This window comes from Tauraco erythrolophus, chromosome 3, assembly GCF_009769465.1.
Source record: "Tauraco erythrolophus isolate bTauEry1 chromosome 3, bTauEry1.pri, whole genome shotgun sequence".
In the NCBI taxonomy this organism is placed as follows: Eukaryota; Metazoa; Chordata; class Aves; order Musophagiformes; family Musophagidae; genus Tauraco; species Tauraco erythrolophus.
This window is the reverse complement of record NC_141467.1, coordinates 5,866,464-5,937,937: the sequence shown is the minus strand read 5'-3', so window position 1 is coordinate 5,937,937 and position 71,474 is coordinate 5,866,464. Positions and strand designations below refer to the sequence as shown.

General features: G+C 46.6%; 1 long non-coding RNA gene across 2 annotated transcripts; it reads left to right on the top strand.

Moving 5' to 3' along the window:
• The first annotated feature begins 36,380 nt into the window (after positions 1 to 36,380).
• Positions 36,381 to 65,446, top strand: LOC147528955 (uncharacterized). 2 transcript variants are annotated; one of them, XR_015222069.1, is made up of 4 exons: positions 36,381 to 37,966; positions 44,004 to 44,148; positions 47,671 to 47,872; positions 62,685 to 65,446. It is a non-coding gene; the product is annotated as an uncharacterized LOC147528955 (long non-coding RNA). The 2 variants fall into 2 exon arrangements; XR_015222070.1 differs by lacking the exon at positions 47,671 to 47,872.
• Positions 65,447 to 71,474: the final 6,028 nt, after the last annotated feature.

Here is a 71,474-nt window from a genome sequence, read left to right as displayed (position 1 = left end):
CATCCAACCTGGCCTTGAACAAGACTTTCTCTAACTTCTACATAACCCTCACACACCTCTCTGATCCTGTACAGTGATGTTAAATGCAATGAACAATAGTACAAATGAAACCAATAGTTTTGTGAAGGTATTTTGTGTATTACGAATTTCATTAAAAGCATTGGGTGACCTAGCCATGTTGGTGACATAAAAGCCACCAGCTGCAGTCCGAAGGAAAGGACAACTCTGCCCCCACCCCCAATTCAAATATCAGAGATGCTGATTAAAGGTATTGAAGGAGGGAAGAAAAACAGGATGTGTAGCTTATATGAAGGCCGCAACATGAGGATACACGATGTCTTAAAGCACAGAGACTAAAGCTAACATTGGCGTTAAAAGAGGAGGTAAAGGTTAGCTAGAAAATCTCTTTTCCCCCTTGTCTTGTCAGACATTATCAATGTTCTCGGCTTGAGATCATGGTATTTAGATGTTACTTTAATTTCTTGCAATGCTCACACATCCTTTTGAGCCAAACCAGTTTGGAGTAAGGCTGTTCTCTTACTAACCAGGAGTGTTTTACACGCTGTAAGAGGCAGCATTGGCCCATGACTTTCTAACAACTCGCGACTGCTGGGTGAGGGCAGCTGCCAGGAGCCAGCTCCCTCGCCCCGGCACACGGCTGCCCAGCCACAGGGGATGTCGGAGGCACTGGAGGCCCCGTCCGCTGCCTGAGCTTTTGCCTGCACAGCATCCGGAGTCCTCTCGCCGCCATCCTTTTGCTGATGCCCTCACTCGTGCCAAGAGGCAGAACTTGGCTGACATGCTAACGCAGGGAAAAGCCTCCTTGGAGGATGAGAGAACACAGCCCTGAGGGCTTTGAGAAATAAGTCTTTATAAAACCTAAGATCAAAATAAATACTCAAATTTCCTTTACATTTCAACCAGGTATTTCTTTGAATGAACAAATATGCCACTGCTGGGTCTTCTCAGGGGTTGGGGTTTTGTTTTGCTTTCGAGAGGGTTTTTTTTTCAGCCGAGACACAGGTTTTGTCAAAAACTCCCAAAGAAACAATGCAGAACTGACAAGCGCATCCGCCGTACAGGCAGGGTAATTATACAGAATAAAAGGTGGAAAGTTCAATTAAATGTATTTCCTAAAAAATTCTTGGAAAGCTAAACTCAGTGAATTCATGCAGTGGAAAACCATACAGAAAAGCACATCACGTAAGACCAGCTGCAAACTCTCTCAGAGCATTTGTCAGGTGAGAGTATCACAGCAATCCCATTTTCCCGGTGTGGGTAAACGTGATGCACCACCATGCTCAGCTACCTTGGCCTCTGGAAATCGGGCAGCTGTGGAGCGAGGGAGCAGAGCGGTGGAACTTGCTCCTGCAGCAGCCCCACCCATTATCTCCAAGGGCAGCTCTGGATGATCAGAAAGTCAAGGCTGAAGTTTCAGTCCAAACTTAACATGAACCTTTAGGGAGTGAAAGAAAAGCTGAGGTGACACAGTGTGCTTAAGCAATTGCTCTCACATCTCAACAGGCTCGCAGTGGCAAAGCTGGAAATAGAACCCGGCTTTCCCCCAAAATCCCAGTGTAGTTCTTCAGGTAGAGAGCCATCCACTCTGCTTTATGACCTATTCTCAGCAGACAGTGTTTTAGTGAAAACACACAGTTAAAATAAAAGATTGAGTGTGAATTATTTGCTCCCTATTTTCTTTGAGCTGTTTCGACAGTGCAAACCAGACTTTGAGCTGACTCACCTAGCTAGCTAGGAAATTGTCTAATGACTTACCTGGAAACACGAAGAGAATATTTCGGAAATCCACATCACTTTTTACCTGCCTCAATCACAGCCCGTAGAGCATATTGCAGGACTGCTGGAAGTCTGTGGCTGCAGTAATTTCGGGGCCCATCTCCTCTCCTTTCACTGTGAGAGTCTCCAACAGATGGATGCGATGCAGAGCAGCCCTGCTGCTGGGACTGGACCAGCTTGATGAACTAGTCCCTTCCCCAGCCCTGATTTTCAGGGTGTAAAAAGTAGCATAAACTAGTCCCCTAAATGATTTTAGCAATGACCAATGTTTCTAAATCCTTTCTGGGAAAAATCAAGAACTGAAACCTACCCTTTCAGGAAACTAGAAGGCTTATATCCTATATATAATGATAACTCTAGAGAATGGCTGAAGTGATATGTGAGCAACTGACATATCTTTCAGCCTTGTAACCAAAACAAACCACACGGACACAAAAGAGTGCTGCTACAGTTTTATTAAATGAAATTCCTAAAAAGGAGAGAAAATTAAAAAATAGTACGTTTTAAATGGATAAAACTAAGTAAAATCCCCTCTGCATACTTAATTACTTAGCAAATTTTGGAACAGCACAGCCTACTTATTCCTCAGTCTGTTCAAAAACATAGCATGAAAAAACTAGCAAGCAGATGTTTGACATTTACATTCTCAAACAGTTCTGTGATCACTAATGTACAGCCTCAGAAACAGGTTGTATAGCCCGTGTGCGAGTGTGTCTGTGTTGAGATGGAGTGGGAAAAAGAACAACAGTAAGCAAAACCACCCACTGCAATACTTTCACTTCTTTTAAAACTCTGCATTGTTGCCAAGAAGATATTGTTGCCAGGTAATGCAAAAAAACACAGGTGTGCAAAAAGAAGTTAGTGTTTAATACCCAGCTTGTGATTTGGTACTGAATGTGACACGTTTCGTTCTTATTGACCACCCAGCCTCTCACACCTAATTGATTGTTCGTTTAAATGTGATTATTTTCCCTACTGAAGGCGAGTGGTAAGCCAGTTGTGTGTTTCACCACGTCCCGTTTGCTAGGGAGAGCTGATTCTGAAACCTCTCGCTCATGCTAATAGCGACTTCTTCGTGTTGAGGGGTTCAAAGGGCTGCTGTAGCACGGGCAGAGACAGCAGCAGCTAAAGGAAGGCAGTAATATCCAGCTGGAGCATTGCTTACTATCTTTTGGTATTATAGGCTAGAGATGGGAAATTCATTCCCCAAGGCTGCAGCAGAATTGCTCTATACAATATACTTTTCAGTACTGTCTTGGTTTAGTTTTAAATACCCTTCGTTATGGAGGGTTCAACAGCTTCCGTGGGGAGCTTGGTCTGTCCTCTTGCAGATTTTGCTGTTAGGATGTTTCTCTTGATTTTTCCAGCCTACATTTTTGTTTTATTAGCTTCGTGCCACAACTAATTAGAGTTCAAAGAGTGCAAGTAGAAAAGGGGATAGGGAAGAAGGAAACCCTAACCTGCCCAGGGAAAAATACGGTAGGTAGTGCTTTGAGATGCACCCACAAAGCAGCAGCAAATAGGCAGAGCAGGCCAGCAAGCAGCAGAGAAGTGAATAGGAAGTGAGGCAGCAGTCATGAAGAAAGTATGCAAGGGAGCAGTTACCCTGCAGGGAAAGAAAAAGCAGGACAACTTTCAAGGGCAGAGATTAATGTAACCTGGGGGAGGCTGCAGTGGCAGGATCTGGGGAAGAGCAGAGAGGAACCGAGCTACCAGGGAAAATGGCCAGTGGATGTGGTAGACAAAGAATCAGGGGGGAAGCAGAAGAAAATGGTAGGGCTCGGGTAAGCGAGCACGAAAAGAGCTGCTTGTGGTTTTGTACCTGCTTAAAGTGTGCTTTGTGCCTCCTTAAACCAGAGGCAAAGTTGCCTCGGGACAGGTCTGTGCCGTAAAGCTGTGCAGGCCTACTTACACCAGTCGGATGGACACAGGGATATGATTTGCAAGTGGGGTTTAAACGCTATCAAAAGCAGCGAACGTTCACAGTTATGCAGTCAGAACTATACTTTCACCAGCGCAGCTTGTGTCATTCAGACAATGATAAGATAAGCCACGCTGGCAAAAGCACAGTTTTGCTGATGTAAATTGTGTCGGGGGGAAGACATACCTCTGCTGCAGTGAACAGGGGTGTAACTACACCAGCAGAGCTCTTTGCTTGTCAAAACAGCCATGCTGTATTAGCAGATTGTCCGTAACAGAGACATGATTAAGACAAGTAAAAGAATAATAAAAGGGCTTCCACAACAGCACCAAAAACTATCAGCAGCAGAAGGTTTCTCCTCGCAGTAAAAGATAGCTTTGTGGACCAGAAGGGTGTAAGATAGGGATGTGTTTTCAATCATTTCTGGAGCTTTCATAGAAGAAAACACTTGCTTTTACAAAAAGAAAACTCAATAGTTGCAAAGTGTCTGAATATTAGGAAACTGTGGGTAAGAGCATTTAAGTCCTAGTATCGACACTTCTACCTTCATTTGTCATTCAACATTCGCTTATCTTCATCTCTAAATAAAGGATTATTGAGAAGAAAGTATTCTCAATACGTTTTTCTGCATTCCTGTCTTCAACTTGTATAACAGGTAATATGTTCCATAATCTTGTTTCCTGCTGTGCAACACAAAGACGGTGAAAATTCTCTTAATGAGCATCTAGAGAGGAAAGATTGGGTAGACAGGGTAGGTGTGCTACTAAACTTTTTTTTTCTTTTCAATTACATTGGTGGTCAGATGGGACTGTGCTCTATCTAAAATGAAACTTGAAAAGGAAAAAACCCCAAACCACTATTATTAAAATGAGCGTAAGAGAGCTGTTACCTGAAATGATTCACTGAATGGAAACCTCGACTCTTGAAACAAATGTTTTCTAAGAACAGGACACAGACATCAGCCTCTTCCTCAAAAGAACTCCGAGGAACTAGAAAGGGCAGAAAACATTTAAACTCCAAATTTACAGCTTGCAATCAGTGGCCTATGTGCTTAAAGCAAAGGGATATATTGTTTGGGATTAACATCTATGAAAACATCCTGAAATCCTAAGAGTCATGCCATATTTTTCCTGCAACCTCTTGTGAACTGATAGTAGATTGCTGTGCCTCCCTAAACTCACCAGTGGAATAATCTTCTCAGCTATTAATTTTGATTAAATGGCAACTGCAAATAAGATTTTCTCTAATAATTTTCTGAACAATCTTACATACTCATTTCACATAGACCTTTTGAGTTCGTTTCATTAAGCTGTCTGTTTTACTCTATGTCCTTTCCCTCTCAGAAGTGGCTGAAGGCTTAGAGTGCAAATGAGCAGCCCGAGTAGTTCAGCAAAATTATTTAAAAAATGGTCAAATGCAAAGAAACCAACAAACAAGAAAAGGCCTGAGAGTGGTAAAATCCGAATTATACAGAAGGCAACCCAAGAGAAGGGCTGAGGTGTCCAGTAGCACAATGGATTGGAGCACTGACTTTCTACCTCTAGAAATTTGGATGCAAAGCCTGATGTAAATACACGTAAAAATGAATGTGATTAATTCACTTTAGAGCCTTCTGAGCGATGGTCCACATGTAAAAATACCATCTGTTGAAGGACACTAGTGTCCTCTACAATTACTTATTCCTCTACATGCATGCTAAATAAAGCTAAAAAGTTGCATGAAAGGTCTCTGACTGAAAAGTAAGCTTGCTTTTGTTTCCTGTTCATTTTTACCTGGTATTATAGGAGCTTTGCTATGTTTATAGTTATATGGCATAAAGAACTGAGCAGCTAACAGTCTCCTAAGCGGCATGAAATTCTGAACTGTGGTTTCGGCTATAAGAGGGGACAATTCACCTCTAGTCTGTTGTTCTCTGAGTACAGACCTAGTTGGTAAAAAATTCACCTCTAGTCTGTTGTTCTCTGAGTACAGACCTAGTTGGTAAAAATCCTGCCCGATGTTTTTGTGTTAGCTGTTAAACCTCTGATCCACCAGCCAACGGACACGATTGACCACAGTCTGCTCACTTTTCTTGGGGTAATCTTGAAGACAGATCCCCAGATGATACTTCTGGTCTGGACTCCAGGTTACTGACACAGCAAAAGAGAGGAAATACTCCCTGTGCCTACTTGTATGCGGTGATTCAGTAGAGCTGGTATCATTAGTCCTGTCCTATGATGAACGCTACGTTACCCAACTACACTGGAAAAGAATGAGGGGGCTCAGATTCCATATCCGAAAACTGACAGCTCTTGAAAAACTTGGTACTTGGATAATATTGTGTGTAAATAGGAACTACAGCAAAATCTTGTGGCAGCAAATTGAGGCTAACCATAAAAATGGAGAGTTTTGGAGAGCTGGGACAGCAGTTGAGTGAAGAGAAAGTAAGATGAGAGTGGTGTCTAATAGCTCAGTATACACTAGTTTGGTAACACAAATAGAGACAGTTCCTGGCATGGTTTTGGGCTAGTGCTGACTGCAGAGAACTGCTGTACAGCTGGAGTACTCGTGTGAAAATGTTAGCAGCATATGTAATAAAAACCACTGAACTGGAATTATACAGAAATAAGTTATTATTGAAACACAGCTGTACTTTGAACAAAGCGTTGAGGAATTTAAAAGACAATGATTTGCCAAAGGGAGCAGCATAAACTTATCTCAGCCAGAGAGCCACAACCAGTTCCTGTGGCTGCTCCCCACCACTGAGTGCAAGCCTCATTTGCCTGCAGTAATGATATAGGGACCAAAAGCTTTAATTACACGGCGTGCTCCACATCAGTTTCTGTAAATTGATGTCCTTTCTTCGTATGAACTAAAAATACATGTCAAGTGTCTCGCAACTTTTTTCATCCTCTTTATCATTGCTATCACTCTTATCGTGTGAAAGTTGATCACAAGGGAACTGTAATTATTCAGCTATCAGCTAGTGGCAATAGCATCAAAGCAAAAGTATGTTTATTGGGTTAATGCACGATTATTTTAGCATCCCAAAGGCTTTGGAGTGCCATCCATCCAATTATCCCAGGGCTATGTGAGAAGAGGGAACTTCATGTAATTAGGAGGGCCTAAACTAAGCTTTCAGGATCAGTAAAATACATCATGTCACAATTCACACTGCCAGCTGTTTCTCCCCAAATTCTAAAGAACATAAGACTAACTTTTTGAGATTCAGAAAATGAAACAAACATGTTGAAAATCAGACTATAGAATTAGTAACTACCTTTTAGTTTTTAAATAGAAAAATCATGACATTTGCCAGACATTATAAATGTACATATCAGATTTAGCACATCTTAATGAGCAAGAGATCCGTTAACTCACATGCTCTGCTTCTGGTAGGAACCAATACTTCATCCATATTAAATTTTTTTTTTTTTTTTAAGACAAGTTATTTTTTTCCAGTTAGATATTTGATTCTGTATTTTCTAGGCACCTACACAGGCTGATTTTTCAGAGACATTGAGCATGTTCTTTGCTTCTATGGCTGCTGAGCAACCCTGAAACTGAAGCGCATCAGTATGAATTAGATGATCAGTATGAATTAGATGCTGAACTACAGTCACTTCATTTTAAAAACTAACAGCATAATGCATATAACTAGTTGTATAATGTCTGACGAAAATGGGATGAAAATAAATGGAAAGACTTTTGTGCATCTCTGGTAACTGCCCAAACTACTGGGATATTGAATGAGTCACCTTTGACTCAATAAACTCTCCCAAGAAAGGCTTAATCAGCACTCAAACATTTAAGTGAAAAACTTGGGATGTAAAAGTAAAATTGCATTGCAGAAATTTGTAGAAAAATTCCAGAGCAAATCTACTTACTAATAATCTGTTCTCTGAATAACACCAGGAAGTTAGTTTAAAAGTGAAACTCAGTCAGAAGTATTCATTTAGAGTGCTCTACGGTTTGTAGAATATGCTGCAGCATGTTGAAACACTTGAAAAACTATTACTAAGAAAACAAGTTAAATTCTTCCCAACAAATTCTAAACAGTTGGGAAAAGTGGCAGAGGCCACTGTGATTGAAGGGAGACAGGAAGGTTGCTATGAACACAAAAGAGAAGGCTTTCAAGAATACCAATAACATAATGAAGAAATAGGTTGAACTTTAAAGATGCGACATAAGTTAAGAACTGTTTATATAGATATTTGAAAATGTATGTGATTAGTAAGATTTTCTTTGATTGTCAGGCACCCGTAATAAGGATTTGGAAACAGGATAACAGAATGATCTCCTAAAGAGGTATTCTGCTCTATCCTTTATACATGAGAAATGAGAGGATGGAGTCAGCTATCCATGAATGGAATACAGTTTCTTGATACAGTGGGAAGGAGTTAGTGTGCAGATAACAGCAAAAAGAACTGTTAAAAATATTGCGTGTGAAAAATGCCAGATAACAGACACCCACTTGTAAATGTGACCTGCAAACATCTTTAAACAATCCAGTAATATTAGAAGATGTTTGCCAAATGCTTTTGAGTATCACAAGGTTCTATGAATTATTAACTCGAACATTAAATAGCCGTGCGTTTTGTGACTCGACAGAATTCTGGTGGTCTACTCTTAGCGATGATCCTGCGTGCTCTCTGCTGGTCATATGGTCATCCATAACCCTTTCTGCAGATTTCAGAGGGCCCACAGTTAGAGAGATAAATGTTGTCTTGCTACAATGCTTTCCATTCTTCGGGGCCTACTTTTTTATTTCAGCATTCTAGTTATCATTTGGCATATTCACATTAACTCCTCAAAGCAAAATTTCTGATCCCGTTACTCAGACACACTGCTTCATCGTAGGAATATACAGAATTATAACATCACCCACACAGTGCTTTTTGGGGCACTCTTTGGAAAACAGGTGCCTGACCCTGTGCAAGGCTGTTGCAGGACCTGGGGACGAAGAGGCGTACGGATGAAAAGGCTCAGCCTCAGGCGAATAACACGTACGACGTACACAACTACTGCACAGCTTCTATAGGCTGTCATTTTGCTGGAGAATTTTTTATGTTAGGGGATGAGTCGGAGGATGGCAGAGATGCAATTCAGTTAATTTCCTCCCCTCTCCAGAACCAACTTAACCCTAAACCTGCATGTGCATTTCAATTAATTTAAAACCAAAATTAAAACTAACCATTAGTAAATTGAGACACTAGATTAAGGAACAGTGCCTCTGGTATCAAAGCTGTGTGCATGATTCAGTGCAATGAATTTTTTTTTTTTTTTTTAAATTGGAAGGATTGTCATTCCAAGTGACGCTGAGTTTCTGATAAAACAAACTCAATGTCATGCTGTGCATATTCATCAGCAAAAAAAATAAAGCAGTGTAACTGATAGGTCTAAATGCTTATAAAACTGTTCCTGAATTATCCAATGTTTGCTACATCCTCCAAGACTAGTTTCTGAGGCCTGGTCTGAGAAAAGACGAAGTTACAAAACACTGATATACCCAGCTGTAAGGAATTCCAGAACTGTGTAACTCACCTACTATCAGTTTTCTGTAAAATATTAAGATGTATACAGTAGCACTTAGTAATAAAATAACAACACTGAAATGGTTAGAAACCATCCTGGTTTCAGAGAACAAAGGAGGAGATACTGTGCATACAACATTTACTACCTCCTTAAAGTATAGAGTGTTTCAAGGTTAATAACTGGTTAAAAGATAAATTGCCTTTTTTTTTTTTTTTCTTATTGCAAACAACTTCTGCCAGGATCCTGACAGGATCTTAAGAAGACCACAGTAATGATATCACATTGCACCAACATTTTCTTATCTAAGATGCTACTCTACCCTGGCCAGACTGAAGAGTAGAAGATGCTAACTTTGAAAAAAAAGTTTTGCTGCTTTGCGTATACCAGTATGATGCTGCAGAACTCCTCACGCAGTGGCAGTGGTATGTAATACTTCTGCAACAGCTATTGCTGTCTAATGTCACGTCACATTCTTGACTAAGAATCTTGAATCACTTTATAATAAAAAAGTTTTGTGAGCCATTGCACAGCTGAAGAAATTGAGGCAGTGAGAGGGGAACTAATCAGAAAGATGTAGAAAAGCCAAGAACAGGAGCCCCCTCTCCTAGCTCTGGGCCTGCTTATATCAACAGTACGCACTTCAGTGCATGAAATAGAATAGGCTCTCATTAAACAAGGAAGAGAGGTGTCAAATGTATAACCATGTTTAAAGAAAAAGTTTTAGAAATCGGAGAAATCCCATCACTGACTGATACAGTTCTACTTTTACAGCTTTCGAATGCAAACCAGCCTGTAGCTGGACCTCTGCTCTACGCACACTGGCAATAAAAAAGAATCTGCTGGTCCTTGGCCACTCAGAACAGACACAGAAATACATACAGGGAATGATGGATTGATGCTTTTATGAAGGCAAGCTGTGCGTTGAAGAATACAGAGGGAAAAAGCAGAGAGTCAGAACAATAAGTAGGAGGCGAAAGGAGGGAAAGTTTAGGGGAAGGATTTTGCCTTGTCCAGTGCTTTTTTGTGAGGTCGCTCCTGACCCTAACTTTTAGGGTGAAAAGGCCCTGTGACACAGCAGAACTGGTGTGCGTTTGTCACGCGGAGAAATAAGTTGATGAGGGTGTACAGGTGTTTCCTGTGTTGCAAAAGCCATCTCTACTGAGACTTTTGTTTGCTATTACCCAAGACTTCAAAGAAAATACCAAGACGGATGTGTAAATGGTCCTGCCAATAGCAGGATCCACCATCTATTCTCTCTACTTGCCAAAGCAGAGACAGACGCAGCTCTTGGGAATGCCTAGGAGGAAGCACCATCAACAAACAGCAGCTCTTCAAAACAGCCCTAGATGTAAAGAAGATTCTTCCTTTACCATTTCCTGCTGGGTAGCATCCCCAGTGACTCATGTACATTTCTAGAGTTGGGTCCTACATTTTTTTTTTTCAGCCTGAGCTGATATGCTTCAAACCCAGTTCCTCTTGCTCTAACATGATGCTACTATTTGTTTGCATCGTCTTTTGTGTTAGGAAGCATCTATTCTGAAAAACGAAATTTCCGATTTCTTCTAAATCCAATTTTATGGGTTTGTGCCACTCAGTCCTGATTTTTCAGAGCAAGCTGTATACAATGAGACCAGGTTTTTCAGAGGTGCCGAATAACCCATTTTGACCTGCAACACTTTGCCACACATCAAGAAAAGGTGTGCTGAGAAGTACTTAGAAATCTGCGTTTGGAAAGGGGGAATCAAATAGGAAGTTAGTGTGCTTTGTGAAGTCCTTATCCTTGTCTTTCCTCCTCAGACCTCCTGCACAGAGCAAGCTCTGCCAGGTGGCTGCAGAAGAGCTGATCTGTCAGGACTGTGCCCTGGGCTTGGGTGGGAGGACTCATGCACAGCCCTGTGACCTGAAGCACAGCCCTTTTGCAGGAGAGAAAAGAGTACAGCCTTGGGCAATGAAACCTAATTTCACTCCAATGGGAACTCAGAGAAAGCAGGATTATACCACAGTGACTATTTCCAGTGAAGCACAAAAGCCCTGCATCTCCCATGGTGTTGGTTGAATTACAGTGAATAAGATAAGGGGCACTGACTGGTTAATTAAGACTTTTATATGCATGTTTTGAAACAGGATCCAGTAAATTCACAGCTAAAATTTTGGAAAAATAGGGAAGGCTAAGCATTTTGAGTCCACTGTGTTGTTACTTGCCTTTCAAGCTCCTTCTGAAGCATCTCACTGGAAAACGGGCTATAAATCATGAAATACCTGACTTTTGTTGTTCAGGACACTACAAAAATCAGGGAAATGTGTTCAATGAACATTCTTCTTGTTCAAAGCATTTCAGTAGTTCGGCGCTGATATTGTTTCAAAACTGTTTTCTCAAGGCCCTCCAGCACATGGCGTTACGAAAAAAAAGTTGTCAGACTGGTTTTAACACATCTTTTCCAGTACTGATAAGCAAAAGTTCACCGAAATAATCCTCAATAAGATACATGTGGAATATACCTTTCTTAAGGCTTTCTTACTGAATTCAAACTTTAAGGAGGCCTGTTGCATTATAAGCTTCAGCAGCCTCTTTCAAAGCTATTAGAAAAGTACCGGGATGTGTCACATACTGTGCTGAAGACAGTCTATGTCACATCCTGTTCACCGTGTCTGCTTTTAAACCTGTTTTGTAAGTACAGTGAGTGGCTGACACTCTCCAGCTGCAAACTGCTTTGAAACTACATGAGCGAGTTTCAAAAGAAAGCCAGACGCTACTGTATTTTGGTTGCTGAAGGTAATACACTCAATAAATGTCGTGTTTTTTCTTAATGAAGTAAACGATTTAATCTTGAGACTGCTTCGCCTAACAATGCCATCATTAAAATGGTAATGGGCTTTGAGGTCCCTGTTCAGCATCGTACCTTGGCTGGCTTTGTTTCATCCTGTTTACACAGAAGTTTCTGCAATTCAGTCTGGTGAGAACGAGATACTAACCAAGGAAATAAATCTCCAAAATAGCATGTGGCTAAATCTTTAAATCTATCTTAATAAGGCCCAATCTATCCTGTCCCTGAAGCTAGTCAGCCACTTTAGTAGGATGCAACATAGTTCCCCTGTGAGGTGGAAACAAGAGGAGCTAATAACTTTTTAAAAATTATTATTATCTGTGTTGTAAATGATGGTTTTAAAATCCAAAACATGCTAAAAATGCTCAGAAAAGAAGTATTTTACTAAACCTGTAGTCTGCTACCTGATTTGGTAAAACTTTATACATCTTTTTTTCTCTCTAATAGCCAGGGGACTCGACTGAACACAGCTAGAAAAAGCCCTATTTAAATAGGTTTTTTTCTCCTCTTAATTTTCCAGTGTACAAGTTAAAGCAAAACCAAAGCAAAACCACTTTTGCAGATGGGCTCTGGTATCAGATCTGGAATTTTTTCATGTTTCCTTTTCCATACTTTTGCATTAACTGGCCTCTCACTGCAGGCTAGGCTCATGCCCAAAGCTTGGCAGTAAAGGACTAGTGTGGGATGCCATAATCAGCTCCTGTTCAAGGCACCTACAGGTCGTAGGTCTAATTCTCTGTTATACCTAAGCTGTGCTTCGTGCCTTGTCACATTATCTGGTCCTTCTGGGGACCTCTAAGGCATCGATACAGATTTAGAGCGGTGTCAAGGTCCCTGCCATTTACCCTTGAATAGAAAGGCCTTTGCCAGAGCCAAGAATAACTAGAATGCAGCAGCTTTCTGGCCACACCTCCGTCCTCACATCATCCCTACAGAAAGGGGCGGGGGGAACAGATGCTCCTATGAGCACAGCAGCATTTTCTCCTGACTGTTTCCATAAAGCTTAACATGCCCTTTGCTTGCCCAGAGGGTCCAGAGGTGGGACCAGCAAGACTATCTGTGTCAGTCCTGGAAGAGGAAGCTTTCTAACCTGGCATTTTCACTCGATAATGAGAGAGACTTGTGGGGTCCCCCTGCCCAGATCTGCAAGACTTCATGGTGGCAGAGGCCCGTGCAAGCAGATGGCTTGAAAGACTGTGTGCACTGACTGTTCTGCATTGCCAGGAGAGTCAACAAAACCAAGTAATGTTGTTCCACAAAAAACAAGCATGACATACCTAAGCAATTATTGATTTTAAAACTGTGGATAAAGACTGTCTAAATATTTTCCATGACTGGAGGCAACGGGCTACATTCATCTATGAGGTATCACTCAGGCCCTCTGCTGAGTTCAGGAAAAGCTTTGTGGCCCACAGCACTTAAACCATTATTGGTTTCTACTTTTTTCTTAAAACAGGAGTAATTGTACGATAGATTAGTTGTATGTCACCACACTTTGCTTACGTCCATGTAACTTTTATTATTAAATTTAGCTTTTAGTAGCAAATGATTTGAGAAATCAACCTGACAAATTGTCTCACATAAAAAGGAGAAACAGAGAGATTCATTGTGCATCTTTGAATGTCCTTGTATTAAAGGGCATGGATGCTTTTAAACACTGAATAGCTTTCAGAGATAAAAGAAGCTAAAGGGGTGTTTATTTATAGAAATACCTCCTTGACAAATAATTCAAAGGAGTAACAAAGGAATCGCTGCACTTTTGCTCCAGTCACATCCCTGTCTGCTGCGTGGCCTGCACTGACACGCTCGGTGTGCTCCCTTGCTCCTGATGCCTCTGTGAGCCTGGCAGCTCAGTTCTCCTCTGTCACTCCTCAGGCTGCGAGCAGAATCGGTCCCATGTACAGCAACCCATTTTTCCTTCAGAATATCAATGAAAACATGACTCTGGAAGAAAACTAACGAAGAAACGGATGTATCACGGTATCTGTCTTCTGTGGGTTTTTTTCAGTTCTTCATTCTAACTCTGAAAAACGATTCCCCATCCCTGTGAATAAAGGTCTGTTTCTCTATAAGAGGAAGATAGAAATCAGACGATAAGAACTGGAGGGAATAGGGAGAAATGATGCATGACTGGGCCTCAAGTTGAGTACTTTTTGTTTGTTCTTTTTGTTTGTTTTCCACTTTGAAATTATTTTGTTTGAGGATTTTCTATAGGAGCAGGGGTGATGAGTCCTCTCTTTTAATCTAAGTAACAATACTGAAAATGGTTAATCTAAAGTAACAGTGCTGAAAAGGTGGATGCAATCTTAAGGTTTTGAGTCAGCATTCACTTCTTTCACACCCCTTAACTTTTAAAAATTCAGGCCATCAAACAAAAACTACTTGCATGCGAAAGGGCTGCAGAGTTGTGGGTGAGCTCGGCACCTCATGCTACATCAGTAAGGCAGTTTATTTCTCTCTCTGTTTTCTTAGTAGTTTACAATACTTAGGGGATAAATTCTGAGACTTTTATTGCATCAGGAAATGTAAAAGTCCTGTGCTTAAGTAATACAGTTTGTTGGGACGTTTTTTAAATGTTTCCTGACCTGACTGCAAGAGTTATCCAGCCTATACAGTTTCAGCTTCCTCCTCCTCCATTAGCAAGGCTCACCTATGCTATTTACTGCATCATTGCATCCACGCCAAACTTGGTTACTGCGGCAACTAAGTTTTTCTTCTCAAAGGGTCACAGGGAAACACATCCTTCAGGATCCCCTAGTAACCGTCAGCCGGTAGGACTGGGGAACATCAACACAGAAATGCCTGCTTTCCATCGCTAAGGCAGCGCCGCCTGTGCCTGCAACAAGGGGGGCAGAGTCTAGTTACATTCCTGACCCACTTTCACATCCCTCCCTCCTCCTCCTCCTCCTCCATCTCCTCCTCCCTCCCAGAGCACAGCAGCAACCAGCAGGGCAGCAGGAGCCTCCATTTAGCAAGCCTCACACACCCGCAGCCACCACGCTGTGTGCCGTCTCCTAGCAAGCAGGACAAACGCAGGTTTCCCCAGCAGCGTGCGGGGAGCCGGAGGGGGAACCGCAAACCTCCTGGAAAGGAGGTCTTCCCTCTTGCCGCCCTGTATGCGCGGCGATGGTGCTTCTGTCTTTGTCCGGCCCTTCCATGCACCCGCATCGAAGCATGCACCCGCACCAAGTGAAGCGTAAGGGGGGTCCCCCTTCCCTCTGCTCCCCAGCCGGCCAGCCATGCTTGGGTGAGCACTTAGTTTCCTCTTCCAACACCCCTTCTGCCATGCCCTTGCCTCCGGATTAGCCTGGGTGCACACGACTGACTGTCCTGCTCCCTTTCTCGCCCACCTCCTTTATGTAATCCCGCCACTCCTCTCCCACTCTCACGCTCCCGGGGCTCGTCCCTTTCCCCAGATATTGCAAAACCTCCTCCCTCCTCCCAGCGCGGCGGGCAAGTGGGTGAGTAAGAGGAGGGAGCTCCTGACTGGTTTTGCATCCCGGCTGCTGCTGGTGGACTGTCTGTTCCTCTGCGAGCCAGGGACACTCCCTGCCCCTTGGGCAGCTGAGAGGGATTTCACCCCACGCTGGGGGCAGACGTTAACCCCCACGCCTCACCCTGGGATGGTGGTCCAAGGATGGGGTTCGCACCTAGGAAGTGCTCCTGTTCCACGGTGTTAGATGTTCCTTTGACGGGGACATGCTTTGGCCCAGCAGCTCCTGGGAAAAAAAAAAAAGGCAAAAAAGTGGTTTCCCCTCTCCTCCATGGTGGGAAGGAGCCTCAGTTTTAAAATTACGACTTAGATTTCATGCGTTGCTGTCTCAGCCCTTGATGGGGTGGGGGGTTGTGGTGGAAAGGGGAATAAAAATAGCTGTTTAATTTCTGAACGCAAAAAGCGGCTGCTTAGAAAATTGTTCACTGTTCTTTGTGCTTGTATAACTTAAAACCACCTGTTTTCAAGTTTGGGCTTGATACATATTTCTGCTCTGTTCCTGTAAGCACTTCAGCACATGTTACACACATGCTTACATCTGCAGAGTCAGGGGCCTGCATCTTCAATGTCACCCTAAATCTTTAGTGCAGTACCACATTTACAAAACCAGTTGAGTAATAGATTAATAATGACTCAAAATAACATGACACATAATCAGTATATTATTTCCATCACGATTAAAAAGGTGGTTTTCCAGATACTCTCTCTCACTGTATAAATATGCATGCGGCAGAGTTCTAGGTACTGAGTATGTAGTACATACGTATTTTTAATTATTAAATTTGAACTAAATGTTCATACTTTTCATTTAACCTCATGTTTTACACATAAAAGGGCCCTAAAACATATTTATTATTTACATAAGCTTTAAATTAGCATGCACTGTCCGTGTTCTGCCAGTACTAAGCTGGTAGCAGCACCTCAAGCATCTTTAAACCTTCCTCAGGTATTTCTGCGCAACAGTGAGTTGACGCCTGTAGCTTGCCATGCACTAGGGAAGAGTTACACACCTGCAGGGGTGTTTGTAAGGACACGAGATTGCACACAGATTATTTCGCTCCCTGGTAATGTTTTTTAGGTCGAGTGAATACACTGGGCTTCCCTGCATCTGTTGTGATCAGGACAGTAACTGCATGCTGTGAACTGCACTTGTCAATGATAGACGTTTAAGTGGAATTGAGAAAAGAAAAATTAGAAAAGAACCAGGAGAAACCACCAAGAAAATAATAAATGCAGAATGACAACAGCGATAGATGTAAACACCACTAAACTAATTTTGAGCGCAGTATTTTTCTCTGGGATAACCAAATCTTGTGGTTGAGATAAAACACCCTTCTGAACAGGCAGCAGAAGCTGTGCTGCAAATGAATTTTCCACCTCTTCAGAGTTTTTAAAGAAATTAAAGAACAGTGACTATTTGCAATACTGTTTGATAGCTTATTATTAAAATAGTAGCATTCCCATTCCTAACATCAGAAGACATGATTGAAACAAACTGCTAGGCTGTTCGATGAACAATTGTGGATGAGCAGCATGTGCCTTTTTCTGTAAGGATTTTTGCCTCTTAACAGGCTTGCAAAAATCCTACTGCAAGGTATTTCCAAGAAGAGTAGTAGAGAAGAATGTATTGTCTGGATTTATTGCATAAATTACTGCTTTGCAGTGCTTTATAGTGAAGATTTATTAGTTAAACGGCTTGTTTGGGGAGCTTTTTGTGATAGTTCCTAGAGGTAGTGGAGAAAGGGAGGTGAAATTGCGTGATGAAAGTCAGTACAGACACTGAACCAAGCTGCAGTTGCTCAAGTCTCAAGGTGCTTTTGCGGGGGTGTATTTTCTGTATTGCAAGGCAAGTTTTAAGGTTAAATCTTTACTGTACCTGCCGTAGTAAAGGCGATGGTTGTAATACCCTGGTCAAGCACTCTCCTTTGGTGAGTCCGTGTTATGGATAAGGAGTGGTTTGCTACAGAACGGATTCTGAAATGTTGTCAGCAAAGCGATAAAGCAGAACGCACATGCAGGAGGTTTGGAAAGGCTCGGAGGAGCGTAGTGGGGAGGCTGTCCTAGGCTGTCCTGAGCCACTGGGACAGGAGCCGGTGAGCGGCCCAGGACAGTTACTTAAGAGTGCCTTTATTCCGGCACCTACTGCAGCCATAAAAATAGGCGTGCGAGGGAATATCCTGGGAGAGCCTTTCCCAAACAGCGAGGTGCGCCTCGAGGCGCAGCGCCGTGAAGGGTGAGGTGGGGAGAGGCCCTGCTCTAGCGAGAGGCGCGTGGAGGATCCCGAGGATGCCGCGGAGCAGGAGGCGCCAGGCTGCAGCGGGAACGGCTCTGCCCGCTTCCCCACGGCTCCAGCTGCGGGGGGAAAACCCGGGGGGCAAGACAGCACATCAGACACGGCAAAGTTGGGGAGTGTGGAAGGGAGAGGGAGAACAAGAGGTGAATAACCCCAAACAAACCCTTTTTTACAGTCTTTATTTCAAAATAGGCATTAGGATCTGTCTTTCCTGCTCTCAAGGATTAAATTTTTTTTTCTTTTTTAAAACCTTGCTGTACCTGCTGCTGATGTGGTGAAGTAGGAGAGGCCAGCAGCACTCCCCCATCCAGGGCTGACCTCGCCTGGTTTGCCTTGCAGTGAGGCTGGAAGGTGCTTGGCTTCCCTGCTTTTATACCTCGGGACTGGCCAGAAACACTACCCTGAGGTCAAAAACTGCACCTCTTCGAGCGGATAACGCAAGGCCTGGCTCTGCCTCAGCCATCTCACTCGGTAACTGGAATTTCAGCAAGTACCTGCCCCTAAGATGAATGTTGTGTGGCATTCCCAGGCATGCCCCACCTCAAACGCCGGCCTCATCTTCCTCCGGGCCCCAACACAGCATCAACAGCCTTTTTTCCGCCCCGAGCAATGCACGCCAGCTTCGGAGCAAGACTCCTCGCTCCATGCAAGCTACTGATTCATGCCGCTCTCCCATCAGCAAGCAGGGAGACATCTGCCCCATCTCGGGGACCTGGGTGTGGGTAGTCACCTAGGCAAAGTTCGTGCTTGGAAAGAAGGTCTGTTTCTTTCTTCACTGGCCCCGTTCTTGAAGATTTATATGACCGATTTATAAACTCTTCTTAGTTGTAGAGATAATGTATTTAAAACATATGTGCTTCCCGTAGCGCTGCGCGCGCTTTCATTGCCGTCCGCCTCTTGCCCCGTCTACGTTCACAGAAGGTACTTGTGCATATGGAAACAATCAGGCTACCCAAAAGACAACACACTTGATACTGCTAATTACACGGAGTAAACGCCGCTGGGACTACAACCAGTCTCTAGATCTGAGTCAGTGTTTTGCTGCTGAGCTAAAGAAGAAAGTCCATAATGTGTGCTCGTATTATAGCCGGCTGTCCCTGCTGCACATATTGCTGATTTCTGTACATGCTACGTGGCGGAGAGCCAAGGAATTGTAGCACAAACAGGATTTTATAACCACTATTATTTAAGGATGGGCAAACTGTGAAGCTCCAAAAGTTAATGATTCTAGTGCACTTTCAATTAATTTTTATTGTCAAGCTGTGTTTCAGGGTGCTAAAGACCTCTTGCGATGACAAGGAGGAGTGTGTGGGAACAGGCGGGAATACAGTATGCATTGTTATTCTCCTTGATTTATAGATCGGTGAATAACCTATCTGGATAACAAGTTACTTCTTTCCTCTTGTGTTAGATGGAATTCATCTCTGTGTTGAGCTCCCCCTAGAAAAGGCATTTTAGCAATATACAGCATCAGGCATCACATTGCAGAAATGGTACATTTGAGCCCTGCACAGAATTAAATATCACCCTTTCTGCACTAAGGACGTCTGTAATGCTGGTGTTGTTCAGACAATTAATTTCAACAATATCCTAGTACAGAAATCACTGAATGGAGTTAAAAGTATTAACTACCACTTCATGACTTACAGAAGTAACTTCTGACAGGATACTCTTTTTTAAAACAAAATTACATACTGGTGCCTACGTGCCATAAATTTTGAAGTTTGGATTAAAGCAGGCTGTGCATGAACAATCAAAGTGATAAAGCCTGGCCTCACATGATGAGCATCAGATTCGCCACCTCAGTTCCCTCCCAGTCCCTCTGAAACCTTAGGCCAGAGTCGTGTGTTGGCTAACGAGCAGCGCTGGCTGGCAGTTGAGTTTCGCCCGCCTTTCTCCTTGCAGAGGACACGAGTTTGGGCTTCTGCTCAGACACCAGGTGATTTAGAGACACATGCTGTGTTTGAGACTCTTTCAGATTTGGTTGAGATTGGACAGCAGATTCAAAAAGGACTACAGGAAGACCAAGGGACAGACCAATTGCATAAGCCTAATTTTCTTAGGAAATCTGAGGAAAAAAAAATCCAATCCAATCCAATCCAAGACAGACAGTTTGGAAAGCATTGGTAGATCTGGGCCACAGTCAGGTGTCCTGCTCTAGCTTGCAGTTGAGTGAGGCAGCTGCTCTGGTCAGCTCCTTCTCTGCTGCCCCAGGTTACTGCTTCATCGGCTGTGCTGATTCAGCTGTTTGTCTAGTTGCCCTTTAAGCCAGTTCAGTGAAATGATCCACTTAAAAGAAAAGACGTGCTTTTCAGGGAGAGGATGTATGGTAGTTTTTTTTTTTTAACCCAAAGGTCCTTAAAAAAATCTTTAGAGCTACACAAACACTTGATTTGGTGTCATGGGACAGCAGGTGTGTCTCTGGGGTGTGTGAGGGATGAGGGGGAGCTACATCAAGGGGCTCTGCTTCAGTCTGAACAGATGTATGTCCATAACCAGAAGTGGCAAAAACAGTGTTACACCTGCTCTGGTGTTCCTACTCTTCTCAAGTCTGCCAAGACCATAAAGTGACCTTATGCCTGCCTCCGCAGTGTATGCACCTACTGGGGGGTAACTCTGTGGTCAGCTTCCATCCTAACCACAGGGTACCCACTGCAGCACAGTGCCTTCCTTTGGACTCACCAGTTTTGGCAGACCGAGTCTACACTGATTTTGGCCACTTAGGCTATATCGTACCAATCTGAGAATTTAAATAATGGCAAAGCTATGCCTGCAACATTTAAAATGTTAGCCAAGCCTAATGCATTAGCATCGGCCTCATCTCCGTGTGAAAGCTGGTATGTGACAAACCAGAGTATGAACTTCAGTCACCCTGCGCTTAGGCCATAGATGTTTATGTAGATTGTGGTAGAAGTTACCATCTCTTCCCTGGCGCTGGGGTTTCCTGCTGCTTCAGATCCACAGAGTAGGCTGTGGGGTGACCATTTGCCATCTTGCATTGGGTGGTACCTTATAACGTTGAAATACCAGGCCTCTGCTAACCTGCCTCGTTCAGACTGAAAGTACCTGAGAAGCATTCAAGCATAGTTCAGCAAAGCAGACCTGAAGGGATGGCAACCACAGGATGGGAAGGCAGCCTTTTCCACCAGCACCTTAGCTTGGGAGGATGGGCATCTGTAGCCCAGCCCCCTGCGTGGATGTTGTTGGATTATCTCTAGAGGGTTTATTGAAGAGGGACTTGCTGCTTATTTGTAGCATGAAAGTACACAGCTTCTCCTTTGGGCTGGCATCATGCTCCAGCTAACAGGAGCAGCTACTCAGATCATCTGTGTCTTCTTAAAACAGGTAGACATAATCTTTGTGTATGCTAAGTGGGAGGTAGCTCGTCCCTCTGTGAAATGCGGGTAATCAATCCCTGATTGCAAAGCCAGAGCATCTTCATGGGGAGGACTTCTGCTGAAACCAAAGTGAAACTTTACCCTTGGCTTTCTTATTGATACCTCCTGAGTCACCACATCCTTCTCATCACCATCACCTTTCAGTTTAGAAAGTGGCAGCAAGCTACGGCATTCAGCAGTGAGAAGTGGGTCTCCGCGCGTGTGTGCGAGGAAGGGATGATCTTACAGAGGGGTTAAAATTTGCTCTTTGAAAGCAGTGAACACCAAAGGGTCCACCTGGGGAGAACATTTCTGGCGTGCTGCAATTTTATGTTGCTTCTCTGTGTTTCTTGTGGAGACAAGCCCCAAGGAATCTGAAGACTTGGCTTATTTTCCTGATCCTGCAAGAGATTTCCTGTCTTGCCCAGCCATGGGCAAGTCCTTTAGGTCCACGTTTTCAAGCATGGGCTTTAATTTTATCCTTGTAGCTTGGAGATAGCTAAAATCTGTCTTGCACATGTATTAATCACTTACAGCTCTAGCCAAAATTAACAGAAGCTGCCTGTAGACAGAAGTGCTCTGAAAAATTAGATGCTACTTAGAAAAAACAGGGCCAGCTCTGTCTTACTCAGCTTGCTCATATGTTCAGTGGAGATGATAACACCTGTCCAGCTGGGGCGACCTCAGGCTAAATTAATTAATGTTTGTAAAGCATGTGAAGCAATGATTTTTTTTTTTTATCATTATCTGCAAATGCAAAGGAGAAGATCTCTTTGAGCATTGTTTCTCTCGGTTTGGTCTTTTTATTGGATTCAAATAAGGATAAACATTACCTCCTTCAACAGCAAGCTCAGCTAAACGTTGCATGCTCATAAAGAATTTGGTTTTGCTTGGAAGGATTAGGGCATGAGATTTTGGTTCCTCTCACTTGTTTATGAGCACGAATTTGCTACACATAAATCACTGCAGGTCAGAACATTGCTGTTCCCTTAGCACAAGGTAAGAGAGCACAGAATCACTCTTTAATGTTGTGCAATTGGACAGGATTTGGCTTGTCCTGATTTTATGTTTGGAGAACTCAGGCTGCCCTTTGTGCTTGATGTTTTACCTCTTTTTCTCTTGAAGGTCCAGTGGAGAAATCTGACTAGGTGCGTTTGCATCACTCACTCACTGCCTGCGCTTTGTCTGTGTTCAGAGTTTTGCTGAAATTAAAAGTACAGCTTCCTTCTCTTTTGCTCTCGGTGGGATTTCCCAGTGTTTCAACACTGGGAGTCTGAAAAACTCTTCAAGCTGGCACTGATGCTAAAAGAAGCAGTTTTCTTTTCTTTATGTCTGTTCCCTTCTATCTAGTCCAGAGCACATGTGGCTGTAGGGTGGACCAGAGCTGGGAAGCAACCTGGCTCAGAAAAGAACTGTCTCTGGTTTTTTAATCAGCTTAGTTTTGTGGGGTTTGGTTTCACGATAGAGCTGAGCAGCAGGGCAAGAGCAGGAGCTGCAGAGAGAGGGAGTCAAGGCCCGATCCTTCAGCTGGCCTTGCACGGTGGTGTTTGCAGAAACGGAGTCTTACTATTTGCCACCCTGTGTCTCTTCATCTCTTTCAGTGCCACTATCTCTTGGTGGTGGGGGGTGGTAGCAGTAAGTTAACATTACTGAGTAGCCAGGAAGCAATGGGGATAAACACCCATATTGTGCCTTTCTGATCCCAAGGCCGTCCCTCTCCCCCTTTCCATTCTTTGGTTTACTCAGTAGAGCTACTCTGATTCACATAAGCTAACAATCTATTTGAGAAGAAACAATTACGCCCATAGAAGTTGTTGACATCTTATTTTCGTTTTTTTCAATGGCATAACGGGTACTCTGGTCCAGCTTGTCCTTTTATGTTCTCCAAGCCAGGCATTCCTCCCAGATGCAAAGACCCTGTGAGGATGGGGACAGAACAGTGTCTCTCCCAAACATTTTGGGCCAAGACACTGCCCATGACACTTAGCATTTCTCACAGACCACGATGTGGCTGCCGAGCAGCCTGTTAATTGAAAACACTGCTCAAACTGAGCAGGCTCCCTGGACCAGCTGCGGGTCGCTTCCCGTGCCCTCTGAGCCCACAGTGCTGGCAATCGCTGAGATGAGCCGTAGAGCCCGGGAAGGATGGACTGCAGTTGCAGGGGGCCCTAAGAACAGCTCAGATGTCTTTTCCAGGAAGTCAAGTGCATGCTCCCTGCTTCTTCTTTCTCTGTGATCTTTCAGAGTTCAGCTTCAATCAGATCCTGAAAACAGCATCCTGCTGCAGAAAAGCCAACGGTCCTAGAAACAGACTCCTGCTTTAAAAAAACCCTACAGGAGCCAGACGCCCCCGACTCTGACAAAGATCGATCAAGCGGCTGGTCGGATCGCCTTTCACTTCGCTTCGGCCAGGGGGGGACGCACAGAATGATGGAAAGTTTTCGGGTGGAGTTGTATTTTAAGGTGTTTGTTTGTTTTAAGTGCTGCAGACGGGAGTCGTTCTACGCAACGCAGTGCCAGCACAGAGGCAGACCGAGAGGGCTATAGGTACCGGGGAGCAGTCGCTCCTGACGGCAGCGCGCTACGGCTCCGCGCTTCGCCAGAGGCCGGATGAGCTCATCACCGTGGAGCGGGCAATCCACGCAGCGTATCTCCCGGAGGAACGGGAGGCTCTGCGACAAGTCTCCGGGGGCAGGGCGGATCTTTGGGCCGGGAACTGCTGCGGGGATGGGCGAAAGGAGAGGGAGATGCCGAGCCGCGCTCCGCTCGGCCTGCGCGCGCCGCCAGGGGGCGCGGCGGCGCGCGGTGGCGCGCGGGGGCCGGTCCCCGCAGCGGCGGAGCCCCCCGCCCCCCCCCCCCTCCGCCTCCCCCCCACGCCGCTCCGCCGCTCCGCTCCCCGGGTTTGGCGGGCTCGGCTGCACCGCGGCTGCCCGTGAGGAAAACGCTTGTGGCCGTGCGGGTCTGCGGGGGGAGAAACGCCCGTGGCGTGTCCGGGCGGTGCGTGTCGGAAGTGCGGTCCGAGGGGGACGGCGCCGTTCGGAGGGGTCGGTTCGTGGACGCCGCGGTCCCCGGCGGAGTCATCGGACATCGCTTGAGAGAAGAGGTTTAACGTCTGGGATCGCGTCCCTTCGCTCGTCCCCCGTGCTCGGCGGCGGCTGGCTGTTCCCCCGCCGTGTCGTGCCCGGGGTCCCGCAGACCGGGGGCTGCTGCACGGAGCGTTCCTTGCAAAGACATCTCTTGGCACAGAGACGGTCGCCGGGAGCGGGATCCTAGGCTGAAAGGGAACCTTCTTGGCATAAGTAAATACCAGGGCTTTATTTCCTATTAAGCTAGCAGATCGTTTGTTCGTTTTGCCACGGTTTGCAGTGTCCGACCAGGCACGGGTGGATGTTTCTTGTGTTCCTTCCTCTTCACACTTCCAGTCTGGGAAACAGCAAAAAAAGTTAGTGAAAAGTGTAACATCTGGGAGAGAGAGAGAGAAAAGGATGAGGCGAACTGGCCAGGCAGCCAGCCTCAGGAGATGGTAACACAGAAGAGCTATTCATTCTGAGAGCCAGTTGCTCCTCGCCCTGCTCCATTATAAATTGGACACCTTACTAAGAGCCGATCCTCCAGCAGCCCCACCCAGGGCTGTGCTCGTGCTCTGAACCAGTGGAACGTAATCCCAGTTCACTACTGATGCCTGTTACTGGATAAGCACGTGTGCAAGCAGGGCAGAGGATACTCAGCAGGAAGAAGCAGCATCTCGGCTGCTTTCTGAATTGTCAGTTTAAGGAAAGAAGACAGAGTTTTGGGAGGGAACGAGGAGGAGGTTGGCTTGCACTAAAATTTGGGCACTTTTATGATGATGCTATCTGCCTTACCAAATAATGAAACCAGCATAATGTTTTTTTTGTTTTTTTTTCTCACTTCTTTTCCCAGTTGTAACTTAAAAATGCCGACTCACTGGCGCTGCATGCCAAGCCATGTGTTGCTGGAGTCAACCAGCAGAAGAGCCTGATGAGATACAACCTCACCATGGCATAGGTTTCAAGTAGGCCTCTTTGATGATGCCGGGTTTGTCTTCTGATGGTTTGCTTGGCCTCATATTTCTTGTTGGATTAGGCCAAAGGTCTGTACAAATTTAGGCAAGCTGCACAGTTATGGTGAAAATTTCATGGGAACATAAGTTTAACAAATTCATCAACATTTTATCATCCTTGGCAAGACTTCCAAGTTTTTTACCTTCGCACACCTTTCAGTCATCCAAAAAGTTCTCCAACTGGCATTTGAAATGCACAAAGTTATTGCCAGTTGTTGTCAGGAATAAATACCTGACATGTATTCTTCAGGGCTTATTTTTGTGCTGAAGAAAACAGGATGGAGAATTATAAACCTGTTTCAGTGTCTCTGAACACTGTCCCTGCTCATACATACATGTTTTTCCTTCCAGGCAAAACCAGCTGTGGAGTTCATGCAATGCTAGATGCATCGTGAGGATTCTGCATTGTCAGAGCATTTATTCTGAATATTGTATAAATACACAGCTGATGGATTCCCCTATTGAGGTACCTCTCTTCTACTTTTCTTGGCAGGCGATTTAAACATAGATATGTTGCAACTGAGCAGTGGTCAGGAAATTCAAAAGTAACATGAAAACTCAACCTTAAAACAAGGCCCCCTCCCTGTGTAGCAGTGAGTTACAGACACAGATTCACGTGTATTTCAGTGGTATCTTCTAGACTTTTTGACTTCTTTTGCGTCTCATATAATTGAAAAGCAGCTTTTGTGTTTGCTTTAGGAGGAAAGAAATTTCTTTCAGATCCGATTATCATTAGGGACTCATTTGTCATTTGAAAATGTTTGCGTGATTCTTGCCAGGTTCTGAGTCCCTGACTGCCACTGGTGTGTTGGAAAGCAATGACTCCTCAGATGTTCTTGGATACCTTTATGTATCTGCCCCCAATTACTTTTTGAGCTCATGAAAATGAACAGAAGGCATCTGTGACATTTCCCTCTCTCTTTTCCTCTCCTATTTTTTACCTAGGGCACTTTTGCCAGTAACTGTTTCCTAGTCTAACAGTGCCTCTGAATTCACGCTGTGTGTGGGTGTTTGTCTGTGTGTGTGATTCCATGTGCCCTACCTCTGCACCTGCCCAGAAGCGTGGGCCCGTTGGTCAGCTAACTTGGCAAAAGGATACAGCTCTGAAAGTGAAGTGCCTGTAAGGTTAAAAGAGAGAGGCAGATGGGTACACGAGAGAGCCTGTTTGTGCTAGAAGCACCGAGGTGCTGTCAGCTCAGCTCACCTTTTATCAGGCACCAGAGAAATCCCACTGGAATGTGTCCTTGGAAATCAGACTTCATCCTGTCTGTCAGTCATGAACTGCTTGGTTTTGGTACGTTCAGAGTAGAGATGGGTTGAAAAACTGGAGTTTCTCTTTTGTTCTGCACTTGAGATTTATGGTTGTCTCCCACAGGTGATCAGGAGTCCATAGTTGTGTCCTAGGCAGTAAGGAATCTCTGTCCCTGGTGCACACACCCTTCAAATTGGGTATTAATTTTGTTACAGAGCAATATAACCATCAGATTTCAATATAATACTACAAGTGTGAATGTCCTTGAACCAATTTTTACTAAGGTCATGAAGGCTTTGAAAATAAGGGCAAAGCCTTGAATTTAAGCTGGGACTGAGTGGTCAGCAGAGCAAAGAACAGAGCTCAAGCTTGTTTGGTGGTCTTGCGTTGCTGAGTAAATGGACTGAAGCATTCCTGTAGACGGGGTACCGTTTCTAAACCCGCCAGGTTGCAGAAATCAAGCGTAAGGGCCCAGTTCAATCTAGCAAGTGGTGATCAGAAATAGTGCTGAAGAATGGAAGTTTTTGCAGCAACAGTTATTGGGGTTTCCGGGATGAGGGAGTTCAGATGAACAAGAAATCTTCCATTAGTCTTAGTGCCAGTGATGGAGAATGGATGACATTATGGAAATATAAAATACTTTCCTATACCATCGTCAGCCCAGGCTCTTGCAACGATTCAGCTTCTGCCAACTTCTCTTCATTCATTTGCTGATCTCAGCCAAACCCTTGAAGAGCTGGGTAATGGTGTTATTTGCATGGGAGGTGAAGATGATGTAGAGATGGGTGTCATGTGTGTACTGCTGACACGTCAGTCCATGGTGCCACTGAATCTTCTCTAGAGGCTTTATATAGATATTGAACAGGCTGGGCGGAGGGAAAGAATCTTATGTTATTCAGCAGGTGGAAAAGGTTTGGAGGTTAAGGAAAGAGCAAGTGTTTATCGTAAATCTCCTGAGCATACAAGAGATTTATGTAAGGGATGTCTGAAGATGTACCAGCTCGGTTCCGTAAGGCTGTGGACAGACATTTATTTTCAAACAGCTGAGCTGGTTGGAGATCTTATAGCCACTCCAGATCCTTGCTACCAGTCCTCTGCTGATGGTGCCTGTGCCCATACCCATTGCTCTGCTATCAGAAAAGGTGGTCCAAGGTCTTCCTAACCTGTCAGGTGAAGCCTGTCAGATAGTTTTAAGTGCTGAGAAAGGTGGTGTTAGTTAACCCAGCTGACATTGCTTTACCTTTAAGAGACAGCAGTTTGCTAGCATAACCTGACCCTGAGTTTTAAAGAGGAGGAAGAGGAGAAAAGGTAGCTGCAGCCTCTCCCATATGGCCTGTCTGTGGCCCCACATAGTTCCTGCCTTGCCTCCTACAGGTCTGAAGATGGGTGAGGTGCATGCATAGGACTGGATGTGTCTACTGGAGCAGACTGTGTTACTGCTGTCTTGGGTGAGTGTGTGCTTGGATATTTTTTGCCAAGTATGTGTGTGAAGTACTTGTTTGTTGTGTGAGCAACTAAAATGGAGTATTTGGTGCTGTGTCAGCCTCCTGTGTAAGCAGGAGCTCTAGGATGGGTACACAGTATGGTAGAAGACCAGGTAACTAAGAGATCATTATTATCCAAATTTACCAACAGAGTGTTTACTAGAAATCTGTGTTAATTATTATGTTAAAGCTGAACCAACAAGTTATAATAAAATGTTTAAGAATATCTAGTTAGGGGCAAAGACGAAAGCTTCTGTGCTCAAGGGACCATTCAGAAATGGGAGGAAGCAGGAAGAATATGTACAGGTGGTTATTAAGAGATCCTGGAGTTCTTATAGAGTTTCCAGATCCAAAAATACAGAACTGTTGAAGAATCCTTGACGCACGCACAGGCAAAACGGAGCAAGCAATAATACTGTGAGTGGCCCAGTTGTAAATGTGTCTGTGTGCTGGTACTGCTTTAACACAGAGAGCCTGTAGTACCCACTACTATAATTTTTAGGTATTGAAACATGCTCTCCATTGTCAAATGGTCCCCTCTGAGGACTTGGGAGACTCAGGAGCCTTTCCAGCACCCCAGAAACAACCTGCAGCCTTTCTGAAACATGGAAATGATCACACAGTTTTTAAATTCCCCATCAAGAAAAGACCCCACCATCTTGTTTGAAGCTGCTGATTTATTGTATGACAGAGACTTTTAAAAATGGGCCACGTTAATGTCTGAGGCTGGCTTTAAATGAGATTCCCTAATTTACTGGTCATCTTGTTTCTGAACTAGGCCAGAATGGAGCATCCTACCTTAACGGCAGTCTGAAACTCTAGTGGAATTTGGACTCGGATCCAAACTCAAGGCACAGGCTCTTCTCTAAATAAAAATAACTAGATCACAAGCTATTTTTGGGGTGATGACTTTTAGACAAGAAAGATAGGGCTTACATAGGTTTTTTAGTCCTGTCAAATGCTTCTGGATGCTATCCTCCTTCCAGCCGGTGTTCTGAAAGCACTTTCATCAGCTCAGAGCCAAATAACCCCAACTGGAAGGTGGAAACCGTAGAACAACTGACATTATTCATGGTAAACACTGGTGGGGTGGCTTATTTTTGTTGTTTTTTTTTTTTTTTTCCACACAGAATATTCTGCTACTCTGATTGCTTCTGATGCCGATATAATTTCTGTCATGGCCTGTGATGAATAGCGTATGCAATGCTGGGTTAAGATAAGAGCCAACAGCATGTTGGAAAGCCTTCTCTAAATATGAATCCCCATGGTTCTGGCTTTCTTGACAGGGAGGTGGTTAGCAAAATTGTCAGGCCTGGTACTATTTGTATAGCTGCCAAAGCTGCTGATGGCCACCACCTTCTCCCTTCCCCCAGCACCCGCTAGCAAATCTTCTGTTTTTTCCTGTTTACTTGGCTATACCTAGTATGACAGCGGAAGAGTTTCTGTTCACAAAGAATGTGGTGGGATATAGCTGGTTATGAGGGATAGGAAGCAAAAGAGGAAGCAGTGTGCTGAGACCTAACTGTCAGCGGTACTAAGTAGCAAGCCCTGAAGTGTGTTTTACATCAGTGGGAGCTGGCTGTGTACAGTAGCCTACTGGGAGCACCCCCGCTGTGCTCAGCAGATGGACAGCAGGAGGGGTTTGTTGCTGTGTTTTAAGGTAAGAGCACTTTTCACCTCGGGAGCTCCGGGCAGTCTATGAACATCAGTTAATTTAAAGCTCTGGACCTTGGAAATTATCATCCTGTTGTATCAAGGAGCAAACTGCTTTGCTTAAGATGTCATGGGAAGTTTTCAGCTGTGCCAAGGATATAAACTAAACCTTCTGACTCTGGATTATAATTGAAGAAGTTTTCTTTCTCTTAACACAGGTGGCCTACCTTCTCTTTGGTATCATAGAATCATAGAATGGTTAGGGTTGGAAGGGACCTCAAAGATGGTCTAGTGCCAACCCCCCTGCCACGGGCAGGGAAACCCTCCCTACACCAGGTTGCCCAAAGCCTCATCCAACCTGGCCTTGAACGCTTCCAGGGATGGGGCATCTACAACTTCTCTGGGCAACCTGTATTCTCCCTGTATCCCATCTTCTTGTAATCACTGGGCAACATCTGAGCTCCATGACTTTTATCCAGCATCCAAGATCTATTGTATTGGGTTCAAGATCTTGCTTTTCATTTCTTGCTCTTCTAATTCCATTTCACTCGCTGGCGATTCCAGGAGGCTCAGCTGCCGAGCTCTTGGAAAGCAGGGTGCACCTTGGTGACGTGTCTCACGGTGGTGTGGAGATTTCCTTGGACCAGCCACAGGAATGGTCGCAGTGTCCTCCACTAAACTCTAGCGTGGAGGATGGCTATTGCCACCCACATGCTTCCTGCAATTTCTGCTTAAACACAGTGTTCTTTACTTGCTGCGGTTGGTATGTAAAGCTGCCTTCTGTAGGTTTAAACTGCCCCCTCCAGAATGGCTTTATGTTGGTGTTTGGCTCAGTGATTCCAACAGAGTACTTATTAGCTGGTATCTAAGGTTTTATTTAGGGTCAAGTTAACATATAGCATTGCTTTGGTCAACATTATTAGATTTTTCTTTTGTCTTTAATCTCACTAATTGTTTTAGGACTATTGTCTCTTTCTTCCCCCTCTCCTCTAAGGATTTGCAATCGTTCTTTTGGGCTATGGAAGTCATGAACCAAATCCTGCCTTGACTTACTCCTGTAAGACCAATGGAACTGTGTACGAGCACCTGAGAACACAATTGGAGGCTGAAGTCATTCCCCTGTTTTGAAAAGTCATGTGGTCTAGAGGAGTGATGCTGGGAAGTGTCATTTAGGATTATATAATTCCTGAATCTGCAAATCGCGATGTACAGGTAGCTTCTCCCCTGATTCTATAGTTTTATTGGTGATAAAATATATTTTTTTAAAAAATGTTCAGATGCTAAACTGGTAGAGCCCCTTACTGAAGTTGTAACACTTTTGTAACAGCTTTTTGCACAATACAGCACTTTTTCCATCCTACCTACTACTAAAGGCTACGCTAGGAGATTTTACAGGCTGAGAATTGTATTAAAATAACATTTAACATTTGTACAGAGGATGAAAATTGAGATTTAGGTTCAGTTTTGCAGAGAGTTTTTACTGTTCAGAATTTGATTTGGCAGACTTTAAAATCTTCTGGTTTTTTCACTCCCAATTTCTTTTCTTGTTTTGGATCAGTTCCAAACGTTGATTTTGAGTTTTGCAGCTTACCTAGTACAGTACAAATAGACACAAAATTAAAATGAAAGTAGTTTTGAAATTAGAGAAAAAAAAAAGCAGCTATGTTGCATTTCAAACACACTGAAAAGAAATGTTCCAACATCACTGGAACTCTTTGTTTTCCTGGTTTTCTTCTTAAGGGAAATCCTGGCAAAATCAGCTGGATTTCGTGATGTGTTTTGATTCCAGCAGAACAGGATTCCAGCAGAGATTTTTTTTTTTTTTCATGGTGGATGGAGAAGAGCAGGACCAGCGGAGCTCCCCGTGCGGAGGGTGTTATTCCAGAAGAAGAGCACTGCCTCACCCACAGAGAGGAGTGATCCAATATGCCTTCCGTCCAGAGGCAGGAGAGGGAAGGAGGGAGGAGAGGGGGGGAATAAGGATGCTTCCTTCCCAGCTCTCGGGGCTGCCGGCCAAGAATGTAAGTCTAAATTCAAGCCCGGAGAGTGCTGTGCCAGATCCAGAGAGTTTTGGAGTCCCTTTTGTCCAGAAGTTTGCAATACTTGAGGGAGTTGCCAAATGGGATCTGTGGCATCCATGTAATATGTCTGATGCATGAAAACTGGTTCCTACTGAGCTTACCGTGGTGCCTGAGGCAAAAGTACTTCTGATTCCCTACATGATGCAGCGATCACCAGACTGCTCTCCTTAAACCCGGCTACAATGGCAGCTCGGGACGGGCTCCCGCCCCGGGTCAGGCTGTGGCAGATGGCATGCCCGGGGAGAGGGAATGTGCTGCTGCCTTTGACCCTGCTCACTCACTCTGGGAAGGGAGGCCCCGATGCCGTTTGTGTTTCTCCCTAGGCTGAACCATTAAGTCTGATGACAGAAATGAACCTTTCCCCCTGGACGTGGGCCAAGAGGCTTTTTTTTCCCCCTCTCTTTCCTCTCCTGTCTCTTTCATAACCGTCATTTTCACGTATCTCTGGAACATATCACGTACTACTGTCGTGTGCTGTAGGTGCGCTCCCCTTTTTTTCTTCAGCTATGTCCTGCTTCCCATCTCCTTGTCTGGCTGATGCCTGTTTGCCACAGGTGACAGGGTGGACCAAAGCCATTGCTTCTGCCCCTAGGGAGAGGCTCCACGTCTAGGAGAGAGGGAAATCTGCTCTGGAAACACCATCTAGCAGCCTCTGTGTCAGCAGGGCCGAGGCAATTCCTGTGGGATGAGAGCGCCTGAGTTCCTGTTGGAAAGTTCAGCCAGTTGTGCTTGTGCAAACCCCTGGGGGACACTGAGGTTGAGCAGGTGTCAGTGAGGACATAGCCAGCGTTGCAGAACTCCTATAACAGGCTGTGCCAGACAGAGAGGAAACTTGTCTCCGTAGGAATTGTTTTTGTGTTTCATAGGGACACCAATGGAGGACAATAGGCAGGGGGAATCCCATGACGGCACGTCCCAAGCCAGTAGTACCCAAGGTGGGTTTCCTGTTTCTGTACTGATGCGGATCACATCAAATGCCAAGGGGTTGCCAAGGGCTGCCTGTGGAGCAGCTGTAATACAGGATGTGCCATTGCAGAGCCCTACATGAGGGCATCGATTCAGCCAGCGCCCAGGCAGAGGTGGAGCAGAGCGACGTGGTTTGATGCGCTGTAGTTTTCTTAGGCTTGAATTCCCACTAACCTGGGTCTGAAAAGGCCCACTGGGATGCAGGGCTATAGGGCATAGTCCAGGCCATGTCTAGAGAGACTAAAGGAGATGTGATCCCTCCAGCCCTCATCCTCCTGACATGAGTCATGATCCTAGCACACGTTCCTCCAGCTTTCTGTGGCTTCTTGCTGAAGCTGTGCTGCTGCACTGGGAGCAGGAGCTCTGAATAACAAAATGAGAGCTAACGCTTTCTCCTGGGGCTATCCCAGCCTGGGCAGCCATGCTGTCTCCAGGTCTGCAGCTCAGCTGCTCTGGCTCCACAGGCAGCAGCCCTGCTTGTCCCCTGCAGCGTGTGCCAGGAGGGGGGTTTCAGCTGTGAAACGGAGCATGATCTCTCCCGCCCTCCCCGGCTCAGGGTCCAGAGGATGTGCCCTTTCCCCAGCATCTCACCCATATGGGAGATGCCTGTTTCCTGACGTCACACCCACTCCTTCATCTCCTCCTCTGTTCACATTGGGGCTGCTTTTCCCCTGAGCTCAGTGAGCAACCCCCAGCCTTTCTGTCCAGTGCTGGCCGGGAGCGAGGCTTTCTGCATGAGCCTCCCAGGCAGCGGGACTTGTTTCCAGCACGCTACAGGCAGGCCTCTGTTTGGATGAATGTCCCTGTTAAATATGTATGAATCTGATTGACTTTGACTTCCTAGTTGTCCAGGTTTTATTCCTTTTTATTCATTTGTCGATGCCTCCTGCTAAATAGGGAGTCGCGACCAGTCTCAGTGAGTTTTGACTCGTTTGAGAGGCTGTCCTCAATCTGCCCGTCTTTAAAGCTTCCTCCCCTCCTCCTCTGCTCCTTCTCCCTCTGGCTCATTTTCCACCCCCCTCTCTCTCTGCAGCTGCTGGACAGCTTTGTGACCACCAGTTAGGATGGCTGTTTGCCACTCTCCCATGATTGCTGCCATGTGCTGTTTTCCTTATGCTTATTCCCGGTTTTCATCCCCAGTCAAAGTGGAATTCTCCTCTGCAAAGGGAGAAGCAGGCACAGCTGAAGCAGGAGCTTATGCTTAGCTCTTACTCCATGGAAAGCTTACCTTTTTTTTTTGTTTATGGTGACCATGTACTCTTGGCTAGCAGCAGCAGCTTTCTTAATCCAGCTGTTGGCCACCTCTCTGCCACAGGTTATCAGCCATCAGGCAAGTGAAACACATGCTGGCACCTTGGCTGTGGCCATGCAGAGCCCGGTGGCTTTGCAAGAGTAGCTGATGCCGCTGAGGCTGTGGCTGGTCGGTGGAGGGGCCGGAGGAGCTGCTTTGGGACGGGCAGGCTTTTTGTCCTGCCAGCTCCCAACGGGACGGGGAGTAAGTGGCGAAGGGGCAGCCTTGCAGCCGCAGGGGCTCGCACAGCGAGTGCTCGCTTTCCGACCTTACAAGCACCAGTGATGGAGCTGGAGCAGGAAGCTGGTGCTTTATAAATAGATTTATGGTTGTGAGTAAGGTGAAAGCCCTAGTGACAGCGGTGCCTGCATACGGGCAGGTGAGCTTGTGTAACCTGCCTGTGATGGGCCTGAGGACTTCGGGATTTTCAGCGGTGCTAAAGGAACTTCAGTACCCAACTCCTGCTGAGATTTTGTCTTTTAAGCTTTTGGGTCGTTGTCGTTTCTGTTTCTCCCCAGTCATTGGTGAATCCTCCCAGCCAGGCCACACTTGCAGTGGTGTGAAATAACAGCAAGTTTTGGAGGAGAGATCTCCAAGTGTATGTATTGGCCCACAAGCTGGAGTGCCACCTGATGAAGCCGTGGCTGGTTAGAAACACTGCCTAAGCCTGGATGAAATCAAGGGCTAGTAGGTTTTACAGCTTGCCCCTGCTGCACGTGCCCTACCGGTGCCTTTTGGGGAAGCCAGTGAACCAGCTCAGGGCTTGGACATTGTGAGCACAGGAAAGAGGACATCTGCTGCACCCTGTTGTGCTCTCTGCTGGGAGAAGTGTGGCCAGCAGGTTGAGGGAGGTGATTCTGCCCCTCTGCTCTGCTCTTGTGAGACTCCACCTGGAATATTGCATTCAGCTCTGGAGTCCCCAACATAAGAAGGACATGTTGCTGCTGGAGCGGGTCCAGAGGAGGGCCACGAAGATGATTCGAGGGCTGGAGCACCTCTGCTATGGAGACAGGCTGAGAAGTTTGGGGCTGTTCAGCCTGGAGAAGAGAAGGCTCTGGGGTGATCTTATTGCAGCCTTCCAGTACTTAAAGGGGGCCTACAGGAAAGCTGGAGAGGGACTTTTTACAAGGGCATGTAGTGATAGGACAAGGGGCAGTGGCTTTAAACTGAAAGAGGGGAGATTTAGATAAGATATAAGGAAGAAATTTTTCACTCAGAGGGTGGTGAGGCACTGGAACAAGTTGCCCAGAGAAGTTGTAGATGCTCCATCCCTGGAAGTGTTCAAGGCCAGATTGGATGAGGCTTTGGGCAACCTGGTGTAGTGGAGGGTTTCCCTGCCCATGGCAGGGGAGTTGGCACTAGACCATCTTTGAGGTCCCTTCCAACCCAAACCATTCTATGATTATATGACCAGGACAGGCAGCCTGGCTGGGCAGGTGATGTCAGGTGTCCTCATCCTGCCTAATCCCGGAGGGCGTGAACTGAAAAAGGAAGTGCTTTCCCCTCCTCCACCACTGAAATCCATTTTCATGGGAGCACCCGCTCCACCGGGAAGCCTGCTGTGACCTGCAAGCTGCTCCAGCCTCTGACTGGGGCGTTGGGTTCCCGTTGACTCCGAGCCAGAGCTGCCTGCGGAACGGCAGTGTGAGTCAGGGTGAGCTGGCACCTGGGAGCCCAGGGAGAGGGTAGGCCCCTTTGCCCTCTGCCCGGACATGGGCAGCTGCCGTGGGCGCTGTCTGTCAGGGGATGTTCCTCCAAGGGTAAAGCCCTGTGAGACCCACCCTTGTCCCTCCATGAGCTGGGACAGGACTGTGCTGCTGAGGCAGGAGGCGCTGAGAAAGTGGCTGCTTCTGCTTTCCACTCCCAACCAGATTTTATTTTACATTTGCGATGTATTTATATTACTTTATTTTATTCTATTTATTTTTAATATCTTTAGTTTGACTTTGTTATCTTTTTTACATTGCTCTCTTTTATTTTATTTTTGCCCAGCTCTATCTTCTTTAATTACCCACCCTGAGTGCTCTTCAGGCTGATCATCCCTCTCACCTCCATCTCTGCACCTCCCTCTCTCTCCACTCAGTGGAAGATTGTTCCCCAACTGCTGGAGCTTGTCCCTGCGCATAGTCCATCGTTTGGCGGAGGAGCCAGGGAAGGCTGTCCCACCACCCCAGCTGGGTGGCAGCGTCCGTGTCAGACTGGCCTTCACCATGTGTGACCTGGGTGTCCCGTGCTCCTGTGACTGCTTGCTCCCACGCGCTCCCTGACCTTTTCCTACCAGGTCCAAGCTGGCAGGGAAGTGAGACCACGCATGAAAAAGCAGTTTATGACCTGGCACGGAAGTTAGGGGGAAACTTGATCCTTCCCTAAAAACCGCGAGTGGGTATTGGGGGTTCTTGGTTCTTCGGGTCTGCTCATCTGGGGGAGCAATGTGTCTGGCCCCATGGATGCTTATAAATATCTGGTTACTTACGTGCTGAGGCATAAATTCACAACTACTCTTGGTAAAATCACAGAAGAAAGAGCAAGATTTCAGTCACAGTTAGCACAGAATACCAGTGATGCCCCCATCTGATACCACGGTGTGTTTTCCTGTGATATTTTACAGCGAGAACGTAAAGCCTGACACCTTTCAATTTTATAATTGAAACATGTTTACAACAGCAGAAATATGTGGGAACTCAATATTGTTCGGGTCATTGGATTAAAAGCCTGTCTCTCAACTTATTTACCTCTCCACCTATGGCTTTTACTGCACCTGTTTCCACAAGCATCAGAGCATTCATGTTTTGTCTGTCTTTTCTGTGGCCAGATGAAATCATCTTGGAGCATGGGTGCGGTGGTGAAAGATGCACGTAGTGGATTTACATCTCTGGGATAAAGGGAGAAGCTGAAGAAAGATTCCCCCGTGAGCTGGCTCTTATCGTCAGTGCAAACGTCTTAGTCAGCAAGAGCCCAGACTGCCAAAATTGTGCAGCCGGGTGCTGTCAGGGCTACAGCCCCTGCAGCTTCCTGGTTCCCTGGATCAGCCAAGGATGAAGGCTCCAGGAGCCGGTGCTCCTCTGGCAGGAACTGCTGAGCTCAGGTCAGGCAAGTGGCAGGCATCTGAAACTTGGCGTGTAGCTCTGCTCCTCTGGAGTTTAGGAACAACAGGCTCCTGTTTGATTTTCACAAATCATCCTGAGGCCAGGTCCTGTAGCATGTTGGGCATCTGTGGACATTGGCTAGAGCTGGGAGGCTGCAGGAGAAACCTGATGTTCTGGAGAATCATTTCCAGGATACAGACATGATACTCAAGAGGGATATTGTGTGTTTAAGTACTCACGTTTCCAGGAAGCAAGGATGTGCAGATACTCTGACTCACTAGACGAAAAAATTACTTCTAGTGATTCAAAGGCTTGGGTGCTGTTGTGTCTGAGTTAGTCACTGTGCTCTACTGTGGGTCCAGAATCCTCCTTTGAGGACCAGAGAAAGTTTGTGGCCTTGAGGAACCTTCTTGCTCTGGTGCAGCAATCTGGGTGGAGAGATTAACCTTCTGCTGCCTGCCAGTACTGTCTGCAGACCTACCTCATTTCTGGGTCGTTTCCACAAATTATCTGGTAGGGTCCAAAAGCCTGACAGTGGCAGTTTTGCCTGAAAGGTGGACTTCGCGAAGGTGCAGGATAGTTGGACTTTGCGAAGGTTACGGGGTGATTTGAAGGGTCTCCACAAAAGTGCTTTGCAGGTTTGGCAGCAATCTCATGATCTGAGGACATGGGGAGTGCACGACCACACGGGCCATCGTTCCCAGGAAGAGAGGGATCTAGCAATGCACTAGAGCTGGGGAACTCCAGGGAACCCCGCAACTCTGCGCTCCTTTTGCAAGAGGACAGTAAGAGATGCCACCCTTTGCCTTGGTGTGGCTGGTCATCCAGGAAACCATTCCTGTTGGGCAAAAGGTAAAATTTATATCCTTCATAGCTTAATGTTTGAGCTTTGTGTCCTGTGGTTCTTTTGTACCAAATGGTACAAACCCCAAGCATTATGCATGGAGACTCCAGATAGCTCATCTCCTCTGCCCTCAGACCAAAGCGTATACTGCTGCCTGCGCAGGGAAATAGTACATCCACAGGTGGGAGCAAAGAATATTTCTTTCCAAAGCTTGTGATAATTTTGCTCTTAATTGGTGTGTAAGAAACCTAGCAAATCATATTCGAAAACTGGGTTTTCCTTTTCCTAAAACTAGGTCTTGAAATGTGACTTGCCTTCAATATCTGAGACAAAAAGGCAAGCTTTTGAGAGAGATGAAGCATGCCCTCATGTGGCAATATTTTTTCCTTATAATACCTGTTTGTTTTGTTTTTAATCCCTAAATAATCTATTACAGCAAGTTATGTCATTCCATCAGAACTGGCACACAGAGTGGGTGTTGTGATACAAAGCTGGCATTCCCACAAAATGTTTGGAAATAATTATATAGGCTTTAACTCTCTTGTTACTTGAGTCCTTGCATGAGTGCTGTTATTCCCCACATAGGAATTTTCAAATAAACAAAGTTGTGAATTAAAACTGCTCCTGTCCTCTGCTCTGTGGGAAAGTGGCCTTCCATGACCAAAAGGAAAGTTTAAAACTGTTACAAAGCCCTGATTGGACATCTTTATTTGAAATCAGAATAATCGATCTTGAAGTCAATTTTAAGCAAAACTAAAATGAAACAAAAATGGAAAACATGTTCACAGAGCTGGCCTGAATGACGCACTTTAAAAATCATGTTCTTTGAGCTGGTAGAACTTCCTCATGTCTACATAAGACTTGCAACTGCATAGATAAACCTTTGGAAACCTGGCTCTGCTGTAAATTTTACATTTGCATAGAGGCTGGGTTTTAAAACCCCAGCTGACACTGCTCTGATAGATTGGGAAGTTCTGGTCTTGCCTCATACAGCATCGTCTGCTTTTACTGTAGATCAATTTTCTTTTTTTCTTCCTTGGATTTAAACAGTAAATGTGATTTATAGAAATTGCTGGGTCCTAGTGGCTTATCAGGACTTTTTATAGCATTTTTTAGTGTGATTACAGGTGGATTGGTATCTTTCATCCAGAGCACCATGGGGAGAGTAAAGATAAAAATGGATGATGATCATGGGATGCCTGATTTGGAGATGTGTGATGGTTGCCATCAATTTTTAAACTTTGGGGAAGCGGTTGAAATCCCAGGGTTTCCAGTTGGCTTGCTCTTTACTGGATTGCCTGTACTGCACCCTACCACGGAGCAACCTGCAGCTTGACCTACCTCCAACACGTGATTTCTCTTCTGAGGGACCTGCCAAGGGCAAGAGTCATCCGTGTGTGGGACCTCTGACCCCTCTGTGGCATCTTGTCACTACTGTCACCTGGCGATCACCTGCACCGCAGGTTCCCCAAGGTTCATCCTCTTCCTTGCAGAGCCTTGCAAAGCTGGGTGGGCTCACAGGGTGGTCTGGTCAGCTGAAGACCAGTTGCTTTTTCCTCTTGCTGCCTTGTCCAGCCCAAGCTCCCCGTTAATACAGGCAGCTCCCTCCTGTGCTGAAGGTGGTTTCCACAGGGTCAGGAAATAGGAGAAACAGAGAAATGGGAAACTTGGGATCCACTGGGGTCTCCTTGACTCTGCTGGGGAGGCCTGAACGTGTGTGAGAGCTGTGAGCGGTCTGAATTTTGGGTGCTTGATCTGGAGGCTTTGGATATTGGTGTGGATATCCAAGTTGCTTTGAGAAGACTTCAGGCTGAATGAGAAGTGAATTCCTTAAATCTCTCCCCTAGAGTCTCATCGACTTCAGTGGCAGCGAAATCCTTCCTCAGAGATAACCCGGAAATCTTTGTTCATCGCATCCTCGGCAATGCCCTGCCATCGAGTGTCCTTTGAAAGGTTTTTGTGTTGTCATCTGCCGGCTGGTTATTTAACTGGTGCTGCTTACAAACCTCTGCTAGTTGGTTCATGTCTTGTGATTTTTAAGGGTTTATTTCAGCTCCTTCGCGAAGCGTAAGGAAATGGATGATTAGCAAAATTCTTCCCAGTATTTCAGAAGCATTAGTAAATATTGAATAAAGGGCAATCACACTGTTGTTTTCACGGGAACTGTGAAAGAAAACTGCTAGATTAGATGCAGTCCTGCTCTTACAGTCGTAACACTTTCTTGCACGTTGTTTTTTGCACTTTGATGCAAAACTCATGTGTGAGAATGTGTGTGTGTGTGTAATGAGCCATGTAACTTGGCACCACAAGAATCCCACCGGCTTCGTCTCCAAGCCAGTAATGAACACGGGCCTCTACACGTCCACCCAATTTGTTTGCCTGGAGAAACCACCAGTGTCCTTCAAACATTGTCTTTGATGCAGTACACTGAAGGGCCACTTCTGCTTTGCTTCCTTTTCTTGCTGTGCCCTAGACTGGTCGTAGCTGTGCTCTGCTTTCTGTTACCGGGCCAGAGACACCCCGCATCTGGAAAAAGGTGAGCGGGGCAGGTCTGTTGGAAAACTTGAGTCAACCCTCCAGTGGTTAGTCTGTCCTTGTGCCTTGCTGCCCATTCGCATGGCCTCAGTACCTGAGCCAGCACGATTCTGGCTGGCTGGGGTGTGTCTGAGCAGTGCTGATGTCCCTGCAGCAACTGTACGGAGGACTGGAGTGGCACGGTTGAGGTGGAGATGCTTGCTGACGTAGCTGACTAGATGAACTGGTTGACTGGTTAAATATTGGTGGCAAGGGAACTTGCAAAGCTGCTTTGAAGAAGTGAGTGGGTCTTGGCCACATCCCCACTGGCTTTTGTGTTGCGCCCTCAAGCCTGACTTCTTGTTTTCTGGACACCCTTTGCTTCCTGTTCTTCTGCTTGCTTGGCCAGAGATGCTGGCCGGTGGGTTGTGGCAGGCTGGCAGAAGTGGACGGAAGCCTCCATCGAATGAACAAAGCCTGACCACTTTCTGCTCAGCCCAAAAACTTCACAGAAGGCATGAGATGCCTGATCACGGTCCTGTCGTTTATCTTTCAATCTGGAAGAGATGAGTGATGGTGGCACCCCAGGACGTACCACCCTGGAGTCATTGCCATTAGACTCATGACAGTGGGACCTGGTGGTCTGCTGGTGGGTTTCGGATGCAGAGCACTTAAGGCCGTGGATGTGAATGTGGGCACTCTCTTTTTCCTGGGCCCTTCAGCATTTTTTAATGCTTTCTGTTCAGATACATCTGAAATAACAGGTATTACAGGGGTACATGGCTACTGCCACTCTCCTCCAGCAAGGCTGGGGGTGCAGGTCTCCTTCCCCTTGAGGGGCTTCACCCATGCATGCTCCCCGTGTCATCGGGGGCCAGGCCATTTGCAGATGTGGCATGATGACCGATTTTGCTTCTCTCCATATGGCCAGGTCTGGTCCTCTTCCAGAAGGTCCTACGACAACAGGAATATTGTAAAAGGAGGTGACTTAGGCAGGACAGTGGGCTTTAGCAGTCCACAAACCCCACTTCCAACTGCAAAGTTGTGTAAATGCCTTTCCAAGTAATGAGGTTTTCCTCAATAAGGCCAAAGTCGCACAAGAGGCAGGGAGGGATGTTTACGGGAAAGGCAGGTCCACTACGCTGGGACATTGTGTGAGAAATCGGTCTGGTACCGTCTGCTAAAGTTAGATCATGAGTTTGGAAAGGCCTAGTGAAGGAAGCTCCTTAGCACAGCTGGATTGACCTTGATGTTTTTAACTCGATGAAATCAATTTATGCCAAGAAGCAGCTTCAGTGGCCGTGGCAGGGAGAAGACCAGGAGGCCTCATGGCACCTCTTCAGGACACCTCCATGGAAGCCTAACAGGCCAGAGAGATGTCCACATGGTATAAAGAAGGATGCTGTTGAAAACTGTAACCCCAAAACCCAAGAGCCGCTCTCTTTTTGAGGAGGAGTTTGATGAGGAGACAAGGGAGAAACAAGTTCATTTAGAGTTAGCCTCTTACAGTCTTCTCGTAGCTCTCAGAGCATTTTCCAGGGGATGCTGTTACTGTTACCCTGGTTTTACTCCTGGGGAAACTGAGGCACGCAGCAGTAAGGTGACTGATCCGTGGTCCGTGCAAAGCCTGGAGAAGGACCTTGCTCTCTTGGGTTCCAGCCAGGTACTCAATACAAGTTAAGTTATAAGTGGTATAAAAATAGCTGTTCTACTGTCTTTATTTAGAAATCCCCATTTCCAGTGGGAAGCAGGTAGAGGAGGAATCAGTAAGCTCTGCTGCTGCTTTTCCTTACTAGCCCACCTGTCAGTTCCCTTTTACCATCTTACATATGGTCACTTGATACCACCAGCTGCTTTGGGACATCTCTATCTGTCACATCCTTGTTTTTATTTCGATGTCCAAAAGCTTCAGTGCTCCATAAAAAAAAAAAAAAAAAGGCATTAAAAAACTCACCCCTGGTAGCCGAGTTTCCTCCCAGACTCGGTTCTAAACATGTCACTTTAATGATGTCTAAACTACACAGCGCTTGATGAGCAAAACATTGCTATCTTCTAGCCACATTTGTTTTCCCTGTTTCCCAGAGCATTATAGTCACCCAGGGAGAACTGCGTGTTCTACTTCACTGCTGTAAAGCTATTATGGGTATGAAAAGTTCCCATTAATCTGCTCCACACATGGATGTTTCTGGATAAAGTTCAGTAGCCAGATCCCTCTTTCTTTGTGTGCATCAAATGAAGCAGAAAAACGCCTCCAATTTAAAGACACCAAATGAATAACCAAATAGATGAGATTAATTTTTGTTTAATCCACGTGGGCAACGAAGCCAATGGCCAGTGTTTGTCTGTGGACTTCTCCCGGGAGTTCATTACCAGCCGAGTCTGTGCTAAGTTAATGCAGAGATTCCATGGAAATAGGGGGTTAATTATATGCAGAGGATGTTGGCCAATGTACAGCTTTGAACAACAAAAATAGCCCAAAGTCTTGTGTTTCGGATGTGGAATCAATTAATGAGGTCCACAACATGTACCAGAATTTCTTAAGATAGTTGTACTGTAAAGATGCTTTATTTTTTTATTTTTATTTTCTAAAAAACTAAGAAAATAAGTGAATAATGGAAGGTGGGGGGCAGAAAGACATGAGACTGGTAATAAAACGCTGGACTTTGGCCCGGGGCCAAAGCAAGCTTTTCAATGGGTTTAAAGTTTGGACAGCAGCAGAGTTTGAACTGGTTTTCACTAACTGTCCAGAAGGTTATACTGTAATAGACGGGGAGAAGAGGGTGCTTTTGGTTTCCCAACTGCCTTCTCTCTGCTGGCAGGAGCGTTACGTTGCTAATACGCCGTAGTCATTAGACTTGACGAATATCAGCATGTGGCGCGGCATGCTGCACATTCAGCCCCGAAGCTGAAACGTAAAAAATTCTCCTCGATGCTGGTTGGCACAAGCCTGATTTTTTTTTCCCCCTTTCCACATCTGGTCCTAATATAAAATGTGTCTTTCTGACTTTTTTTTTTTTTTTTCCCGCCTTGCCACATCTTTAGGAATGGCTTCTTTAAAAAAAAAAGAGTGCCCCCCCCCCCCCCCCCAATTTTTCTAGGTTTTAGAATTAATTATATGTATGTGTAGCGGTTTAATAGTACATCTTGGGTACTGAATAGAGCACAGCACTGTGCCTTTGCAAAGGGATGTCGTTTCACAAAAAAAACAGCAGAGAAAGATGAGATTACTTTTACTTCAGCGTTCAGAGCTGTGAAACACACTTTTGGCTGTTACAGGTTTTCAAGGAGCCACTTAAACAGGTAGAATACAAATTTAAAAGAAAAAGATCTGACCCATTTTCACCCGCTTTCATTTTAGCACAAGCTCTGGGTGTGCTCCAGGCATTTCTCAAGTCTTTCAGCTCTCACTGTTTTTTTTTTTTTTCTCACCCCTTTCCCCCAACTTGATCCCTAAAGCCATTAGTTTGTTCCTAGAAATTATCTACTTGTTTGTTGTGTTGAGTTTTGGTTTGTTTCTTGTTTTGCACACAGAAATCCGCAGGCCAAAGCAAACAGTGCTTCAGAAAAATGTTGCAAGACAGCCCAGTTTGAAGCCGAGTGCCCCTGACAACTTCTCAGCACCTTTGCTGAAGCGGTGGAGGCTGGGGCCACCCAATCTCTGCAGAAATCACAACGGGTAAGATTTGTTTAACTAATTAGTGGTAATCCTGAGCAACTCTGTGGGCTGGAGTTTATGGGCTTTCCACCAGATTCTGTGTTCAGCTCCTCATGGCGAGGGTGGGCACCTGGATATTTTAGCACATGGACTCCTGGAGACTGTCTGGCAAGGTCTGGAGATCTCAGAGGGCACGAGGACGTGGCCTGAGGTCGAGTGGCCATGCAGAGTCCCCCTGCCCCTCCTGACGGACCAGCCTCTTCACCGCTTGTTGTCCCAAAGGTCCTCGAGGGGGATCCAGGCTGCAGGCTAGGACAAGGGCAGGATGGATGCTGGTGGGGTTTGCAACAGCGTGAGGAGGCTGACTGTACAAGGGACCTTAGAGGGTCACACTGCAGAAATGGACTCGATAAGCAGAGGCGATGCAGAGACCACCCTGACCTCTTACCTGCCTGCCCGGCTTCTTGGTGTTAAAGTGTTACCAGTGAAGGTGGCTGCAGCCTTTAGGTGTGAGGTCTGGTGTGCCCATTGCCTCCCAGGGCCACCTGGGGACAAGGACAGAGCAGCAGGAGAGGAGGATTATTTCTGTGGCAGCTCTTTAGATAGATGGGAAAGAGGAGGCAGGGGAGGTCAGGCAGGAGGAGGATGTGATAGCCGAGCTGAGGTGACCAGCCTCAGGCTATCGGGGCAATGAGGAGGTGCAGAAGCTGTGGGGCTTGTTAGTCAGGGTCCCAGCCTGCCAGAGGAGCTGACAGGAACGAGGATGCTTTCTTAGACGTTGCATGGGAATGGGTGATGCCTTTCTGCTGCCTGTAATACCAGGGTTGGCTTCAGGCACTGCACTACAGGTGCACTAAGTGAATGCCAGCATGAACTCCCCCGTGCCCCCTGAACCCACCAGGTGTTAGAGCAGGAGCAGGCTATATCTGCTCTCTGGCTTGCCCAGATTTTGAATGGGAAAGGTATATCCCAAGTACCAGAGCACCACTCAACCCCCTCATTTATACCCTGTAACTAGTTCAATTAGGGTCATAACCAAGTGAAATGGGAACATCTGGCCCCATTCCTGCCTTAAGCGTATGAAACCAGCATGTTTTTTGTTTTCTGAACAATCTAGGGAGTGTCATAATCTCTGGATCTGTCGTTTTTAGTTCTTCCTTGTTTGGGAGTGCTTTAGGATGGGGCGACCTGCTGCTGACACAGCTGAGTGGTGCCATGTCCCATGCCTCCAACTCAGCTGAAACTCTTCACAGAACAAGAATGGGTGATGGCAGCCTAATTCCTCTGTGCCCAATCTGAGCAAGGAAGTATAATTATGATAGTTATCACTGGGGGATGTTTCAAAGGGAATGCATGCTAGGTACTCTGACTAAGCATTTAATTTTTTTCCATCAAATTGCTTCCAGCTAGCTCTACATACATAATAGCTCTCTTGGCTTCAATGAGGTCCTCCATCTAAGGTCAGCCAAGCACCTGCCCCATGAGAGTGGGCCACAGAGCAGATGCAAGATGCTGTGGTGTCACCTCATCTGCTCTTTTCCCCTCCTGTTGCAGATCCCTGCCCCACTGGCTACTTTTCAGCATTTTGCCTTGTATGGTTTTAAATGAATCAAGCTCCATCTGATTTTACTCTTAAACCACTCGCTCATTTCCCTTTTAAAACTCAGATTTTCGTTCACACTCAAATAAAAATACATATCAATATTTTATAATTTCTGCAGTGTATCCCCAGGCACAAATTATATTGTAATAATAAACTGGCTAGCTTGTTTTAATAGTTCTTGGCTTTTGGCTTTATGTAACACTGCAGGTGTGAATCTAGTAGCAATACTGTGGGTGTGAATTATTATGTTAGCATAATAGGCTGTACTTTATTGTGCTTTATTGCTTAATTGGCTTCTTCCATAAGGATTCTGCAGTTGTTACTGGTAAATAATACCAAGCTTTTTCATTAAAAGAGTGATACTCTCTTTTTTGGTGTTTACTAAGGTCAGTCCGATTTCAGTGCATGACTGGGTGTGGGGAAGAAAGGAAAGATGTCATTAAATTAATTAAGAAAGTGCTTACAAAGTCCTTAATAAAAAACAGAGCAGGCTAAAAGATGCTCCTTGTTACGCGTAGATACTTGTAGCCCCAAAGAGCCCTTTGGGAAAACATCTGGCTGAGCTTTCTGGCAAAGGAAGCCCTCTCCCATGTTTGGGGGATTCCCAGGTGGTGGGTGATACTTCTGGGTGCTTACCTGCTCTGAGATCTCCTCTGTCCTTCACACCACCTTACTTTTGCCAGAAGATGGAAGAAAATCAAAGTTATCTTCTCAGCAGCACACAGGATCTGATCCCTTTGCCAGCGTACCCTTACAGGAGCGCACCCCTGAGCTGCCCCATGCAGGGGCACCTGCCTCCCTGGCCACGCTGAGCGGCCCCAGGCAGCGGGGATGCAGGCAGCCCTTTGGAACAGCGCAGGGACCCCATGCCTGGGTCCTGCTGCGATGCCCGAGAGTCGAAGGGGAAGGGAGAAGTCCCGGGGGTGCCCAGGTGCTCCACTTGGTGCCTGGCGCCTCTGCCACTTGGAACCTGAGAAACCTCCAGTATGTGCAACCACACCGTGGTGCAGGGACCAAGGGCGTTTTTTGGTGGTTGGAAATAGTGAAAGCTGCTACTCTTGTGAGTCACTCAAATTCCCACCACGTGCTCTTGCTAAACGATTTCCACCTCTGCTACTCTCTTCTCAACAGTGTGCCCGCTCATGCTGCTGAAGTTTTGTTGGCCTCTCTACTTCGTTGAAGCCTTTGTGTCTTTGCCTGGAACTGGAGGTTTAGCAGAGGGATATGGATTTGCTTTCAGCTGGGTGAAATATTTATGCCTGATATCTTGTTTGCAGAGACGGCGGGGTAGCTGATTTCCTAAGTGGGACCTTCGTCGTGTAGAATAGGAAGCTTTTGATTTGCCCTTCTTGTAATGGTATTTTCCAAAACTGTTAATGAAAAGCAGGGCTGGGCAAGAGCTACAAAATATGGATGCAGATCTAGATTTTGAAGGTGCAGGGTTTTGCTCTGTTTCCCCAAAATGGTGAGGCTGTATGTGTGCTGAGTGCTATCGTGCCTTTACCAGAGACCAAACTGAAGGTCTGCAGAGCTGAAAGCCCAATGGATACACCATTAATGGCCAGATTAATACAAGTTAGTCATGCAATAGATTGGCCTTTTCTGTGGCTGAGGTACAATAAGTGTCTTTTTGTTTCCAGATATCTGACCCACAGAGGATGAGCATGTTTGAGTTGTGTTTGTGCTGTCTGCCCGGGAAGAGAGGGTTCGTCTTAGCCATAAAGGTCTCAGTGGGGTTTGTGCTGAAGAAGGTTTCCACTATCTGGGGTCTACCCAAGAGCTACATCATACTCTCTCAGAGATAGGAAAGCTTCATAAAAAGGAGGCTTTGAATTAGGAGTCCACTGTGCATTGCAACATTTATCATCATGATTCACATACCTCCAGTGCTACTGCAAATCCGGGCAAAGAGTGAAATGATTCTCTGTCTTATCTTTGAGGAAATGCAATGTGCTCCGACCCTGCTGACTCTGAAAGCCAGCTCTGCCCTGCTTTGATCTGCATAAAAAAATGTCAGGATTATTGGAAAAGCTCAACAAACCTCAACAGCATAATCCACACAATTAATTTTGAAGTACTTTGGGAAGCATTCAGTAATTTTTCTTTTCTTTTCACCTTATACAACTCCTTGGAGTTCTGCAGGTACGTACTGAGTTATGAAGGAGCTGGGGGCACTTAGAGAGCTGGAACATGATTAACAACTGTCAAATGACAGGGAACACTTTAAAATCCATTAGATCCCTTAAATCTCTACCCTCCCCTACTTTGTCCTAGGAACTACGACACGAGCCTTTAGCTAGGCTGCCTTTCCCTGATGCTGTCCCTTCATTTGTGATTGGAGAGGCTCTGAAGCGATGGGCAAGGCTTTCAGAAACTTTAGGACAAAGTCCTGACATGGAAAAAAAGGGAGACTGGGTGACACGAGGGAGCAGCTGATATGTGCATGCCAGTGCCAGAGTCCTCAAACTCTTTCATCATGGGAACCACAGCTTGACTGCCAGATAAACTACCTCCTTTTGTACCCACAATTGCATAATATCTCTGCAGTGGCTCTAGCACTTGCTCAGAGAGAAAAGAGAGAGAAAAACTTTTCTTGCATCCTTAGCATAACAGGTGTTTTTACAAAAAAATTAATTGTGCATTCTCATTTGGCCCTTTGCTGTATCTCTGCTCTGTGCCTGGAGCGTTTTCTTTGCCAGGAGACAAGCAGAGGCAGTCAACTCTTTGCAGACCCCTGACAGAATTTTTAGGTTTATCAATTTTAGGGTTGGTTTTTTTTGTATAATTTTCAGTATTGTTTTTTTTTTTTTGTTTTAGATTGCATGGATTAGCTGTATTTATTTTGCTGCCATGCCATATTTTGCAGAAAAATCTAAGAACTAAGTTTATTTCTCATTCCCATTTGCTGTGGAGGCCTCAATCTCAGAGTAAATTACAGGAGAAACCCAGAAACAGTTAATCGAATGTTAAGCAAAATGAATGAGGCTTGTATGGTGCCCTGAAGGTCATTAGACTCAAGGTCTGAGCGGCTGCCAAGGGGAGCGAGCTCCAGGGTGGGAGCACTCATCTGAGAAATCCTTGTTGCTGGATGTGGAGGGGTGGAAGCTGGGGGCTGGCTGCAGGCACGTCCCAGCTGAGCTCAGCTGCCATGGCTGGATGAGGGGTAGGATCTTATCCTTTCTCACACTCCTGGTCCAGAGACCTCTGCAAGGGGATGGGAGGGCAAGTCCCATCCCATGGGAGGGAAATTGGGACTTTCCTATCGCTCCTGCCAGCTGGCTGCTTCCTTTACGAGCTGTGGAGCAAGCAGGTAGCTCTAAAATCATAAAGACAGTTGCTGAGAGTTAGGGCTGATGAGCAGGACTGTGGTCAGCTATGCGTCCTCTGAGCTGCTCTCCATCCAACGCACATCTTTCTCTCCCCATCAGAGTGACTCTATGGGGGGGCTTCTGGTTTATCTTCCACTTCAATCCTGCCTCTTTCCGACTTGGAGGTGGAAGGGAAACCACAGGATATAGATGCAAGATGGAAACAGAGAGGCAAAGCGTTGAGATGTCCATTCAGCTTCAGCGTGTCTTCCAGGGCCTTTTTCTATGTTACGGAAAAATTTTGACTAAATGAAGTCATTAAGTGAACACACTTTTGAGCAAGGATGAAGATGTATCCAGGTACCCGTGCACTTGTATTCATGAATGTTAGGCAACATGTTGAGCCTTCCTATAGATCAGTCTGTGTATCTGTGGGGCAGTCTTGTTATTTTATTCCTCATTCGTGCCATAATTGAAGGAGTCCTTTATGCCAGTGTAAACACTGATCTCACTGCATGTTGGAATTACAAAGTATACAAGATGAGGAGAGCTGGAATAGCAAGAATATGTATTTCCCGAAAAAGTAGAAGGTTTCTGGAGGAGGTGTTTTCCCAAAGGGAGCTAAGTTTACAGCTCTAACTCATTCAGGACTTTTTGGTTCTGAAGCTGACACACACATGCACAAACACACACGGTCCAGTATCTATTTCATGGATACATTCTTCCCATCTCAGTGTGTAAAGGTCTTGAAAGCAATAGCTACTGGCAGTGCCCCAATTCAACATATCTAATAGGTCCTTTCCAGTTACAGACTCACTAAGGACACATGCCCAAAGGAAAGCTGGGCTTAAACTACCCTACCTGTCAGAAGCAATGAAACAAGCTGCATGTCCTTGTGGGCTTGATTTGTGGGTTCTTTGGTTTTTTAGTCTTGGTTTGCTGATTGCATCTCAGGAATTGTCTTGCTAGAGCAACTTTGCTAACGTAACTCCTGCAAGTAACTCCAACGGCCTGCAGGACTTTTTAAAATCTAATAATAAACTGCAATGGGTTTTCATTGTTTTCTAAACTTTATGGATTAATAGGCTGCAGGTGGAAGAAAAAAAGGGTAGATTTAGAATCATAGAATGGTTAGGGTTGGAAGGGACCTCAAAGATCCTCTAGTTCCAACCCCCCTGCCATGGGCAGGGACACCCTCCACTACACCAGATTGCCCAAAGCCTCATCCAACCTGGCCTTGAACACTTCCAGGGATGGGGCATTCACAACTTCTCTGGGCAACCTGTTCCACTGCCTCACCACCCTCTGAGTGAAAAATTTCTTCCTTATATCCAATCTACATCTCCCCTCTCTCAGTTTAAATCCATTGCCCCTTGTCCTGTCACTACATGCCCTTGTCAAAAGTCCCTCTCCAGCTTTCCTGTAGGCCCTCTTTAGGTACTGGAAAGCTGCAATAAGATCACCCCGGAGCCTTCTCTTCTCCAGGCTGAACAGCCCCAACTCTCTCAGCCTGTCTTCATAGCAGAGGTGCTCCAGCCCTCGGATCATCTTCGTGGCCCTCCTCTAGAGCTGCTCCAGCAGCTCTGTGTCCTTCTTGTGCTGGGCACTCCAGAGCTGAATGCAGTATTCCAGGTGGGATCTCACGAGAGCAGAGTAGAGGGGCAAAATCCCCTCCCTCGACCCTCTGCAAACTGCCTCTGCCTCAGTGGATCTGCTCAGATTTAAGAGGGCATGCCCTGCCTACATACTTGGAGCAGATATTTTGGGTCAGCATCAAGTGGCCTAGCTCTACTGACTTAAACATAGCATTTCCAATTTACATCATCTCAGTGTTTGAACCTGGTGTTACGTGTACAGACACGTCATCAGTGGAGTGACACTGCCTCCCTTCAGCTCAACGTTTCACCTTCCCTGTGTTTGTACACATTTGTGAGTCTAGAGATACAGCAGAACGTGGATGAAGACAAAATATCTATGCGTTACCATGTTTTCCTGTCTGCTTAGGTGGGAATTCTTGGCTACAGTAACTATCGGAGAAAAATTTTTGACACCAACAACCATCGGAGGAAACAAATGCCTTGGAAGCAATCCTTGTGGTTTGCACCTGGTAAGGACATCCTGCATCTCCAGGCTAACAAGAACGGAGTTCCTTACGGGCTGACATGCATTTTCCAGGGCTAAATTTCTATTAGGGGTTTGTTTTTCACATCAGCATCCCTCCTAGCAGTTGTCATGCTGCCTGTTCATGCTTCTCAGCCTAGAGGAACTCTGGCCAGGCTGTATTTTAGTGGTCTGTATTTCTATAGTCACCGAAACAATTCAGGCTTATTCCTTTGACCAAAATTAATGATCGTTAGGTTATCTAGGAGTTTGACTCAGATGCTGTATTTCACTAATAAGTATCATTTTGAAGAGCTTGTGTTTAAAAAGGATTGTTATCTAATGCTTACTGGCAGGTTCTGAATCTTACATCCCTGTTGAGATTGATTTCCTATACATGCCTAATTACTGATGACACAGTAAGATATAAGCTAAAGAGCTATCTTGCAACTGCAAAAAAAAAAAAAAAGCTTTCAGCCAAGTTCCCTTTGGCTTAAGCAGAAGAAGGCTTCTTTTTATTTAATTTAGTAAAGTCACCATGGAAGGATCCTCCTCCAAGAACTTGCAGCAATATAAGGAGTGTGTACAAAACAAGTCCAGACATCAAACAGGGCAACTCCCAAAATGTCTCTGCATTTGTAAACATGCTTCACATCTGCTCAGCTTTGCAGTAAGCATGAAACATAAAACTTGGGATATCTGTCTTACTCATTTGAATGGATGCTAATTCAGGCTGTGGCTTGATGAGATGGGAGCTGCAGCTGGCTCAAGAAAATGAAGAAAAAAAAAGCCCACTTGAAAAATTACAGTAGTTTTGTTTTGTTTTTTAAAAAAAAAGATCAGTTGCCTGATCTGATTTGCAGTGCAGCCATAGGAATAGTTGTTGGAGTAAGGGCCTAAGTCCTGCAGCCACTGTTAGCCTTTCCTTGAGATCAATCAACAACCTTTGATCAGAAGGATGTTCTATGATGATGAGAACGTGAAGGGAGGGAGAAAAGCTTCTACTTCATTGAGATGTGCATCCTTTATCCCAGAGCATGTGTGAAAATGGCTAGGGAGCCTTTACTGGGATGCATATTAAAGTTTCGTGCAACCACCACAACTCTGTACTGGCCTGCTTCAGCAGGTGTACTTTTCCAACTACCTAGTGAAAATCGTGCAGTGGGAATGTGAGTGTAGTAGTTTATGTGGATGCAGAGTGGCACAGCTTATTCCCAAGTTGGAAAGATAATACTCTTTGTCAGTAAAAAGCAGTTTTATACCAACATAGTTACCTGCACAGCAGGGATAGTACTCCTAGAGACCACATCAATTAAAATATATATATATAGTAGCATCCACCTATATTTGGAACATAATTATAATGTGTGGAGAGTATATGGAGAGCAGGTCTGAGACGTGTGCTGTAAAGTGAGTGGCATGAGATAACCTTCGTTCATGGCCAGACACTTAACCAGACTCTGTTTTAAATGTTAGTGTAATATTGTAGGCACTACACTACTAGTTAGTGTATCTTCTGGACCCAGCTGGTGGAAGAAGACTTTGCCCACAGTTACTTATCACTCTCCCTTCTCTGCCAGTTACATCTCTAAGATTTACTGGCAGAGCTGTTCATCTGATTTGCCTCCTGCACTTCAGTAGAAATATCTACCTGTACATCTGACTAGGAAGAAGGGTGTCTGTCCATAGCCTGAGGCTTTTGGCTTGAGGCAAACCATATGTAGTACAACAAGGACAAGCTGACTGAGATGGGGGTCTGAAACTAAAAGAAAAGGGTCTAACAGTTTTACAAGCTTCTACACAATTTGAATCCATAAATGTAAGTGCCACTAATCATGCCATCATCGGACTGCTTTTGCACGTTTGTTAGTGTAACTATTTTCTCTCTCCCCTAATGCCAGTTTCTGGTCAGATGTTCCAGCTGGGCACGCTTATTTTCATGGGAAATGCTCTTCTTTGTGTAAAGGATTTACACCATTATCAGTGTAGAGATAGTAAATCTGACACCAGTTAAACATGTTAAGCACAGTTTCAGGAGTGCTGCAACCTCCTGGAAAACCTTGGGCCTTATGATGTAGACATTAAATACCACGTAGTGAGAACTCTGTGGGTGTCTTGGTGGGGGAGAAAGGGGAAAGCAAGACACATCCTAACAGGCAAGGTGATGTCTGCTGCTCGAGGACTTAGAAACGGCTTGACTTTCTGTCTTTGGCAAAACTTCATTTTATACGTGCTCTGTGGCTTGTGTCACTTGGCCAGGTCCCAGCCTTAACTCTAGTGTGGCTACATTTCAGCAATGCGGGGTGTGTGAGTGTCGTGAATTATTATTTATCTGACAGCAGTACCTGGAGGCTTAAGCGAGGACTGGAACCCATCGCGTTAGGCACAGAGCAAATACACCATGAGAGGCAGTTTTGCTCTGAAGATCTCATAGTCTAAAAAGACCAGCAAAAGAGCAGGAAGAGAAACAGCTGAAAAAAATGCAGCCAGGGTCACCCAGCGTGGAAACAAGGCAGCAGAGGTTCCTGCTAATGGGTGGTGGCTGGTTTTGTGCCTTCCCAGCAGCAAGTGTTGTGTCACTTAGTGCTGCAGAAGGTAAGTTTTGGGTCAGATCTAGGCACAGGGCTTTTGCAGGGCAGCTCTGGTGGCTTTTCCTGCTGTGACAATTTAAAATCGTTTCTTGTCCTGGATGACTGCCGTGTCCTGCTGCCAGGGTGACTGGCCTAGTGCCTTAGTGAATAAAGGTACACGTGCCTCTGTAGTCGTCCTCCTAGGGCAAAGTCCAGCCTTTGAGTTTCAAACTGCTTGCATAGAGCAGATTGTTGGTATTGCTGGAGGTGGGCCTTAAGTAGCTGGACTCCTGATGCCCACTAGACTCCACCGTGTGCTTCAGGCTAGAAGGTGCTGTGCAAAGGATACATCATGTTAATACAGTCGCTTTTCCAAGGGAGCTGTGTGTGAGAGGTTATTTTTGTTCTTTGTTGTTTTCCTAACTCAGAAAAATGTCCCATGTTCTCCAGAGTACAATAAACTTCATCCATGCTGCTAACGCTTATTTCTCTTCATCTCCTTAATAGGAGTGAGGGAGCAGTGACTGGTCACCCCCCTGCAATGTCACGATCCTTCCTGAACCTTTGGAGTGACTAGGCTGGTAGGAAATGACGGCAGAGTGCTGACGAGATTAGCACTTCTGGATCTTCCTAGTGTAAAAAAACCCCAGGACTAACTCACCCGTCAAGCTCCTCAGTGACTAATAGGTGTTTTATCATCCTTTCATTTAGAAAGCATTTATCAGCAATCTTTGCTAGCTCACTGCATGAATTGACCTGTCATTCAGTCTCAGGCCTTAGAACTGGTAATTAAGTTTAGCAATCTGCCTCAGCAGCTCTGATTGAGATATGTGGTATGTTTCCATGTGAGTAGGCAGATACTTTGGGTTTTCCTTCCCAAAAGGAAAGGGCTTCAAGAAAAACGAATGAAGGGTCCCAGCAGATGCCTGCTTATGTCAGGTACCTGCAACCATCAAAGCTTTGCAAGCAGAGCACAGGGAGCGGTGGGGAGCAGCTCCGCCACAGCTGGGGGTGTGCTGCGGTGGCATGGCCCTGGGACCAACCTGACTACCTGCAGCCCCGGGACTGGAGCAGCCTTACTTTGAGTAACCTTACTTGGAGGCTTTACTTTGAGTTGCTCAACGTCAACTGGGACCAGCGCACAGTGCGCTCTAGCCAAGTACCTGCTTCATCCCCAAACTTTCCAAGTTGCCTGCTTCTGGGGCTGTGAAGGAGATCCGTGCTTCACTCTTGACATTTAGGTGTGTCAACCTTGGAGTTTAGGCACGGATATGAAACTCTGAAGTCTTGAGTACTGCTTTGTGTTGAGCAAGGGGTAAAGCAAAGCAATTGCAGTGAAGCATGTTATGTGTGATGAAATCTGGAGATCAAGTACACTGACATAGGTCCTGTGTCTTCTCTGGTACAGTTCTCCTCAATGCCAGCAGAGGACATGTTTTATTGACAATGTAAATAGCAAAGAAAAAAAAAAAAAAACCTAAGCCAATCTCCTGAAGAAGGAAGTTATTTAAGGAGTTAAACCCTATGGAAAAGTGACTGAACTGCAATGTTACCCCATGATGCACTGTGTTAGGGTAATGCCAGCAATGTCACAGGTATTGCCAACATTGAGGCTGCATCTCTGTCCTTATCTCTTGGCCTGTCCAGGTATTGTTTTCTTTTTAAGATGAGAGGAAATTTGCAGATCGCTTACACTGGGACCATACTTCTAGTAAAGGAGCTTTTTCCCCTCCTTATCTAAGTCTTTGCTTGACACTGGTTGATAGAGGCAGATTTTCAGTAGCTAGCCTGATGGATTTTTAAGCAAACTTTGCTCTGAAAAACAAGCCATCTGAAAAAGAGCCACCTAACCTTCGTCACGACTACCAAGGGGTACGGAAATGCCAACGTTCCCAGTGCTTGCTCCAAAATCAGGTTCAGGTTGCCTGGTTTGGGGTTTTGGAGGAAACGCGCAATTTGCGGAGTTCACTGAACCTCACAGAAGATTTGGATTTGAATTTGTCTGGAGCTGCCCTAAAATATTCCTTACCGCTCCTGAAATATTCCTTACTCTATTTTACCACAGGAAACATCCTGAGGGGATTTTGCTGCTGCTTCTTTTTTCCCCCTTTCGCTGCAACAGGCTCGTCTCCATGCTGTCTTGGGGAGACCACCTACAATTTAAAGAAGTAAAGACCTCCGTGAAAAAGTACAGGCAAACCTGGTATTTAAGGGTCAGTTCCCCACAATATTTATCTAGTTGTCTGAGCTGGTCTAACCACAGAGAAGGGGGAAAAAAAAAGCATTATCATGCGACGCCTGGGAGGGTAGCCTCTGTTAAAAACCAACAACAAACCCAAAACGCAGCAACCTAAAAGCGATGGGAAAAGCGCCAAGGAGAGGAAGGGAAAAGGACTCAGATATTTATGAGGAACAGCAATAATAGCACTGGGAGGTAGCACTGCTTACAAAGGATGTGCTTGATGAGGATAAAGCAGCAGACACACTCCTTCAATTTTGGAGTGGAGAGAAAGGGCCCTACCTAATATAATTTATTTAAGAGGTTTCTCTGTGTTTCTTCAGTGTTTCTGAGGGAGGAAGGTGGTCCTGGACATGAAAAAAAAGTACGGAGCTTGGGCAACACAATATGCTTTCTTCCTTGAAACCACCAAGAGGTTCCTTACAGCCTCCTGCTCCCTGAAGATCACATACGTTGACTTCAGACCAAAACAGAAAAAAAAAAAAGGAAAGAAACCCTTACAATGTGGAGCAAAGGCCGCCTTTCCTCACCGAGGCACTAAGCAGGGACATAAATTACAGGGTATCTGTTTCCAGCCCCTTTCAATATACGGCTCCTATAAGAGCTCCAGAGTAAGATAATCCTCTGGAGATCAGAGGCAGCATGTTATTAGCAGAAGCTCATAGGTTACATTTACTGGTGTCTTGGGTACCTTTATGCTGAAGTGTTAGTATCAGCTAGAGAGCACCTAATCTTTCTCCTGAGTCTAATTATATATTCATTGCACAGGCAACAGAATATTCATATGTATTTAATTAGTAAAAAGATTATGCTTTAAACCCACAAAAGCAAGGCAGTAAGAAGTAAGGATGAAAAGTCAAATATCTTTAAATTGCTCCTTTATCTAATCACATCACTGGCTGCCTGGGAGCCCCCAAGCCCCAGTGTGAAAGAGACTGTAAAAACATTTAAATATAAAGCCGTAGCCGAATAAGCTACAGCCAGAGTGAAAACCTAGGTCTCTGGTACACTTAATGACCAGTTGAATTCTTCCTGATTTACACCGGTTCATATGGAAATGGAAATGTGTACAGCTCGTGTTTTCTCAGCCCCTCAGTTGGATTGTCTGTCGTGTTTGTAGTGTGGGCAAAATGCCTTCTGCCATCTGTAAAAACAGTTCGTTATCTGCTTTGGAAATTTCTCATTTACGTTACCCATTGCAAGTATTAGGTAAAGTTCTCCCCCTTTTGTGTTCTCCAAAAAACCAAATTATGTTCTCCCCCTTTACACTGCTTTTGTGAGACCCCACCTCAAATACTGCGTCCAGTTCTGGTGTCCCCAGCATAAGAGAGACATAGATCTGTTGGAGCGTGTTCAGAGGAGGGCCACAAAGATGATCCAGGGGCTGGAGCACCTCTGCTACGAGGACAGGTTGCGGGAGCTGGGATTGTTCAGCCTTGAAAAGAGAAGACTTCGAGGGGACCTAATAGCTGCCTTCCAATACCTGAAGGGAACCTGCAGGAAGGCTGGGGAGGGACCTTTACAAGACTGTCCACTGATAGGACAAGGGGAAATGGGTTTAAGTTGAAGGAGAACAGATTTAGATTAGATTTTAGGAAGAAATTCTTCAGTACGAGGGTGGTGAGACTTTGGAATAGATTGCCCCGAGAGGTTGTGGATGCCCCCTCTCTGGAGGTGTTCAAGGCCAGGTTGGACGGAGCCTTGAGTAGCCTGGTCTAGTTGAGAGGCGTCCCTGCCTGTGACAGGGAGGTTGGATTAGATGATCTCTAAGGTCCCTTCCAGCCTATGCCATGCTATGATTCTATGATTCTCAAGGATTTGCATTAAAGTGTGGTTAATAGCTTAAATAGGGGGTTATATTTAAATATAAACCATTAAGACTTCACCCTTGAAAATAATGCCATTGTTTCATCTTCTCATCTGAAGTACCTTATTTATTTATTTATTTATCTATTTATTTATTTATTTTGTGCTGTAAGTTAACTGGATTTTGCAGGTGCTTTCTGAAATCTAATGGTGACATAATTGTTATACGAAGTTGCAGCAGTTAAATTTTTACCACGGAGCCTGTAGCTAAAGAAGAGATCCGGGGGCAGTGGTGGTGGGATTGGAGGCACCATTTGTGCTTCTGCCAGCCTGCTCGCTGCCTAGCCCTGGGTGAGCTCTTTCAGCTGAGATTTTCAGGAGTGGTCACTCAGTCCTGAAGCCCGTTGGTGTGTGGCATTATTTTTGTTGCTGAGTATCAACAGCCCCAAAGGGAGTGGTGGGTCTCTGGCGAAGCGATGTCCTCCCCCAGTCAGGCATCTCCAGGGGACCAGCTGACCTCTGGGTCAGCCCAGCTTCGTGCAGCTTCGGCTCTACTTCTCCCTGTTCAAGTAGCATAATGCCTTCATCTCAGAGACATTTTGGTTGGAAAGGACTTCTGGAGGGACTCTTTCGAAGTAGGGCCATTTTCTAAGTTAGATCAGCTTTTCCCCTGGCCAGGACAGGGACCTGCAGATATGGGTTTTCCTAAGATATGGTCTGCGGTATGTGATTTAGTGCAAAGAGAGTGCAAGACTGAAAAAAACCATGAAGTGAGCTGAAAATCCAGCTCCTAGAATTAGAGGAGTTAAGGGGATTCGGTCCTGCCTTAACAGAGTTCAGGCAATTAAAATAAGCCATTGCTATCAAGGATTAATCAGCTCGGTTGGGATGGGTGATAAGGAGTGTCCTTCAGTGGGCTGTGGCTGTGCTGATGCTGCGTCCACGGCCCGTCTTTTGGAAGCTGTGGGTTTTCCCCAGAGAAGGGTGTCAGAATAAATCTGCTCAGTATCTCCAAACTGAAAATTTATGAAGGTTTCATGCTGGAAAGGTAAGATCTCCATGAAAGCAGAGTAGAAAAGAGAGGGCCTCTTCATGCTAAACCCTATCATACAATATAGCTGTTGTGTGTATTTCATACATCTCGGCTAGGAGTGTCATGCCATATGCAGAGCATGAATTGGGATATAGTGAATTTATTCCTTTAGCAGTTTCTAAAACCATCACAAGACTGTGTATGCAGCGTATGGAATTAGTCATGCAAAAACTCCTGGCTTTTTAAACCCCCTTATAAAGGGTTTGAAAGGGATCTCAAAGAATGCAAGACATTGAGGGCCTGGTTGCAGATCTCTACGTAGAGCATGGGACCAGGAGATGCGGCTCCTGAGCTGTGGTCACTTGCTCTCGCTACAGGCACTAACTGTGGGAAGTGTAGGTGGCTGTACCTCCATGGCCTCCTCCCAGCTCTGCAAGTAATTGCTAGGTGATTTTTGACCAGCTGGGCAAACCAGAGTCTTCTGGAGTATTTGGATACCTGGCTTGTCTTTGGTACTTCGGTGCAAGTAAACGTCCTCTGGCACTGATGCTTTAGTAGAAGAGATCTGTTCAAGCCCAACTTTCTTCCTCCTTACCCTTCTGCAGGTCCCATCATTCGGATGTGTAGCTGGGGGTAAAGTCATGCCAATGTCCCTTTTGAGGAACAACTTGGGTTGTTTTTGTTTTTTTTTTTTTTCCTGAGGATGCGATGACCAGGTTGTGGAAAAGGTGTTCAGAGGGCTGGAGCCATTGTGACATGGCTGGTCTCTTCCTACATAGAGCTGGTGGGATATTGAGGAGGAGGGAATGAGACTGTGGTTGTAATTGTAAGCACAACCTCTGGCCATAAATTTGATAAATTGAACGTTTTCTCATCCTCAACCACCATCTGCTTGTCACTGTTTATATTCCATGCCAACCCTTGCATGTTCAGGCAAGTCCTGTGGGCCACCTGTGATCACAGCCAGAAAGCGGTCAGTCTTGGGAACCAGGCGTGCGCAAAGTGAGTCCCAGGCACCGACAAACCAAAGTGGGCAGAGGTGGGGAAACGCTGTTGTGTTTTCAGTAGCCTGCCTGCTTCAGGCACGCTCCTGCAGCTTCGGGGCTCAAGCTTCAGGTTTTATTTTCTCTCTTTTAAGAACGGGGGAAAAGAAAGGGTCTCAGGCAGGCTCTGAGATGGTAAGGTGCACAGCCTGCCTTCCAGGAGCCTTGAGCGCTCCTCACCAAAGCCATCTGTGAAGCTTGGGAGGAAGGGGAGGAAGGTGGCCTCTGTTTTCACAGCACTTCAGGCTGAATTAACAGAAAACTGCCAGCGGTTCTGGGTACTTTGAGTGTTTATGCCACTTATCTGGTACCTAAAGATGGAGGTTTTGAAGATACTTTTTAAATTTTTTTTTCTTTCAGCTGCTAATCTTGAAGTGGCAGGAGCCTGCGCTTGTGGGAGAGTTGCACCAAGCTACCTCGAGGGGCTTTAAATTTTAGTGAGTGTGATGTGGGATGACTTCTGCATCACATTAGCAAAGCCGAGGTTCAACTGGTGCACGTTTCTCATCAAGATAAGCTATTATCTTGATGACAAAAGAAAAAACGTTTTATGACAGAATAAAAAAAAAGGAAAGCCTGTGAACCAGGAGGACAGCGTTACAAGCCAAGCGTGACCTTGCAGCTTCCCGTTGAGCTCTTTCACTTCGCTTTTCCAGCCGGTCACGAGAGCTGGAGCAGAGGGCAGCTGCCGACTCTGCCCGTCTCACATCCCGTGCCGGTGCTGCGTATCCCGCTGCGGGACAGCTGCCTCTGGCCTCAGTTTGCTCCCCGACAAGCACGTGTGAGCGCTGGTGGGACCCCGGGCAGCGGACCCGCCGCTGGATGGGCTCGGCGGATGGCTGACAAAAGCCAGGTTTCTGCCGTTCTGGCAGGCAGCGAAGCTAGCAGTGATGCTGCTGGTCCTCCGCAGGGTGATGTGAGCCTCCTCGCGCCAGCCCTTCATCCCTTGGTGGGAGGATGAGGAGGAGGTGTAAATCACGGCTGAGTTTCCACACGGTAACCTGCAGGCCTCTAACTCTGCACAATGTTTTGCAACCAGCACGGCGAGCTGAGAGATGACTTTTGTGCTCATGCTTGTTTTCCCACCCAGGCTGGCTTGATCCTTCACAAAAGTCAGTGGGCAGCAGATATCTTGGATAACCATTGCTCAGTAATACAAAATGAGAGAAAAAAAGAATTGGAAAAAATGAGCTGTTGGGTTTCGCCTTGCTCATCCTTAAGAGCTGCAGGCAGGTATGAAGCACCAAAGATAAAAATCTCATCTAATGCCATGGACTTCAGCTTTCTTCCCCTCAATTTTTCGTTTCCACTGCTACTGGATAGGATAGGCTCAGCCTGTAGACACCTGTATGCCACTGCTCTTTCGCAGGATGCTTCCCAGCGTCTTTGTTGGGGTGAGGATGAGGGCTTCCTATGGAAACCAGGTGCGGCTCAGCCCACGGGACTCGTTACCACCTCTGGCATGGTTAGCGTGCTGAGGGATGGGTGAGGAGGCTTTTGCAGGAGGAGTGCTCGCAGCTTACAACTGTAAAAATCCCAAAGCAAAACAGCAGAAAGCTGGCTGGATAACTGCAGAAAGCGCTTGGAAATAAACACCCCACAGAGCCACTGCCAACCTTTTCCAAATCGATTTAAAGCAATCGATGATTGAGTCCTCCTCCACGTGGGTTGAGCCTGAAGGAGGCTGGTGTCCCCTCCGAGGTGTGCAGGGGGCACAGCAGGTCCCTCTCCCGGCTGGGAGCCCCACAGGGATGTAACGTGGAGATGCGATGGGGTACCATCAGCTGGTTGTGCTGGAGGCCAAAAGCCTCCCTTCCCGGGGGCCGGAGCAAAGTTGAGGGCATTGAGCAACACACGGGACCAAGCGTGGGGTCTCCAGCCCATGGCAGGGGAGGGTGAGGGCACGTCGAGGCTGTGCGAGATGTTGTCCTGCGGGCGTCTGCTTCGCAACACTTTTGAAGTGCTAACATGTTTTACGAGGCGGTGCGAGCGAAAGAAAATAGTGGCTCCTGGCTCCTCGTAACTTGTGTAAATTCCAGATGTGACAATCCTTTTACTGGCAAACGGAGCTGTTTATCCCCATGCTCTCCTCACGTTGAATTAGCTCCCGCTAGGAAGAGCTTGCTGAAAACGTGCCCGCCTTGCTGCTCAGCGGCTGCGTAATTGTCCCTCTGCCCCTTCCCGGAGCTGCACATAAAAAGTGCAATCCAAATTCCTGGGCAAACCATGCAGGGCCCTGGAGAGCACTTCCCACCCCCCTTCAGGAATTGAACGTCATTCCTAAAGGATAATGCAGGATTAGGGCAAGGGGAAAATGAGTGCCTTAAACAGATCCGAACTGTAGCGAGGCTCAGCAAAACATGTCCTTCTTCCCACTCTTGGCTCTCTCTTTTTTTTTTTAGAAATATAATTTTTCTTTCTTGCAAGGGGAAGGAGGAAAGGGCCTCCAGATTGTGAAACAGCAGAAGAGGAACAGTGTTAGTTCCCCGAAAGCCCCCAGCCCCGGTGGCAGGGCAGCACACATGGGAAACCCTTCCCGACCCTTCCCCGCTTGTCCTCCCCCACCTCCTCCTCTCCCCGAACACACAGGCTCTAGTTATTAGGGATTAGGTGGAACAGATGCATGTAAGATGCTTATGGCCTTTTCCAGACACAAGGCCACTTTCCAATCAGCTCAAAGGAAACAGGGTAATTAGATGGAGTTGCAGGCAGGGAGTAGGGGGGGAATTAGCCCGTTACCCAACCAGAGACTGCAAGCTCACCTCTTTCACACCCCCCCCCCCACTTCTCCCTCCTCTTCATTCCTCTGCTCACTGTCATTTCAAAGCTTTTTATTTTTTCTTTCCCTTTTCCAGGAGGCAGCTGATGCCAGCCGGCTGCTGCCAAACGGGCCAGGCGTCTGCAGCTCAAACTGCCCGTCACACTTGTGCAGGCGAGGAATCAGCTGCGTCCTTCAGAAAAGGCATCCTCTCTTGGGCCTGCTGCTCTGGGGTCTCCACGAGTGTGCTCGGAGCTGCTGGACGATGACGGCGGGTGGTCGAAGATTTTGGGTTAACTCTTCCCCCTCATAAAGCATCACCTGCTGGTGATGTTATTGCCCCTTAGGCTGGGGATAACAAAGATGTCTCCCTTTAAAAACGTATTAAGGCAGCTCTGGCTTGAGTGCCCTGCAGGCAGAAGTCCTGAATGGGGACAGGCTGGTTTTCACTCCCCAAAAAGCCTTGGCTGTTGGGGTTGCTGGAGAGCAACTGCTGCAGACCAGGGGCTGTTCCCGGGATGCCTGGTGCCTGATGGCTGTCCGATGGCGCAGGGGATTTTTCTTTTCCAGCTTCATAAAAAGTTACCTGGGCGTGCTTACACTTTGGGGCATGTCCATCCCTGGGGAGATTTCACTGGGTGAAGTCCTCCAAACGTGGAGATCCATCCCCTCACCACTGTGCACAGGGCTGCCGTGACAAGGTAATGGTGGTCAGACACAAGGGGCAGTGATTAAGGAGCTGGCGATCGCATTTATTACCATCTCCTCCCACAAGCTCCTACCTCGCTTGTTTAGCTTCTGAGGCCTGTCTGAAATGCTGTTTATTGGGAGAGCAATGCTCTTCTCGGAGATGTTTGGTTTTAAAACCATTGAGACGTCCCCAGGGCATTTGAAAGGGGATGTGCTGCTGTCACGAAAGGCAGTGTTCCCCATGGAAGGATTTTTTCCGAGTGACAGGTCAGCTGGGCAGTAAACACATGAAGGAGGGTAGCCGTGACAGCTGTAATCAAGCAGAGATGAGCTGACCCCAGTTTCGAGGCAAAGAAACTGGCCAGTGTCGGAAAGGTGCTGCTCGTCGCTGGTGGTACCCTTTCGCGCGTCCTGTAGATAGTTTTCTGAGGTTGACATTAACCTCTTCTCATAAGTATGCACAAGCACCGAGTGTTGAAATCCACTCGAGAGCTGGATGGAAAATTTCTGACAATGGTTTGCTGTCAGGAAATGCTGGTTCAGCAAGAGGAAAAGAGATCAACTTCTACAGTAAAAAAAAAAGAGTCAAAAAGAAGCAGAAAAAAAATATGGAACCATTGAAGATACTTTCCTGAGGGCTTTTTGAAGCAGAGGGTTTTATTTTCCAGTGCTCTGTTTTTATTGTTCATTGGCATGTGGGATCGACACAGCCAGAGCAGAGGCTGCATCATCTTTTTCCCTGTAGTTTTGCTCAGTATGTGGCAGGTAATAACTTCTGCTCACCCTAGACATCCTTCCCAATGCATGCAATATCGGAGACTTTAATGGTGCAGATGGAGGAAGAGGAACTCTGGTGTCCCAAAATTTGGGGATTTTTGGAATACCAAAATAAATACCCAGGACAGAAACAAGACATGGGTGCCCTGGAAGAATAAACTCGTGTTGTGTAGTAAATCTGTGTAGCGTCAGTTACTGCTCTGCATTTTTCTTCTGTCTGCCAAATACGTGACATTGAAAAGTCAACAGACAAAAATATACATGTTGAAGTAAAAACCTAAGCAAAATAGTAGTCTAGGGCAATTCTGGAAACAGCCAACCAAAAAAAAAAAATCCCCCAAAAACACAAGGCTTCGCTACCCAGGGCGGCCATTTGGGTCAGGACCACCCCAGTTAGAGTGAAAACCAGAGTGTAGCACTACGCGCGTTTTCGTGTACGTTGCATAAATAGATTATTTCTGTTAGACGGCGATTAAAATGATTGACTAGTCTAATCTAGATCCTGGAGTAGTGCCAGATCTCAGAGCACTGCTTCATGTGCTTCCCCCTCCTCCCCATGTCATTTCTGAAACAGGACAGCGTTTAGATGAGGTTGTGGGGAAGCCTGGCAGCACGTGGGACGGGACTTCTCTCGCCAGCATCAGGCCGCTGGTGCCCTGAATTCCCCTCCGGGAAGTGGGACAGCGAGAGGAGAAGTGGCCCGGCGCTTCCCATCCCTGGTGAATGGGGCCAGGCTTGCGTTGGACTGTGGGTGAGCGCACCAGCCCGAATGCTCATGCGTAGCCCCGAGCCTGCTGGTTCCTAGGAAGGAAAGCCAGAACATTTCTGAGGTTTTCTTTGTTATCTTGCGTTACGGTGAGGTTCCTGTCTCAGAAGTGACGCTTGTATTTTATTCAGCGCTGCCCCTTAACATCCTTAAGGTGGAGGACGCAGGAAGGGAGCATCGTTTTTGTGATAACAAGGATGTGTCCTTCGAGATTGTGACTCCCCTCAGCTGGCATACAGGATGCTGTCACCGGCCTGCGGCGTTCTCTCTCTCTCTGGGACCACTGAAGTGAGTACCGCAGTGCTAACCGTGACAGATAACTTCATGGTGGACATATTGGCAGAACCAACATGTTTTACAGAGCTTAATAAGAGTTTTGTAGCTGTTATTGATTACCAGGGCGGGGACCGCCTACATATGTCCCTATCTCTTATTGCAGTAGCAACACTTGTCTTGAAAACCTGCTCATCTGCTTTCCCCCAGGCGCTCGTCTGCTTTCCCCCTCTTCGAAGTTTCCCCAGGCCATGCTGCCCATTTAGCATTTCCCTGAGCTACAGGAGACAGACTTGAGTGTCTGGGAAGGTGTGTACGCCTCAGATGACCTGAAACAGCCTGCTTTTTTTTTTTTTTCTCCTATACTGGATCACTCAGGTGTTCTTGCTTTGAATCTCCCTCTTTGTTACCTACCGGGGCGTTTGTAGCTGGAAGCGTGTCAGGACAGGGACAGTGTGACACAAGTGTGTATGGCACGGAGGAGCAGTCTGACCTGCTCACAGGCTCCATGCGCTGCTGCTCTAACAACGATGGTGATTTTTCATGCATGTTATAGGAAGAAGGAAGTACCTGTTTGCAGTAAGCCGTGTGTTAATCGGGGGCTGGATTTTGGGGGCCTTTTGCCTGTTTGCTTTCCTCTCCCAGTGACTTGCTTTGCAGCCCTGAGCCTTTCTCTGCCCTACCAGGGTCTGGCATTTGTCAGTCACTTGGAAGATGGGAGCTCAAGCGAGAGCTTTTACCGGTTGCCAGATGTGGCCCGTATTTAGGGAAGGTTTTGGTCCCAACCTCAGAGGAGCTGCTGGTGTTCTTGCTGCTGGGTGATGCCCCTGCCAGCCTGGGGGAGAAAGAGGAGAGACACGGTTGACCGAGCCTCTTGGCTAGGTAACGCCTGGATTTCACCTCCAGCACGTGATGCAGCTGTTTTGCAGCTTGTGCTTGCAAACGCTGTCAAAAACCGAAGGGGCATGGGAGAAGAGGAAGAAACATTTCGTTTCTCCTCTCCCCTCCTCTGACTGTTCTTGTCATGCTGCTGTTCTCCTCCTCCTGCCCTGCTCCTCAGCCATTTGACAGAATTGCTGCCATTCCAAATGTACGTGACTAATCTGTTACTTGAGGAACGAGGAGGCAGATTCACAGGCGCGAATGACCCAGGCTGTCAGGAAGCTGATGGGATTCTCTGCTGAGAAAAGTTGTGGGTTTGTTGTTTTTTGTTTTTTGTTTTTTTTTTTTTCTTTTTTCCAGAGGGCTGCTCCCCTTGTTAAATGACGGGAGAGATAGTCATCAGGACGGATACGGTCTGTGTTAAAGAGGTGGCCATCTTCTTCCCAGCCCCAGAGGCAGATGTGCTACAGCAGGATGGAACGTCCCCCGCCTTCCCCCTCAGACATGTGGATGCCGTTCCCTTGTGGTGGCAGGGTGCCATTAGCCACGGCGTGCTCGCTTGAGGAGGGAGTGCAGAGGCTCTGGAAGGTCTGGGTGTGAGATTAGGGCAGATCCTTACTCGTTCCTCTCCAAACCAGCTCAGGCAGAGGCCTGAGGCTGCGGGACCTGAAGGCTCGGACCTGAACGCAGCCAGGTGCCTGTGCTGCGAGCCTGGTCCTCGCTTCCCTCGCTCTGTTTCAGCTGTGCATCCTTAAGTGGTTCAGGGGCTCGGGGCCAGAGGGCTCTCTGCCTGCCTGAGCTGATCCCGAAGAGAAGGGGTGATGTGCCAGGAGGTCTGCGAGGCGAATGTCATTTCGTCAGTGTTCTGGGAGAGGTAGAGGGACCCAGCGTGGGAACAACGGGGGTGGGGGACAGGGGTTAATGAGGAGAAGTGAGTTGAATTAAAGCAGGGAAAAATGTAGGCTAAGTATTGGGGAAAAACATATGTTTTATAATAAATATTACATGTTCAAGTGCTTGCAAGCCAAGAATTATTTGCTCAAGAAAATAAAATAAATTCCAGAGAATGACTAAATTATTGGACACTGTTCCTAACTAGGTACCTAGAAAATGTTTTGAATCAGGCTGTGAGTGTGAATTAGCAGCCCAGTTCTGGAAAATATACCCTAGGGAGCACCAGCTTTCCTGGTTTTCCACTGATCCTAACACTAAAGTGAAACCTCCTGAGGTGAAGGGCTCGCACATTAACTAACTTACAGTGCCATCTAGCCCTGTCTGAGACATAAGACGTTTATGAGTGGTTGCTAATTTTGTTCCTGTAACCGGGAGGCTGAGTCACTTTAGTTCGAACCCACCTCTTAGGTCATGTGCTCATGGATGTAAGCGTATCTTGGAGTACATCCCTACGTGCGCTGGGGTGTATTTTTAAAGACTCGTCCACAAGTCACAAACACAAATGCCTGACTGGGAGCCGTCCCAGCTGGACAAATCCTACGTGTTTTCAGGGCCACTCGATGTGGGGAGGGCAGCTCAGTGTTGCTTAAGCCCGCCTGACTCTTCCCATTGATAAGACCTCGCTTCGGATGGGCTTAGAAATGTGCCAGCCTGCAACTGCTTGGACTGGGAGCGTTGGGTGCTGGGTGCTGGCTGCGGGCTGTTTCTAGGAAGCTTCCACCAGCACGCAGTGTTTGTGCCGTTCCCGAGGGTAGGCTGTGGACTGATGCCCGTGTTCGCTTGTTCTAAAAAAAAAAAATAGAAGGCAAATACAAGAGTGATCACGCTGGTGCTACCGTTCGTCTTGCGAAACGTGGTGGGGGAAGAGGGCGGTGAAGGGCGCAGGGATGCAGCCGCTGCATCCCTGCGCCCTTCACCGCCCCCACTGCAGATGCATCCTCCCCTGACAGATGGGGCCACGGAGCAAGCTCTGGCCACCTGCCAAAGGCCACGGAGTGGAGAAAGATGCTGTGGGCTCCTCGGTGCGAGGGTTTGGCCCCCTGAAGTGTGGGAGAGTCCGAAAGTCACTGCGTCGGCTCTTTGGGCATCTGCTTTTTGTGGGCTCCGGAGGGCTTCAGGAGGTGCTGCTGGGGGCCGTGGGTTTGGTGCAATGCCGTGTTTTTGGAGTCTGCTGAGCTGGTGTCAGCCTTTCTTTTCTGCCTTGCAAAAGACTGGAGTGGGGAAGCTGCCAGACTGCCAAAGGTAGCGAAGTAACCTTTTCCTACAGGGGAGAACACCCGTTATCCTATCTGGGCTTGGATTACGAGAGTGTTGTTTTGCACTTTCTCCTTTTTGTTTCTTTTTTTTTTTTTTTTCCCTTGCACTCTCGCAGCGATGGCCGTAGCCAGACATATGCTCGTGGCCTGGAATGAAGTCGACTGCAATTACATCCTGAGGGAGTCGCTCCGCGGGGGGTTTGTGAAGGCAGGACGCTGGCTTTGGTGGAGCCCGTGGCTGCTGCACATGTGCTGTTAGACCTCCGACTGCACTCGCCCGGCCTTCAGCTTGGTGGGAACGAGGAGCAGAAGGCTGGGAAGCACGGCCAGTCTGGTGCACATCTGGAGGCAGTAACGTGAGGCGAAGTATACACCATCCCTACTGGAACGAGGTGTTTTCTTGCATTAACGATTTCAGCGCCTCGGCACCGAAGCACTGCCTTTTAAATGCACCCATGCCACGGCCCCCATGCTCCGTGCCCATCCAAACTCTCTCTAAGCGTAAAGGTGCTTGGAGCTGGGTGGCAGGATCAGGCCTCTCTCTGCGGTGCTTTCGCCTTGCTTCCTTTATCTCCCAACGAAGCGAGAAGCACATGCTGCGGCAACGTAATCATTTAATCCAGGCTGGTGAAACCTGTTCTCCAGATGAACAACTGACAGATCATTTGCTCCGTAGCTCTGCGTATGAATGCAATGTTTGTTGGGGCGGCTGGATGTCGGTGCCAGCTTTCCGCTCTTGTTTCCAGCAAAGCCAAACAGCAGCCTGACCCTGAATCTGCTCCCAGCTCCTTCCTCCGCTCCCTGCCATGTGCTTGCTCTGGCCACGTTAGTCCTGGGGCTCTCCCTCCTTGGCCGCTCACTGCTGTCGTGGATGCCGTAGGTATGCAGATACCTGCCAGGTGAAAGCAGCCCTCGGAAGAGCGCAGCAGGCTTCTGGAGCTCAGGATGGGAACGTGTTTGCCTGGGGAGGCAGGTGATACCTGAAAGGGTGCAGCCAAAACTAACAAAGGTGTGTTCAGAGATAGACACGGCTTGATCTTTAGCCCCTGATACAAACCTTACTTTGGCTGGAGAGGCTGCTCCGCCAAGCCCGATCGTAAGGGCGTAACAGCCTGGCAGGCTGCTGGGGGATGGACGTGGCAGCAGTGGGCTGGAGGGATGGGGGGCACTTGCCGTCATCCCCCTTGCAACAGCTGGGAGTCAGCAGGGGCAGGAGAGAGGTGCATCCCCTCTTTGAGGCCTTGGAAGTCCTTGCATTTGAGTGCCAGATGCCAAGGGCCAGTACATGCATCCAGAGGCAGCGGTTTGTTGCACATCGTGCGAATGCATGTGCTCACGTAGGTTTTCTGAGCACCCAGCACTGAAAATCTGTCCCCTCCCAAGTGCCAGAGTTACTGCCAGTGGGCAGCCTGTCCGGCTCTGCTGCGGGAGGTTGCTAGCCCTTGTTTGCAGCTTCTCTGGTTTCAACTTCCGTCTCTCTTCCAGATTTTGTAATGAGAGTAGCCTGGGCTGTTAAATAACAGCTGACAATCTCACGGCCCAGCCAATGGCACAGTGGTGGCACGCTACTAGGGAGAGGATTCTGGTGTGCTCCTGGCAGCAGCCACTGCTCCTGCAAACAGCATTAGAGACTTTCCAGGTGACTGTGCAATGGTTTTGCTGCCACCTTCTTACTCTTTGGCTTAAGGAGCAAGCCGAGACATCAGGCTCAGGCTCTACCAGGGCTGGTTTTATGCCGCTCGAATTGCTTGATCTGCTTGTGTTGCCTCTCAGGATGGAGAGCAGAAAGAAGCTTGAATTGCATTCAGATTGCAATCCAGGTTTCTTTAAATGCCTCTTTCAAGAAGGGCACGTGTTAAATATTTTCAGGGCCAGCACTGTGAGGTTGGCTCAGCCTCCAGAAACACTTTCCAAGGCTCATTGTCCAGCGTAGTCTGCTCTAAAATGCATTGTGTTCCGCTGCACTAGCTGGCCCAATCTCCTACCCTGGCTGTACAACGGGATTTTTTCTTTCAGCTAAGGTGACGGTGGTCTCGTGCAGATGGTTGCAGAAGACCCCTTTGCAAGGGCAGTTCTCCTTCCAAGCCTGGTTAGCTTGATGTCATTATGGCAGCCCCATGTGCCTGCTGTTTCTGTCTGTCTCACCGGGATAGCTCTAGCTGGTGTAGATGTTTTTTAATGGACACACTTTATTGAGCGTGGGTGATGTCAAATTGACAAGCTTGGACCTGCGAAGTAACCTGGTCACCTACCAACTGGCAGCGAGTGGGAGGATGAGCACCCTTCTCCCACCTGCCATGGCTTTGCCGGTGCGGCTGTCCTGGAGCAATCATCTCTGTGGATTAATCCAGTGTTCAGTTCAGGGTTTGACCCATCAGCTGGAACTCTAAAATCTGTTCTTGCTGCCACAATACTTTCTACTGGTTTTACTGTTTTCAGCCAAAGCCGAGTAAAGGCATTGGAAACCCACATTGACTGATTTGAACGGACTTAGGATCTGTGTTGTTTTAGAGTCCTAAGATCTGTATTAGGATCTGTAGCTGTTGCAATGTGCAACAGCTTCTTTTTCTTTCTTGCTGCCTCTCACGCACCTCCACGCCTGTCTCCATGCTAGCTGAAAGCCCGTGGGGTGTCCAGGGAGTGCAGGTCTGGGCCGTGTATCACCCTGTCGCCAGGACCGAGCTGGGAGAGGTCAGTACATGTGCGCAGCTCGGAGCAACGTGTGCTCAGGGGGATGGGAGGTTTTAAAGGATCACTGGTATTTTATCTGCAGTTTAGCATGGCTCAGGTTTGTCAGCGAGACACCACAGTCCTGAAATTTCAAGCCTGAGGCAGAGCTGGGAGGGAATTTCTAGAGCTCCTGGGTCTCTGTCTAGGGCTTTGGATGCAGCTGCAGACAAAGACTCCCCCTTCCTAAGAGCAGAAAGATGCTGAAGTGGAATGTTTGCATTTGTAACTTGAAGTCCATTCAGATCTATTCACCCCCCTGCCTTTGTGTCATGTTTTTGGGCAAGCATTAACTAGTAAGGAGGCGAGTAAATTTTGCTTGAAGTTTTTTTTTCCTTGCTGCCCCCATGTCTCACTCCCAAGCTTCTGGTGGCAGATGCTAAAGAGGCAAAAGTCACCGCTCCTGCAGAGCGAGATTAGCAGCACACAAAACGATCTCACTCCTCCTCGTGCACCTCAGAGCCCGGAAACTCCCCCATCTCACCAGCCTTGCAGCCCAGCTGTCCCAAAGCCCCGGCAGCAGGGATGGATAGCAGCAGGCTGCTCCCTGCACTGCAGCCCG